Genomic DNA, 72089 nt, shown 5'->3' with positions numbered 1-72089 from the left:
TATGCACCATCCAGACTCTTGCTTTATGCTCAGGGATGTCTTCTCTCTACCCCTTTGGTATCTAAAGCCTCTCCCACCTTAAACCCTTCTTACTGACAGCCCCACAACTCTGGAATGCTCTTCCCCTCAATACCCGACTAGCACCCTCTCTATCCACCTTTAAGACCCACCTCAAAACACACTTGCTTAAGGAAGCATATGAGTAGCTCCATGGCTGATAATTACCACCTCATACATTAACCTTGGCCCCTTGCAGACGCACTTACCGGAACGCCCACCTACTGTCTTTGAACAGCAGGGACTCCTTTTCCTAAATGTTACTTTTATATCTCAAGCGCTTCTCCCCTTTATGTGTTATTTATATTATTTGTTATTTATATGATTGTCACGTGCATTACTGCTGAGAGGCGCTATGTACATTAATGGCGCTATATAAATAAAGACATACATACATGTCACAGGCCTTATTGCCACATCCACCCAATGGATTGGATTGCAAATAAAGAAGAGAAGACTGAAAAAAAGAAGACAAGAATGTATCTGTAGTTTAGGAGCATTGCGTCGAGGATCGAGAGGTTCCTGCTGAACTCAGAATCGGAGGGGGAAGACATCAAATGTAAGAAAAACATTGAATGTATGTTATTTTTCTATTTTTTCTATTTTTAATGTATTTTTTAAAATATTTTTGTTGTTGTTGCCCATTGACTGCCAATGTATTTATCTATCCCCATTTCAGGCTATAGATAAATACAGTGACAGGCAATGCATTTTTAGGCAAATGCTTGTTTTTATTTAATTGTAATGTATTTTTAGTGCTCGTTTTTTTATTGTGTTTCTTTTGGTGATTGGTTTATTTAATTGTTGTGTTTCTTCTGGTGATTGGTTTGATTTAATTTTGTATTTTTGGTGCTTATTTTTTATTTTTTTTAGGTTGCCCATTGACTGCCATAGTGGCAAATCATGCCCATATTATATGGGCATAGTGTGCCACTTTGCCAATCAATGGCAGGACGTAGTTTCCCTGGGGAGGGTGGTTAGGCCTCCCGGGTTAGGCCTCCTGGGTGGGTAGCAGGGGAGATGTGTTAACCCCTTAATTACTATAGTGGATACTAACCACTAAGGTGATTAAGCGGTTAGTGGCCATTAGTTTTTTTTATTGTAATGTTCCTGCCCATGGAGGACAGGGATGGGGATGAAGACGAGGACGGCCTTCATCCTGGCAGGGGTACTGTACGTGCAACTTTTATTTACTTTATGCTGGCTGGGTAATGTTTTATTTTTAATGGGCAAATGCACTATTATCCATATCTGTATAATAATAATTTTACCCATTACTGTACTGTTGGGGTTGGTGGGGAGGGTGGGTTGTATTTATTTAAATGTATTGCACTGAAATGTTATTTTTGGTTAATAGCACTTTTAACCATTCATGTTGTTGGTACAGGGGGTGGGTGAAAGTAGTAGTTACCCCAGGGTGGTGTTTAGGCCTTGCGGGAGGGTATCGCGAGTAGTTAACCACTTCATTACAATAGGGGTTGTAACCGCTAAGGTAATTAAGGGGTTAACTTCTACTGCAAGGCCTAAACACCCACCCTGGGGCAACTACAAGCTTTACCCACCCCCTGTACCAACAACAAACAGTGTTTGCTATTTAACCCTTTCATTACCTTAGCGGTTAGCCGCTAAGGTAATGAAACTGGCTGCAATTTTATTTTTATTGCACAGGATTGATATCGGTGGGGGCTGGGACTCGCGGGGACCCTCAGAGACCCGGGGGTCCCATGTGTCTCTGAGGGGTTCCCGCCGGCCTCCGGTATCAATCCTGTGCAGTAAAAATAAAATGCTTTTATGCATGTTGCAGTATCTTGAAGAGGGCCGGGACACCTCAGTAGGGGAAAGGCACCGGATCATTTCCGAGTCACCAGCGGCAATCAGCAGAGCTGATCCTGGCTCATGCGCCTCTGTGAACAACGGTGCCTCATCACCCCAGGCAGTCACCTTACCCGGGTGCTCGTGGGCTGGTTCCTGATGTCACTGCCTCCCGATGTCACTCAAGTGCAGCTCCTCGGAGGGGAAAAACCCCATATCAACTACTTGATGTATCAGGGCTTACAACTACCTGCTTGTACCAGGGCTTACTGCCAGGAGGGAAGCAAACTAGTACCCACAGATGTCATGGCTACATTTATAAGATTGTGATCTGCTTCTCCTACCATCTAGGAGCAGGCTTGACAACGGTATAATATAATACAGGAGCAAGCAGATGGTGCTATTGCAATTTGCAATTACCCTTATAGGTGTCTCCATAATGTCTTTGTGGATAATCATTAGAAGTCTTTTCTTTTACTGCCTGTGAGTACAAAACTGTTATCTTTATGGCCTGGATTTATCAAAGTGCAATGCAGGGGTATAGTCCTCAATCTGGCAGTAAATCCCTTTGATGACTCCTGGCCTACAGTATGTTGTTTCCTACCAAGAGGGTAAGGTGCCTTATGACTAAGCACTACTTAGTAAATATGGCCTAGAATTTTATAGCTCTCATTTGATATGTGTTATCATTAAACTTATCCAATTGACACTTGGAACATGGCATAAGATACATGTAGGTGCTAAGAGGCACAGCATGAAAATGTTTCTTTACACCCAATTTGCCTTGATATGTAGACCCCACAATGATGCTTTGGCAGTCATGTGAAGCAGCAATATGATTAATTAGTATCTTCCTTGGAAATGCTTGTCTAAAAGGGACAAACAGCTGCTCTTTGGTCTGTTATTCCTTTTCTGTTGGGCATGCAATGTCAACGCATTTGGCTTTTGCTACTACAGTAGTTGGCTCAAATGCTGTTTTGGCAGTAACTATATCTAACTAGATACAAAACAAATGTATATTTGAGATAACATCTTGATTAAAATGCTTTCTGTTTTTTTAATACAAGGGATCATTAGAATGATAACACTGCAGACAAGCTGCCACACTCCTATAGCTAGCTACCCCGCTCTTTTTTTTTTGCAAACAACACAGACAACCCACCTTTGTAGACTATATTGGGCTGGTTTATGTGCAGTGCAGGACATTTCTATTTAATATTAAGAGTTTCAATATAATAAGAATATTAAGTCTTAATGTTTACGTTTGGTTCCCTTGTTTTTGCATATGCATGCATACATTTTAGCAAAGGGGGGATCATTTCCCAGGCAGTCGAATATGGCATCCAAGACCCTTAGCCATTCAGGATTATAATTAGCCTAACACTCATGCTGCAGGCGAACAATTGTTTATCTAGTAGGAATATAATTGGGATGACTTGGCTAATGCTAGCGCTGTAGCAAGAAATGTTGTCTCCTTAAACTGCATCAGTAGTCCGCATACAGTATGTAGCATCCCTGAGTATGCCTGTTGGCAGGGCCGCAGACGCATTTCCCGGGGCCCAGGACTAGAGTTACAACCAGGCTCCCCCCCCCCCCCCGGTACCTTCGCCCCCCCCCCCCCCACCACCATTTCACACCTCACGAGCCTCCTCTATTTTCCACCCTCTTCTCATGTATTTCTCTCCCCTCTGTCTCACTCCCTCATCCTCAATCACCCCCCCTCTCACCCGCATGTATATCTCTCCCCTGGCTGTATATCTCTCCCCCTCCCGCCCCTCACTCTTAGGCATGTGCTCAGGGTGCCGGCATCATGACATGCACGCGCACATCAGGGACTCTTCCATGGTAGTCTATGGAAGGTAGTGTGGTAGTTGTGACACCTGGTGGCGCTGTAGAGCGTCAAACGCGGCTGCAGTTTGGGGATACAAGTGATTTTGAGATTAGAGGCTGCAGTCGAGTGATGTCAGCGTCATGTGAGCTGGTTCAGCCAATGAGGGCGAATCAGCTCTGTGACGCGTTCGCCACGCCCCCTATCGCCTCCCTAATCTCCTGAAGCTCAGCAGTAGGGATGTTCATACATCACGAGGGAGACGCGGGCGCGCACATACTCTATCATGATGCCAGCACCCTGAGTGCGGCCTTACTCCCTCTTTTCCTCACACACTCACTCCCCCCTCTCCTCTCACTCGCCCCCACATTACGTCAATTACACCACTCACTCAATGCCCCCAATACACATTAAAAAGCCCCCCACTCCCCCTATACACAGTAGAAAAAAAACACTCCCCAATACACAGTAAAAAAAACTCTCCCCCAATACACAATAAAAATAACCCCACTCCCCCAATACACAGTAAAAAAAACACTCCCCCAATACACATTAAAAAAAAACCTCCGCCAATACACATTAAAAAGCCCCCCACTCCCTAATACACAGTAAAAAAAAACCTCCACCAATACACATTAAAAAGCCCCCCAGTCCCCAAGTACATATTTTTTTTTTTTTTTAAACAGTACATATTTAAAAAAAATAAAAAAAAACAGTACATATGATAAAAAATAGACTTTTTTGCTGATGGTCAGGCCGGGCCCAGTGACTGCGAGGTGGGTGACTCCCGTGGAGGGTGACTGCCGGAGGGTGGGGGGGTCGGTGACTGCCCGGGTGGCCCGGCCGCCAGATAAAGCAGTTGCCGGTGGGCCCCGGCTCTCCCCACCTGCAGGCCTCTTCCTCTATCTCTGTCCCCCGCCGGACTCTCTGACTTCAGCGTGTGCCTGCCCGCCCACGCATGGCACCGCATGCCAGAAGCTAGGCCAATCTCACTTCCGGCTCGCCGATGTCAGAGAGGCCCGTCACGCTAATGACGTCTGAGGGCCCGGTGTGGGACAGAGATAGAGGAAGAGGCCTGCAGGTGGGGAGAGCCGGGGCCCGCAGGCGACTACTTTGTCCGGATCCGGGACACCATTACCGGCTGTCCCCCACTCTCGGTGGCCCTGCCTGTTGGTATACATGTTGCTTGACCAAACACAGCCCTCCGGACCTTGATAGGACAACAACAGCAGCAGCAGCAGCAGCAGGGCAGGATACAGGAATGGACTGTGTGTGCTCCTGGGAATGAGCCAATAAAAGAGAGAAGCTCACATGACATGCCCACGACCAAAGGCAGAGGAAGAGGAAGGAAAAAGGTCATGGGACCAGGAAGGAGTCAGCCGGCCTACGGGGAGCAAGGTGTGCGGAGGGGACTAGAGGGAGAAGACTTTTCCCGGAGAAGGAGGCAACAACTAATCATAACCGCAGGCGCGGAGAGTCCCACAAGGACCACTAGACAGCCAACATTGCTTGCTACCCCTGTTTATAGAGGAACAGATTCACCGGATGCACGGAACCGCTGGGGGGCCGCTCCCCACAGAACTGTAAAACATGGGAAATGGATCCCTGATTGGTGCTTCAAAAACAATGTGGTTGAAATACATGAATCGCCAAGTTCATGACATAAAGGCAATATATAGTCCTTATATGGAAAGGGTTCGGATCCCTGAACAATATATGGTGATGAGATCAATCTATAGTCCGTCTATTGAGCCCAGTTAGTATGTGGGATATGTGGTAGCCACCTCACCCAACAGGATGACAAGGGGAGGAAGGATTGTGACCTCTGCAGCCCAAGAACGGGCCCGGCAATAATGGGGCCCCCCCGTGGGGCACGTGGGTCGCCTCCCGCTGCTCCGGTCTGGGTGAGTGGAAGTACCGTGACCCCACTGGCTGCAGATTGGATATATCAGCTGCATGCAATAGTAAATAGCAGTACTCACAGTGCAGGTAATGCAGCCTGATTCTTGGATCCGGAGCGCTTGCTTCAATCCGAGTCAAATGTTTGGAAGTAATGTGGTCGATTTTTTTGGCTGTTATGCCTATTCAATAAATAATGAATTTTACCTGCCCCCCACCCGTCACCCTTTTGCTGTGCTCAGCCTTTTTCACATCACACCTCTCACGGAACTGGACAGCCCCGGGTCCATAATGGGGAGTAGAGGTGTGAGAAACCCTACACACGGGAGTGGCCTGCGCAAGTAAAATTGCCTACGGGGACCCCAGCATATAAACAGCTGGCCCCCTCCGTTTGCCACAACACAGGCCTGCAACGCTGCTCCTCACAAGGTGGTGCTGGGCCCCAGGGATATCGCAGGGACACTACCGGGACAAGCGTGCAAGCGCTGGGAAGGGGGAAATGTTGTTGTATAAAGTGTGCGTTAGTAATCTGTGGCAAGGTTAGAGGGTGCTGGTCTCTCACCCAGTTAGACCTGGGGGACAGTCTGGCTCTATTCCCCATATCATATATAAAATAAAGGTTAACCCACGTGTCTGGCGACTTCGTCTGATTTTACTACACTGTCACAGCGAGATTTTCTGGGGGAGGCCGACCTGGCCCTCAATATGCCTATATATCATATAGGGAATAAAAGAGGGGGTATAAGAAGATCCCCGCCCCCCCTCTCCCATTAAATACCACTGGTTGGGCTACAATTATTCCCACTCTACAAGCTTGGAGTTCTCCATGATGTAGCAATTTGAACTGCATTGTGCTGCTCATGCTTTCACAGGGTTGAGTTCCACCAAGTGGCTACCTCTGTTTTGAGCTTGTGGCATGGTAGGTTGCTAGATTGCTGCAGGTAACACGGGGCATTGCGAGCTGTGTAGGAGCGGCTAAAGTGGGCACATATTTTTCTAGATGCTGCTAATATTTCCTGCACTTCCACACACTGCTCTAAGAAACCATTAACTATCAAGTTGCATACATGGGCAAAGCAGGGGACTTGAATCTGGTTTCCCTGTAATGCTGCTACCAGGTTGGATCCATATTCAAAAAAGTATCAACCGCTTTATCGGCCTTCTGATCAAAACCCTACATACATAAGGTACAGTAGGATGCCTACAATAATTGCTGCTGTCAGCATCAAAAACCTGCCACCACCCCCTCCAACACATTTGCCAAGAGCGAGAAAAGCACACCCAATGGGCGGTAACAGTCATGTAGTCCCCTCCATCATGGCCTCTAATCCACATGTTTGTTGAGAGGTCCACCCTCTTATTGTGTGAACCATCAAGATTCCAGCCTACTACTTTAACAACCTGCTGGTACAGGTGTGGAAAAGCCTCTCAGAACAAATATACCTTATAGGGTGTTTTCCAGCAAGGCTCAGCACATTTTAGTAATCCCCTAAGGCCCTTGCCCTCTGCAACGCTCAAGGGCAGCATATCAACTGCATTTTGGCCACCTTGCTATCCAGCAAAAGGGCCGTTCAGTGTGAGCGATGGTACAGTATATGAGCCCCCGATTGAAAGTTTCGCAAACTCCCTTTCCCCGGTGCCTATGATGCCCCCTGCTAGTAGCAGCTTGTTGTGCTGAAGCAGCCCCCAAAGTCTCGTCCTAATCATCACTACTACTACCAAGTATATCTTCATCACGATGACGTTCACAACCACCACAACCATCTGAGTAACCTGTTCAACTCATACCAGGAATTGAGCCATCCCTCTTCACAACTGAACAACAGCTTGTGGGCACCTCACTTCTTTACCATGTAGACCGATGATGACGGGTCATGTGCCCAATAAGTTCAGAGGTACCCAGATGAGTCCCTGCTTTCCCCCCTCACAATGACACAGCACAAACAACAAATGTCTACACCCACATCATCACGCTCCAAACGCTTGATGTTTGAGTGCTTGAATAAACAATGTGAGAACGGCTACCCTGACTTAAAGACCTAGATGTTGCTGCTGGCCTAAGCGGCATTCAAGCTGCTCCCCGTCATGAGCTGCACCCACCATTTCTAATACTTTCACTATCATCATCATACTCCACCATCTCAGCAGTTGTATACTGAGTAATATTGTGTGCTACTGTTTTTGAGGCTTGCAAGTTTTTCTTGCCTCTTCCCCCTGTGCCACTACCAGGGCCATGCACGCTTGATGATGATGATGAAAATGATGGCAAATGACCTGGCTTTGGCTGCTATTGTCCAACAGTGTGATTTTTTTGAAGCAGACAGTGAGTGTTAGTGGTGGTTGGCTTGTATGTTTTTTTTACGTTGTTTTAATTTAAAATATACAATATGTAGGCATATTTTTATTGCTGATACTACGAATTGATGCCCTTTATCTCACTTTTCACCATACTGCAGTTAGGACCGAGAATCGCTCAGATTGATATGACCCAAATGCCTAAAACCTGTACTACTTTCTTGGCCTCTTATCTAAAATTGCTCTATTTTTAGGTATTGTTCGTAGAATCCAGCTTAGCCTGTTTTTTGTCAGATGGTATCATGCATTCTCCTCTTTGTGAAATGTTAGTAATGAGTATTCATGTTACATATGTTTCTCTGTATGTTAAGGATTACAAATGCCAGCATTCCTTCTAAGGGAAGGATTACCCAGTGAATACTTTGGTGCTAGATGTACAATTTCCCTTTAAATACATCATCTTAAAGCATAGGGAACATTGGGGATTATTCATTAAACTGTGATGGCGCCGATCGCCAATTGACTTCAATGCTTGAACTGTACTATCGCTCTTTAATGACTAAACCCCATTATCTGTGTAATTACTGTCTTTGGTTAAATTAATTGGGTTATCCTTCAAAGAGGTGTCCATTTTCCGTTCATGCCCAAAAAACCTAGATAACAAACCCGTCTCATCTCTCTGAGCAATTTACATGATGCTATATTAATTTCCACTGGATAATCCTAAATCGTTACTGTGCAAGTTTAAGGCCATGTAAATGGGTGTGTCCGACCTACAGACCAGATACACCCAAGTTTAATAAATTATGAGCCACTTCAGTACCATAGATAAATTTAATCTGGAGTATTGTATTGAATTTACACATCTTCACAGATCCAAGTTATATGTACTTGTAAGAATTCCAGTAGAATGACATTATTATATTGTAATTAGGTTTGAATCCGTATATGAAGACATACAATGCCACACATACAGTATGATATTGTCTGATTTGCAACGATTCTTTCTTTCATACATATTATATACAATAGGATATTCTAATGGTGGTTAATTGGTATCTTTTGATAGATTCAGTCACATTAGGATGTATTTGGAGTTATAATGGGATTGCAGTTGTGTTGGGTTGTCTGAGCGAGGGGAGGCCCTGCAGGTGACATTTGAGTAACCATAGTCAATTGTTGTTAGAGCTGATGCAATTGTAAAAGGCTATGGCATCAGGTTGGATTAATAAGGAGTTCTGAGATATTTTCAGAAGACGTGCCATATTTGGTAATAAACTTGTATGGAAGGTGGACAGTTCCTTATCAGATATGACATCAGTTTTAAACTGTAGGACATTATCTGGTAATATAGTTAGTGGTGGTAAGGGCTGACTAGGGGATATTATCTGGATAAATATCTAGCAGTGTGTAGCTGGCGGGGGACAGAGGGATTACACCAGAAGGATGTAAGAGGGATAACACTGAGATGAAGGAGAGAAGGTTTAACATCATGATATTAAAGCTGCAGTTCAAGCAATATCCTGCATGTGGTTTTTTTTAATAAATCAGTTCTCTACTATGAGAAAATACTTGAAGCATTTAAAAAAAAAAACACAATTGTTACAGACATTTTTCATGTATTATAATGTAGCAAACATTTTGTATTCCTATAGCAACCATTTACAAAGTCACATCTCTTCTGAAACAGGCTCTAGCTCACCCCTTTTTGAGCCCTGCCCTCTCTCTAGCAGTGAACCAATTATATCTAGTGACTGCCTGGTCACATGAACTTTCTCACAGAACTTTGCATCTTGGGTCCTGTTCTGCTGCACTGACAGCCATTTAGTGAACCCTTAGCCAAATCTTCATCGATCAATCACAGGAGAACGGATTGATCGGCAACTTAGCTAATCACTTGTCAGTGTGTAGACTGTATTGATGCACATATTGAATGGAATTTTTTTTAAATGGCAGCTTAAACTACTGCTTTAATGTCAAATACAAGGATTCTACTCAGGAACAGAATAATATACAACCATCTTTGAAGGTATTATAACTTATTTTGCATCACCGCCATTTTATACTATTTTTGTATGTGAGTTTTTATCGTCAAAATAAACGTTTCTTTTTATGTGCTAAAAACAGAATGCTGTGTAGTGTTATGTTGGAGTAATCTGTTGAAAGAGACTAAAGGACATTTTACAGTACAGTACTTTATTACTAACAAATCTACATAAGTACCAGCACTCACTGTCTAATAGCTAAATGATGAAAACAGTTGTAATGCAGAATAAACATTTAATAATAAAACAAACCAGAAATAAATCAAATGTGTTTGCAGAAACCAGTATCACAAATGGCATGTCACAAAGTGAGGGGTGGTGGGGGGGGGGGAAAGGAAAAGGGGAAAAAACATGAAACACAAGGAATATTCACAAAAAACGGAGAACGGCAAGTATGCTAGGGGGGCGACGTTTCGAGGGACTACCTCTTCATCTGGCCCATTCCCCCCGGTCCAAAAGGTCCCAGAGGTACTTCCCTAAGCCTCCCTTCCCCTACTGTATAACTGGTCAAATCAGACACCCCTGAAAATAGATAGCAAACATACAGTGTAGGCTAAATACAGCTAAACAGCTAATAGCAGGGCAGCAAGAATCCACTAAAGTCAATGCCAGTAGTTCAAGTACCACAAGAAACTGTGAGCAATGGTACAGTAAAGGCTGAACACAGCTTGCAAGAAAGCAGCTTGCAAAGAAGCACCAGGAGTCAACAACAGTCAATGAAAGGTTAATGGGAATAGCAAATGAAGACAGTAATCAAACCCTCTGTGGCTCTGCTCCTTGTGCTCGTCTGTATGTTTGCTATCTATTTTCAGAGGTGTCTGATTTGACCAGTTATAGGGGAAGGGAGGCTTAGGGAAGTACCTCTGGGACCTTTTGGACCAGGGGGAATGGGCCAGATAAAGAGGTAGTCCCTCGAAACGTCGTCCCCCCTAGCATACTTGCCGTTCTCCATTTTTTGTGTATATTCCTTGTGTTTCATGTTTTTTCCCCTTTTCCTCCCCCCCCCCCACCCCTCACTTTGTGACATGCCCATTTGTGATACTGGTTTCTGCAAACACATTTGATTTATTTCTGGTTCGTTTTATTATTAAATGTTTATTCTGCATTACAACTGTTTTCATCATTTAGCTATTAGACAGTGAGTGCTGGTACTTACGTAGATTTGTTAGTACTATACAGGGGAATAAGGGTCCCCTTTTGTTCCGTGCTCCCTGCAATTGCATAAATTTAACACTATCAGAGTGCTGTCTTTCGTCCCCTTTTACCCTTAGTACTTTATTACTGCAGCCAATTATAAAATGTCATCACCTCCTGAGAGCATTAATTTACTAACTGAAAGTGCAATATGTGATACTTTATTAAAAACACATTTTAATTCTATACTGAAACAAGTTTTCATACAGTATGCTGTCTATATTGATTTTTTCCATTTTTTTATGCTGTATCATTTACAAAGTGTTTGCTTTTATGTTTATCTTTATTTTGGAAGAGTAGTGCATAAAATGCCTAATTTCTCCAAATATAAAGCAGTGTAATTAGGATTGCCAGGTGGCTTCTCCAAAAATACTGGACACTATGGTGAAAAGTTGGACGTGCTTGACACACACTTTTCTCTCCGCTCCATGCTGTTTCCTTCTCTACTTGGCCCCACCCTCAGGCTCCTGATACCTCCTCCTGATTGGCTGCATTGCCCAGCAGCAGCCAATCAGGAAGGAGAAAGCTGCCCAGCCCCTTAGCAGCAGCCCTGCTCTCTCCCTGATCGGGGGAATCCCACGCCCCGGCCCCCCAATCTGGTCAGGTCACTATGTACAGAGAGGTGATACTGGTATACACATACTGTACATGTCCAGTATTACCTCTCATTTATTACTGGACAGAGTGTCCAAACACAGGACAGTCTGGTTCAATTCTGGACACCTGGCAACCCTAATGTGTAATTCATGTAATATGATTACTAATAAGAAAAAAAAATGAAGGTGTTCTGAACATTTCTAAGAGTGTGCTCAGTAGAGTTCTGTTCAATTTAGCATATTGTCTGTTTCGTTATATATACAGTATATGGTACACAATGTTTTTATTGTGAAAATCCTTACAAGTGCAGCTTATGAGGGCAGGGCAGAATGATTGCATTCACCACCTCGAAAATAGCATGTGTATGTGCCAATAATAATAATGCCTTCAGGTTGTTTCTTTGAGGTTGGAATAGCTGTCAGAAGAAAACACCAATAATAAGTGATATGCAAGTGAGTTGTATTGTTTAGCTCTGTTTATACACCTATGTTCTGTCCTATGAAGTGCTTGTACAACAGAATGCAAAGAAATGAGAACAGTTCTTTATGACTCATTGTTCTGGAAGAGGCTGTGTGTTTTGTTCCTTTTTCAGCAGTCATGTTGTTTTGAAGACATGTTTATGTGAGGCGAGTAGGAGCTTGATACAGTATACAGTACATCTCTCTTTTATTAGGTGCGTGGTCTGTATCTTCTGCATATTTTAGGAAGGTACTGTATATGTGGTCCTAATCAGAAAGTGAAAGCACGCTTTAATGCTCTGCTTCTTTTATACCTGAATAGGTGTTTGATGCTTTTTCATACATAGAGGTTTTATTTTCCTTGCTAATTGATTAAGTCGAAGTTAAACCTTGTAGGAATGCTGTAATCAGGGTCACTGACAGGGCGGGACAGCCGGGACTTCTTGCCTGGGTCTGGTCAGTCAAGAGGCCCGGCCCCCGGCGACTCTGCAGTGTAATTGGCACTCCTCTGTTCTGCTGGCTGTTGCCCCTATAGGCCAGGGCTCTCGTTCTGTGAGTTTCTGACAGGCCTATCTGTGGGCCTGTAGGGCACCCCCCTTCGCCGTCCATCTACCCCCCTCCCCTGGCCTGCAGGGCCCTGATGTTTACTGTCTGTTTTTCCTCTGGCCTGGCTATGGAGGTCTGGCGACAGTACCCAGACCTACCAGAGGACCTGGGTGTCATCCTCAAAGGAGACCTCACATTCTTGAAATCTTCCCCTGTACAGTAAGTAGCAGAGAAAGGTCACCATTCAGTTAAAATCTGTACTAAAAATAAAAGATATCTTGGATCTGATGTCATGCACAGGAATAAAAAAAAAATACATTTCTAACCAGCACATTCAGCTGTTTCAATCGAGTCCAACGGTGCTGGACTCGTTAAGCTGCATATGTCCGATATCCATTTGTCTATCAAAAATAGACACGGGCGTATCAAAATAGATATGTAAACGTACATTTTTTTTTTATCCGCCAAACACACTAATATGGGTCACATTATTCTAGTTGCTATGGGGATAAAGTTATGAGAATGTTTCTAGACTTTAGGCATTTTTTCATTCAAAAGAAAACAATTATATGTACCCAAGTCATAAACATTTCATCAGATAGTAATGAAGAAGGGTGGGGAGGGAAGAGTAAAGGACATGCCCAGAAGGTGGGCTCGTTCGGTTCTGAATGCAAAGGGTTTTTAGGATAAAGTGAATACATTTGGGAATATGGAATTTAACGAAGGAAGTTTCCTATGCCAACAAGACATGTGCCTGACTTATGAGGAGAGGCTAGTTAATTTAGAGGGGATATGATAACTATATACATGTAACGGTCAGACCCCTACCCAATCTCATATGGGCCCCTATGTGAGGAATCTGCCCTCAGTTACATATCTATGTAGTGTGGTGCACTTGTTGGCTTACAGGACTCCTGAGTCTCCCGCTCGTTGGTAGTGGGGATTTCACCATGACAGGCGTGTGAGGTAGTGCTGAGTTCTACTCACAGTTGGTACAGCGCCTCCATCCCTTCCAGATCCCCACGATAGCAGGGAGGAGTTTCTGGAAGAGAACTCCTAGGTGCATCTTCTTGCTGAATAACTCCAGTCTCAGGCAAGAAGGGTCTTTGAATCAAGGGCATCTTTATTGTCATCTTACATGGCAGACTGACCACCATAGCGGCCGGTACTTAGCCGCACATCATATAGCTGCACACCTCAAGGAAGTTCCCTCCTGACTCTGTAATAGAGACAGGGATATTTCTGCCACCTCTCCCCTAAGGGAGGGCCACCAGCTGTGCCAGAGCCCTGGACACAGTGTGGGGTCAGCTTGTCACTCTGTCACTACTGACACTTGAACTTCACAGACTTGATTCCAGACAGAGCAGACTTGAACTACTAACTTTAGGAAGTGATTCGTAATATATAGCTTCCAGAAGGCCCACCCCTGTGTCACTGGTAGTGGACACAGAGCATGCTGTCACTTCCTTTGCTACACCTTACACATCAGAGGGGTTGAGGGCAAACCTCCATGATGACTTCTGGCAAACCTTCCCTCTTAACAGGGATTACTGCACAGAATGAGAGAGGTATGTAAACCCAAAATTACACAGGGCTACATACAAATATATTCAGTGTCAATACAAGGAACTTTCAAAAGAACTATTCATCCCACGGGCAGTACAAAGGACTCGGGGTCATCCCTTAAGGTTGGAGGAGAGGAGATTTCACCAGCAAGAAAGGAAAGGGTTCTTTACAGTAAGGGCAGTTAAAACGTGGAATTCATTACCCATGGAGACTGATTGCAGATACAATAAATATCTTCAAAAAAAGGTTAGACATATTTTTAGAAAGGAAAGGTATACAGGGACATACCAAATAAGTAAACATGGGAAGGATGTTGATCCAGGGAGTAATCTGATTGTCATTATTTGGAGTCAGGAAGGAATTTTATTTTGCGCTTATGAAACAGCATTGGATGGTGTTTCACTGGGGGGGGGGGGGTTGTTAGCCTTCCTCTGGATCAAAATAATGTAAACACAAATATAGGGTAAATATCTGTCATCTAAATTTAGCATAGGTTGAACTTGATAGACATATGTCTTTTTTTTAATCTCATCTACTGTGTAACTATGCAACGATGTAACATGAATTCTGATATTTCCAACGCAAGGCCTTCTGAGAGAATCTAATATGTGTTAATGAAAGTGTAACCCCTGTGTATGCTAAGCAACACTTGAACACTACCCCCTAGTAGGTGCCTCTCCATGGACATGTGACTGTGATACGCCGTTAGAAAGGCTGGTGAAGAAGGAGAGACTAAGAGGGAGCTTTAAAAGGGGAGCAGCCATGACAGTGAGGCAGATCTGCACGGAGCTGGGAGAGCGAGACTAGATTGAGAGCCCAGCAAATGAGCAAGATAGTGGGGCATTGCCTTTTTAAGAGCCAGCTGTGTGAAAGGGACCTGCACACATCCCATGTGGAAACTGCAGTGCCTGCAGAATGGGCAACAGCCTAACGAACCACATAGATCAGGCGGCAGAGACACGGAAACAAGAGGGACTGCGGATGGAGGAGATACAGTGGTACAAAGACAAACCTTTGCGAATTATAGTCCTGCTACACACAATTCTAACATACGAGCTCCAACGGTGGACTGGTACTCCTCATATACAGTAGGCCTGACTACCCAGGATTGGGAGGCTTATTCAGTTGACTATGACACACACACACATGCGCAGCTCTTATGTGAACTGTGATGATAAGTTGTACTGGGACTTCTATGCAGTGATCCTACTGTATTTCTAACGATCAGGAGGCTACTGATATCTGTTTGCTATATATACAGCTGAACCCCCTTACAACGCTGTGCTTGGGGTCCATTGAATCACATTGCGCTATAAGCGGATCACGTTAGAAATAATGTACAATTGTATGCATTGTACAATAACGTATTTAAGATACCAATAATCGTGTTGTAAAGTATTCATAAATACGAAAAGTGGGAGCCACGCTTGCATCGTGTTATAAGCGGACTCGCGTCGTAACAGATCGCATTATAATGGGGTTGAGCTGTACCATATAAATAAATCTGTTATATATATCCAAGTGTTGTGTCCCCTTACTGGCTCCATGCACGTGTGGTAGCTAACATACGTACAGTATACAGATTAAGGCCCCCTCCTCAGCATCAGGCGTATACTCTGAGGTACAGTAATATTAGAGGGGTTACATATGCTAGGAATGTCTCTTTGTTCTATCCCATTATTTTATGAAACTATCTACATATATTGTACTGTATGTTTCTTGTAACATTCTTTTTTTGTGTAAACTAAGCACTGTATTTCTTTTTGTATATTACATCTAAAATGTAATAAGTACTGTTTTGGGCTCTAATTGAACTTTGCATGTTTTTGAGAGAAACTGCATTTCCGGTTTGCTCACAGGTGTGCCATTCGTGACACCCACCAGGTCCGTTACCCCCTTATATCCCTCCAGGCCCATTACGCCCCTATACCTTCAACCACAGGCCCATTAACCCATTATACCCTCCACATGCCATTACCCCCTTCTGTGCCCCCTGCCCCCCCATTAACCCCTTATGCTCCCACCCCCAGGTCTATTACGCCCCTATAGCCAGAATGGGAAATGTGGCCACACCCCTTTCACGCGACCAAATGGCCGCCGGCGTATCGGCCGTACATGGACCTTCCACTGCAATCAATTCGCCACTAGAACTCACGTCTGCAGGCCGCTTATAAGGTAAATGTTACTGGTACAGTATGGGTAGGGGGTTGATTTAAGCGGTTAGGGTAGAGGGTCAACTTTAGGGGACTTTTAGTGGTTAGGGTGGGGAATTTTATGGAAGGATTTAGGGTAAGGGCTTAGGGTAGGGGTATTTAGGGTAATGGTTTAGGCACTTACTTTAGCAGCCAGCAGTGACATGTCCCGGCGGCGGGGGGGAGTCGTGGCGAGGCGACTGTGTTAATTTAATCATGGCGAAATGGCCACTACCAAATGTCCTAGACCGCTTATAACCCCCAGGTCCACTACTCCATTATATCCCTTCCCAGGCCCATTACATACTTATACTTCTCCCCCCAGGCCCTTCCTTTTACCCCCTCCTTATTCCTGCCCATACCCCCTAATTATTCCTGCCCATACCCCCTAATTATTCCTGCCCATACCCCCTAATTATTCCTGCCCATACCTCCTTATACCCCCTCCCGCCTCTCCATCATACCTTCTTTTTACCCCCCCCTCCCCCACCCCCCCAAGCACATTACACCCTTATTTTCCCTCCAGGTCTATTACCCTCCCCCCCCAGCCCCATGCCCATACCACTTTATACCCCCTTCTGCCTCTCCCCCATGCCCATACCTGCTTTGTCCTCCCCCTCACCCCCCAGTGTACAGAGGGGGGGGGGCTGCTTATATTTGTCCTGGGTCCCACGATTTGTTTGGTGGCCATTTCTGTAATACCACACTTCCTTGTCAGAGGAGCCAGCGATACATTGCAGCACAACATATGGCTGCCCCCACTAGCAATAAGCAAGTTAAAAATGTATTTATCTTACTTCAGCAAAAAGGAGTGTGTGCACATACCACATATGATGTCAATCACGGTCTCTAGTCTGCTAGTTCTCCTCTTAATGATACGTAACCCAGGTGTAAACAAAGGCCGAGAAGCAGTCACTTGCCCACCGTTGGTTATTTTCTAGGTCCATTTCCAAATGATCACTTTGATCTAGTTATTCTAAATGTCTTTAAATTCAAAATACACAAAGTTTGTCAGGCGTGCTTTTTTTCTGTGGATACCAAAAGGAAAAGAAAAAAAACCTGGAGAGCGAAACCCTCTCGTGCCCCTGAGCAAACTACATGATGCTCTAGGAATTCTTCCACTGAATTCTCAGAAGTCTTTGCTGTGTACTGTACATTTGAACCCTGTAAAAGGTTAATGAGTTATGATCCATTCTGTACAATAGAGGCCTGCTGCAACCGATTGCAAAGAACTTTATCTATGTTATTTTCCTATTATTTTTTGTAGATCACAAGCTAAGGAAAGCAAACTTTGACATAACAAAATCCCACTCTGTCAATCTAGATAACATCTCCCATCTTTGGTTAAAAAAAAAATAAAAAAAAGGTATTTCGACACACAAGGTTGTTTTTCCTTTTTTTTTCTTTCTTTCTAAGTAAGACGTTACCAAGTAGTGAGAACTCAGAACAGAAATAGAAGCAAGCTCATTAATCTGTTTCCTCTAAGCTAACATTCTGTTCTTTGCATCAGGCAAAGACAATTGTAGGTTACTGTAGTTCGAAGTGAAGGAGTTATGAAACAGGGAAAGCAGCTCTGCGTTTACATTTTGGGCTTGTTTTTTCGTGCGTGTACAGTACTGTACCTCTGTGGTTCCTGTGACACAGTGAGGTCAGAAAAGTTCAGCCCCAGTTCAGAGAAGAGAACATTCTGTGCTTGATCACAACAGGCAGGGCTGAGGCTGCTATCGCTGCTGTAAAGCAAGATCAACAACACGAGCCCAGAAAAAGCACCACAACAAGGGCAACTTAGAAGTCCTTGGAGCTATGTTCTCCTTAACCCTCCCCATGGCAGCGGTGCTTGAAACACATTGCAGAGCAATGCTAGTCTGTCTGGCAATAAGTGGTAAGGGAAAAGGGATATTCTGCAAGATACTTAAAGCTGCAGTTCAGTTTTTATTTTATTTTTATTTTTTTACTTCAATAGTTTCATGTGTGCAATCTCTTCTTAACTAAAGAACTGTATAGCTGCCAGTCAATTCATTCTCCATGTATTGATCGGCGAAATTTGGTGACATAATTAGTGAAGGGATCTGTTTTTAATCTGCTTCTGTCCGTGAGTGGAAGCTCATGAATATTCATGAGCACTCCTGCACTGACATGTGCTAGAGGGAGGGCAGGGCTGACAAAGGGGTGTGCCAGGGCTTGTGACAGGACATGAAGGGGCAGTGCCTTAGTAAATGGCTGTTAAAATAGAATACAAGAAAATTGGTCTTTCAAAGTTGTTTTTTTAAAAACAGAAAATGCTCAAAGTATTTTTTCTTACTACAGAACTGATTTATTAAAAAAAAACACTCATGCAGGATATTGACTGAACTGCAGCTTTAAGAAGAGCACATACATTATGCTTTTTGTTCACAGGAATATTGGGCAAAGAGTTGTTTTTTTTAAAGTGGTTGTGCTGTGACTGATTCTGTAATGTAAAGCTACATATCTTCTTGGATTCCATAAAAGGCATGTATTTAACAGAACTATACTGATTGTTTTTGAAAATGCCAGCACTATATGAATATTTGTTGCACCTGTATTGTTTCACAGGAAAAAATAAAGGCAATAGTTTTCTCCTCTGCCCTTTAGGGCTGAGTCCCCGCTGGTGCTGAGCTCGCTGAGCGGGTGGCGCTTGGCGCGGTTACTTGCATATATATATATATGCAAGTTCCGGCTCATGCGATGCGCGCGCATGCGCGGGCACACACGCTCGGCGCTTTTATAAATAAATGTTTTATACTTTCCAGCTTGCTCAAATAGCCCGCAATTGCGCGCCCCCCCTCCTACCCCCCGCGCGTGCCTCCGCAAGTTGCAGGACACCCGGCGCTCATGCACTAAGCATGAGCGCGCTCACCACCAGCGGGGACTCAGCCTAGGTTGGCAAGTGTTAGGCTGCATCCACGCTGCCGCTGAGCGTGCTTGGCGCGTTTACTTAAGTGAATGTGAACCTGCACAGCCACACTCACGCGGCGCACGCGCACGTACGCTCTCCCAAGCTCGGCGCTTGGGGAGACAAAGAAAATTGATTTTGAAGCATGCTCAGCAGCAGTCAATGCACACAGCACACAGAACACAGCCACACACACACACAGCCACACACATTACACACAGAAATAGCCCCGATCCACGCCCCCTGCTCGTGCTTGCAAAATTATGCAGGACAGCCTGCGCTCATGCTTGGAGAGTTGGTGACGTCACCGCTCTCAAGCATAAGGCCTTGGTCCCGCTGCAGCCAGCAGCGTGCGTGGCCGCGGGCCACCAGCTGCTTGCCTCCGTTCTGGAGGTCCCCACTGGCTCCTTCCGGCGTGGCTGACTGCATGCTGTGACGCGTCAGCCAGCCGGAGCTACAAGGAGATTGTCGCCAATCCGTGTTCCGCCTCTGCTCCGATCCCCCGCCCCCCTGTTCCGATTCAAATGTGTGTGTATTTGCCTGTGTGTGAGTGCCTGTGTGTGTGTGTGTGTGTGTGTGTGTGTGTGTGTGTGTGTGTGTGTGTGTGTGTGTGTGTGTGTGTGTGTGTGTGTGTGTGTGTGTGTGTGTGTGTGTGTGTGTGTGTGTGTGTAGCAGGGAGGGAAGCTGTGTGTGTGTGTCTTGTTTTTTTTGTGGTTAACTTTTGGCCGACTCGGGAGGAGGGAGGTGCGCCCAGCTAGAGGCAGAAAATTTGTATCTCCCGCTCCCTGAATCTGAGCTCCGCTGCAGCCATCCGCGGGGGGGGGATTTACGAGAGCAGCAGAGCTCCCCCCGCTGCTGCTCCCGCTCCCTGCAGAACGCAAGTAGCGGTCAATTGCCTGTCAGCGCGCCGCCTGTCTGTAGTGCGGGCGTGCTGACTGAGGGAGCGGGGCCTTAGCCTAAGCACGCTCAGCGGCAGCGGGGATGCAGCCTAAGGCCTGGGACATAGTGAATTGAAGCTCGCTGAGGCGGGCTAAGCCGCGCTGAGCAGATGCACAAACCCCCTGCATCTGTTATCAGCGCGGCTATAGTTTCCCCGTCCGCATGCGCGCTGATGCATGCGGAGGCTGAGAAAATTGGAATAGACAGGGAAGTTTCAAATTTGCCGCTCGGGGAAGCGATGTGAGCGGTCACGTGACTGATCACATCCAATGGGAGCAAGGGACTAGCCCCGCCTCCTGCTCCACCTACTGACACGCCTCTGCTCCGCCCCGCCTCCACCCTGACCCTGCCCCTGCCCCGCCCCCAGAGCGCGCTCACTGCCTCGCCTGCAAGGACAGGAAAAAGCGTGCCTGGCAGGCGGATTGTCAAACGTAGCCGGGTCTCGATTGGAGAGAGTGGGTTCGTCGATACTTGACAAGGTCTTGGAATGGAGAGTTCATAATAGTCAAGTCCGTTAGCCGTGGTCTGGGGTTGGAGAGGTCATAATCGTGGAAGTCCGTATAGCCGTGGTCTGGGGTTCGAGAGGTTACAATCGTGGTGGTCTGTATAACCGTGGTCTGGGTTGAAGATATCTGCAGAGTCGAGGGTAACCCGGGGTCAGTATCCAGAGGGGTTCCAAAGTCAAGCCGGGTCGGTACACGAAAGGTTAACTGCAAGAGAACACAGGACAGGGAGCAGGGCACAACGGACGTAGGAGCTCAAGGCTACAGCAAGTTATGCTCAGCGATGTGTGATAGGAACTGCAGGGTATTTAACAGGAACAGGAACCAGTAGCAAAGGAGGCGGAGGTGCGGCCTCTGCGGAAGCAAGGATTGGTTGCAGGAGACAAGTGGGCTAAACGAGTACTTGCCACACAGCTGGGGAGCGGTGCACGTCATCACATGTGTGCGCCGCGTGTGAGAGAAGCGCAGAACGTCCGAGGGGGCGTAGCTAAGCTCCATGGCACACTATAAGAGCTGCGCGTGCGCGCTCTGTAAGCAGAGCGGGGGTGCACACACATGCTGGTGCCAGAGCGGAGGTCTGAGATAAGACAGGTAAGGAGGGAACACGTCGCAAAGGACGTGTTCCCTGATTCCTTACAGTACCTCAGCACCGTAAGTCTCCATGGATGCCGTAGAATCCCTGGTTAGGCCGCTGGGCACCTCCACGATCGGAGTGCTCTTCCTCCCCGCAGGTCTCACGGTTGCTGTCATCAGGGTCAGACTCTGTCGTCGGTTGGAGCTGCTTAGAAGGGTCAGTTCGTCTGTGGCTTCAGTCTGGGCATCCGTCATTGGCCGAAACACAACGGACGACCGACGGCTACTGGTACTAGACGAATGTAGGGACACTTCCGCATGGGAGAGGTACCGGAGCATTTCCGGGTCATCAGTGGCAATCAGCAGGGCCTGTTCCAGCACCTGCACCTCTGGCAACAGCGGTTCCTCATCACCCCAGGCAGTCACCTTACCCGGTTGCTCTGGTGTTGGTTCCGGATCGCTGACTGTCTCTTGTTCCTCTGCGGGGACCGGGTCTGGAACCATCTCAGATCGCTCTGGAATCATCAGGGAGCACGAACCCCCTGGACCATCCTCATGGGCGCATGGTCCCTCAGGAACCTCCATAGCTGAGGTAGATGATGTAGCAGCATCGACCGCCCAAGTATTGGTGTCAGTCGCATCTTTTTCTGTGAAAGCCATAGGCCGCTGCAGCGTGGGCTTTAGAAATCTGGCTCCGCATCGGGCACACTTGGCACCCCATACCAGGTCGCCGCCTGGAAAATCGCACTTGGTGCAGAGGCATTTGAGGTAGCTCTTCCCATCCACCTTCACTACCAGGAGGCCACCTGGTAGATGGTAGTGCATGAACTCCAGCTCGCTGGACATAGTTATGTCTCTTTGTAGGCACGGGCACATGAGCAAAGGTAAATTGACTCCTGTTGCTCGTCAGGCTCCGAAGAACTGAGGCTGCGGTTGGCCACATCCGACTCCTCCCTTATCTTCAGTAGTAGCTGGGCATTAGTTGTCACAGTGCCCCCTCCCTCTGGTGGAGATTAGAGGTGGGGCACACTCGGACAGCACGTGACTCTGACTCCTGGCTGACCAGTCACATCGCTTGGGTGAGGTCCTGGCTTTCGCGCCAGACCCTTGCAGAACTTTGCAAAAGGCGGGCAGCTTTTCTGCAAGCCTCCCACGTAGTTCCCATTCTCGGCGGGAACCACCATTTTAGGTAGGGCGAACAACGTGGTCCGGTCCCAGGCAAAGGAACCTCCATTTTGAGTACAGTTCTTTTGCTGAACCGGCGGGACTCGCGATTCCAGCAAGAACCCGTTCCTTGTAGGTCTCCACAGCACATGGTTAGCTGTCTACCGAGAGTAGGTTATACCCCAGGATAGCAAAGCTCTTTTCAATACGCTGCACTCCTTCTCAGTCCATCACAAGCACTCTGTGGTTCCACAGTCTGGCTACAGCTAGTAGTACTCTGGGCGTTCTTCCAGCAGAGGGGTCTCGGCACCTTGTACGTCAGGCACCCCTCCTAAGACATTCACTAGCAGTAGCTTATACCACCCCGTCTATCCTGATCCCCCAGTCTCCTTCAGGTGATCCTGGCCCTCCAGATGCCCTGGGCGGCATCAGTCGCAGGTTGACTCAGAACAGCAATTGTCCTTTCGTCTCCAGACCATTCACCCGATAGGGCAGTCTAGGCCATAGTTCCGTTACTGGGGACGGTCCCCTGGACCTACACCTAGTCTCCCTCCTTCTGCAGCACTTGCTCTGGAAGCATACCTTGTTAATTCTAGCCTTGCATCGCTGAAAACCTGTCTTGTTGAGCAGTATCTCAGCAGCGTCTCCAAATGGAATGGTGTTTCCCCCATCCGATGGGAGATTCTGCCATTACAGCGTGTGTCATGCATGCTACCTGTTGGTAAGTAGCCAGGTTAAAGTAGAATGTTAGTGCTGAAGTTTAAAAGGAAGTTCAAAAGGAGTGAACAAGTGGACAAAACCTACTGGTTCTGATTCCTGCATTTGATCTACGCTGGAAAGGAAGATATTATCGATCCCAGACTGCACACCTCAGCACTTAACTATTGCTGTGATGCCGCCTTTACTGTTCATAGTTGCTATGACCTCAGTTGTCTTCAAATTACACACTTCTTTCTACCAGCCTCATGTCTCCAACTCTATTCTTATATCTCCATCTCTGCTTTCTTCGCCATTTCTCAGCTCACGTGAACTAATTTCTTACCTGCGTCCTCTGTCACTACACAGCTATACCCCTTGCACTAAAACACACCCCTTCAAATCATCCTCACACATTCTCTTTCTATCCATATTTCTCCTCCTTGCATCTGGGGATAGCTCTCCCAATCCTGGTCCCTGCCTTATTTCTACATGCTTTCACCCTCGTCTGCCAAATGCAACTTCTACTCTTTCTGGTGTTAACCCCTCCAACTTCATACCAGTCCCCTGCCACCCTCCCTCCTCTCTCCTTTTCTCCTGTGCCCTTTGGAATGCTCGCTCCCTCTCTAACAAGTTCCTCTCTGTGCATGACTTCTTTCTCTCTCACACTCTGCTCCTATTTGCTATAACTGAGACTTGGCTCACTCAGCCTGACTCTACTCTGGAAGCTACCCTTTCTTATGTTGGCCTCCCACAATCTGTGCCTGGTGACAGGGGTGGAGGCGTGGGGCTCCTCCTCTTTCTGCCGTTGCCGAACCCTTCCTATTCCCACCTCTCTTGCTTTTCCCTCCTTTAAGGCCCACACTGTCCAGATCTTCTCTCCTCTCCCTATTCACATGGCGGTCATGTATCACCCACCTACCTCTACTTCAGTCTCTCTCTCACTTTGAATCCTGCCTTTCTTTCTTTCTCTCCTCAGACTCTCCTGTTCTTCTCCTTGGGGACTTCAACTGCCACATTGATGACCCCTCTCTCCCCTGGGCTGCCCGCTTTCTCTCTCTAACCTCTTCTTTTGGCCTTCAACAGGGGACTGCAGCCAGCACCCCCAAGGATGGCCACTATCTAGATCTGGTTTTCACTAAAAACTTTTCTCTCTCGGATTTCTCCATGTCCCCCTTTCCTCTCTCTGACCATCACCTCATCTCATTTTCTCTCTCTCTCACTTCTCCCCTTCTCCATCTCCATCTACCCTTCGTTTCTGCAGAAACTTGTGCTCTATTAACCTACCAGCCTTCGAGTCCACTTTACGCTCCTCTCTCAGTTCTGGTCCAGACCCTGACAACCTGGTCAGGAACTACAACTCTGCCTTATCCTCCTCTCTCGATCTAAATGCCCCACTTTCTCTCTGCCATCCTCGCCCTTCTAACCCCAGACCCTGGCTAAATTCCCACACGCGCATGCTGCGTTACTCCACTTGTTCCTCTGAACGCCTCTGGAGGAAATCTCACACTCTCGCAGACTTCCTTCACTACAAATTTATGCTATCCTGTTTCAACTCTGCCCTCTCTCAAGCTAAACAAACCTACTTTTCTTCACTAATCAACATGCAAAAATCTAACCCACGTCGACTCTTTTCTGTCTTTGACTCTCTACTGAAACCACCCTCAGCTGCCTCTTCTTTTTCCTCATCTCACCTCAGGACTTTGCTGACTATTTTAAGGAAAGGTGGAATTCATACGTCATAACATCTCCCGTTTCCTCCTCCCATCCTACACCACTTCCCAACTCTCCTCCTGCCTTCCTTGACTCTTTTTCCGTTGTCTCAGAGGATGTGTCACTGCTGATCTCCTCCTCTCCCTCTACCACTTGCCCTTTTGACCCCATTCCCTCCCATCTCCGAAAACCTCTTGTTCCTACTCTTGTTCCTACTATAACCCTCATGCTCACACACATTTTTAACTCCTCCCTCTACTCTGGTACCTTTCCCTCTTCTTTCAAACATGCAACAGTTATACCATTACTGAAAAACAGCAAACTTGACCCTACCTGTCTTTCTAACTATCAACCTGTCTCCCTCTGCCTTTTGCCTCTAATCTCCTTGAATGTCTTGTTTTATCTCGCTTGTTAAGGCAGAAGAGAGAAAAAGTTCCTCCTTGAATGCACTCGGACAGGCTAGTGATAGATGATAATGAGTGTATTTAAAAACCTTTTAATCACAGGAGAAGGTTAAAATGAATTGTATAGAGGGGCATGGTATATATGATATAATCCAAGGCCAGCCCCTGATAGGCAAACCAACAGAGTCGTCCTCAATCGTGAGGAAATATAGGTATAACAACACCTTAATGTGGGACTATGTCGCTTAGATAATCCCCTTTACTATAATACCAGATCTAAGGGCCCATAAACCATACGGAGATCCTTTTGTCAATAATTCAATGAACCTAAAATGATACAGGTCACTGAAGCTAAGTCTGGAGGGTCTCCAGACTTAGCTTCAGTGACCTGTATCATTTTAGGTTCATTGAATTATTGACAAAAGGATCTCCGTATGGTTTATGGGCCCTTAGATCTGGTATTATAGTAAAGGGGATTATCTAAGCGACATAGTCCCACATTAAGGTGTTGTTATACCTATATTTCCTCACGATTGAGGACGACTCTGTTGGTTTGCCTATCAGGGGCTGGCCTTGGATTATATCATATATACCATGCCCCTCTATACAATTCATTTTAACCTTCTCCTGTGATTAAAAGGTTTTTAAATACACTCATTATCATCTATCACTAGCCTGTCCGAGTGCATTCAAGGAGGAACTTTTTCTCTCTTTTGCCTTAATTATACCCTTTCCTCTTTTGCACCGGTACCCGGCTTAACATATTATTCCTCATTTACTTTATACCTGCTGATGCGGGAGCATCCCTCACCCCTCCCTTTTCCCCCCTTCCCCCATTCCTGGATTATTTTATCTCGCTTGCTCCACTTTCTCAACACCCATTCTCTCCTAGTCCCTCTACAATCTGGCTTCCACACTGCTCACTCGACTGAAACAGCCCTCATTTAAATAACTAATGACCTCCATGCTGCCAAAGACAGAGGTCATTACAGTCTTCTCATATTACTCGACCTCTCTGCAGTATCTGACACGGTGGACTACCCTCTTCTCCTTCACATTCTCCATACTCTTGGTATTCGGAACAAAACTCTATCCTGGATCTTCTCTTACCTCTCACATTGTACTTTCAGTGTCTCTTCTGCTAACACCTCCTCCTTCTCTATCAATCTCTCTGTGGGGGTACCCCAAGGCTCTGTCCTGGGACCTCTTCTCTTTTTTCTGTACACACTTTCTCTAGGTGACCTAATAACATCTCTTAGGTTTAAATATCACCTCTATGCTGACGACACTCAAATTTACTTTTCAACCCCTGACCTTACACCTGCTGTACAGACCGACATTTCTGAATGTATCTCTTCAATATAATCCTGGATGGCCCTATGCCGACTTAAACTTAACATGAAAAAAAAACGAGCTCCTCATACTTCCTCCCAAACCTGGCCCTACTACCTCCTTCCACATTACTGTTGGTAGAAGTATCATTCACCCAGTAGCCCAAGCACGCTGCCTAGGGATCACACTCAACTCCACTCTCACATTCTCCTCTCACATTCAACATTTTCTAAAACCCGACGCTTTTTCCTCTGCAATATAACAAAGATACGCCCGTTCCTCTGTTGCTCGACTGCTAAAACTCTGACTCAGGCCCTCATTCTCTCCCGTCTCGATTACTGCAACCTCCTGCTGTCCGGCCTTCCTGTTTCTCACCTGTCTCCCCTACAATCTATCCTAAACGCTGCTGCCAGAATCACTGTACTCTTTCCTAAATCTGTCTCAGCGTCTCCCCTGCTCAAATCACTCTCATGGCTTCCTATCAAATCCCGCATCTCACACTCAATTCTCCTCACTTTTAAAGCTTTACACTCTTCTGCCCCCCTTACATCTCAGCCCTAATTTCTCGCTATGCTCCATCCCGACTCTTGCGTTCTGCTCAAGGATGTCTTCTCTCTACCCCCTTTGTATCTAAAGCTCTCTCCCGCCTTAAACCTTTCTCACTGACTACCCCACACCTCTGGAATGCCCTTCCCCCCAATACCCGACTAGCACCCTCTCTATCCACCTTTAAGACCCACCTTAAGACACACTTGCTTAAAGAAACATATGAGTAGCACCGTGGATAATACTAGACAATGATACATAAAGCTTGGCCCCCTGCAGATGCACTTACCAGGATTCCCTCCTATTGTCTCTATACCTTCTTCCTACCTACCAATTAGATTGTAAGCTCTTAGGAGCAGAGACTCCTCTTCCGAAATTTTATTTTTATGTCTGAAGCACTTATTCCAATGATCTGTTGTTTGTATTATTTGTTATTTATATGATTGTCATGTGTATTACTGCTGTGAAGCGCTATGTACACTAATGGCGCTATATAAGTAAAGCCATACATACATAAGCAGGAGGAGTCGTCCGCCGATGGTTGTGAGGACACAGGGCAGGTTTCTGGGGTACATACCCCCACATGGTTCTCTAGCAGTGCAGAGCCTCCATCTGCTGCAGGCTCCAGATGCATAGAGGCGATCTCCTACAGTAGAAATACTCCCTCTCCTTCCCCAGTAAGATCACACACCAGGCAGGAAGTATATGAAACAGGAACGTCTTTATTCTGTACAGTACAATGCAGTTACAGCAGGACTTTGCCCTATGCAGTCTCTGGTGGTCTATCCAGCTGTAGGATGGTCCCTGGACATCCACTACGAGTCAACGGCCCCTGCAGCTGTCCTTGCTCTTCCCTGCCCCTCTAGCAGAGGCAGAGGAAAGTCCACACTCACTTTCCCCCGAGGGGAAGAGTTACAGAGAAGGCCCAATGCTCAGACACTCTGCTGTGTGACCTGCCTCTCTCATGTGGGGAGAGGCATTTCTGAATTTGGGCGGCAATCCCCCTTAAGTACAGCCAGGAGGAGGGCACCAGGTCTGACCCACGATTGGGCATACTCAGGCATGGTTCCACCTCCTCCCCCTGTCACTCAAGGGTACTGTAGGGAGTGGGGAAAACCCATGATGAGTACTGGCAGGCCTGCTCTTACAAGGGCTTACTGCCAGTGGGGGCAGACTGGTAACCAAGAATCAGTCCTGGCTACATATATATATATTCAATGTATTAGTTATAGGTGATGACTCTACTAACTAAGTTAAAAACTAGTGACACTGAGTGAGGTATTTTAGCATCAACACGTGACTATAGGTAGCCAAAGATAATAACAAAAAATAGAAACAACTGCTTAAGCCAAAAAACGACTTAAATAAAATACATAAAAAAATTAATATATAGAAAAATAGAAAATATCCAGAAAACGTATCATATATGCCGTGAAAGTTCACATGAACCATGGAATTCCACCCCAGGTCATCCTCTAGATTCTGGCAGCTTAATCCACAGATACAGTACAACCACCTCTTCAAACGAAACCGGGAAAAAAGAAAGAAAAAAGCAGTTCATTGGTGCTATTGAGTCATATTTAAAATATGCACTGTAAACACAACGTATGTAGTTAAAAAGCCACAGTCTGGCAGAGTGCCTGAAAAGCTACAGTACTGAACCTATATTCAATTTAAAAATAATGAAGGTGCTTTAGGGTAACTCAAACATTTTAGCTCCACCGCACACGTTAAATAACATTGAATGCAGAGTGACTTTGACTTTTTGATTTTTTTTTTAAAAAGGACAATTTTAATTTGCCTTTGTGCTCTTAGGCCCAGATCTACAAAAGCGCTAAATCTTAGCAACCTTTTGTGGATCTGGGCGTTAATGTTTCACCGCAGTTATATGTGCGATGACAACCCTTGGCCCAGATATACTGTACAAAAGGGTGCTAAGCTTTAGCACACCTTTATTCCCATTCATATGAATGAGAGCTGGGGCTTTGCACCCTTTTCTGGATCTTGGTCTTTATGTTACCTAACATCTGTTTCAGGACTAGTTGTCAAAGTGATGCAAAGTCCTGAAAGTGCATATTGTGTAACTTTTTCCTTTGTTCTGAGCAATTGTGTTAATTTGTCATTTGGATTTCTATTATAACGTAGGGTTGCCAGGTGGCTTCTCCAAAAATACTGGACACAATGGTGAAAGGTACGACGCGCTCAAGACACACACACCTCTCCGCTCCATGCTGTTTCCTTCTCCTTGGCTCCACCCCCAGGCTCCTGACACCTCCCCCTGATAGGCTGCTGCTTGGTAATGCAGCCAATCAGGATGGAGCAAGCAGCCCAGCCCCCTAGCAACAGCCCTGCTCTCTCCCTGCTCAGGGAAATCTCGCGGCCCCCCAAGTCGGACAGGTCAGTATGTAGAGAGAGGTAATACTGGTATACACATACATGTCCAGTATTACCTCTCATTTTTTACTGGACAGAGTGTCCAAATACAGCACAATCCGGCCCCAATGTCTCCTTCAAGCAGCAATCCATCTGCAACAGGTTTTGGCTTTAACTTTATATGGCCCTTGTGTTCCCCAGAGGTGAACTGTATTGCCCTGAGCCTTGAAATATATACAACACATTTACTATACTGTGCTAAGCCTTAGGAAAGCTTAAAGCAGCAGTCTACTAGAAACCCAATTTTTTGTTCTAGGATAAGAAACAGGGGGTTCTGGGAGCTGAAGCACATTAATTTCAGCTTACTGGTAAAAATAGTGCAGTACTTATTGGTATTTCACATCACACAGGAGATTTAAAACCTCACATTTTGTTTCACCTGGATGGGATAGGAACAAGCGTGTTTTAGATCTGGAGATGCCCTGTTTGCTTCCTGGTACAAAAAAAAGGGTTAAATAAAATCAAACAGGGGGGGACTGCTACTTTAAGGCCCAGACTCATAAGAATTAAGGCTTAGCACTGTTTATTAACTGTAGGCCAATATGTGTATATACAACATGCATAGGAGCATAATCATTATATTTGGTTTTGTAAGATTTTTTTTGCTGCCTGTACATATTGCACAGCCAGAAACAAAGCGCTACATAAAATATCATTTTTGCACGGTTTAGATATGCAAGAACTGCTTAATGAATATGGCGAGATCTCTTCCATACAAAAATTGTGCATATTTGCATACTGTAGAAACTCCAGCCTCTCAGCTTACTGAATAAGCCCTATCAAGTCAGTGTTTCAAGCAACAAGCGGCTCTCTGCTGCAAAATGGGTCTACAAACAACAACACTAAAAACTGTTTTGAAAAACAATAATAGAGTACTGCATTGTGCTGTAAATATGTGATGGCGTTTATATTATGCCCTAATAGTTATAAACTTGTGAAGTTAAGTGCCTCTTTTATGTGTATTTACTATACGGCCCAGGCAGAGAGAAGGGGGGAAAGATCTGTTTGCTTCTTTCAACCCGACCTGCTGCAATTAACGTCACAACCTGTTTACCACGTATATTGCTTAATGTCGTTTAGCAAGGTTAGCAAGACACCACACCCCCTCATACGCCTGCCTGCAGTGGAATAAATGGGAGGCATGTTTCCTTCCTCTGTTCTGATGAACTATAAATGATGATTCACTGCAGCAGTCTGCTGACCTGGTTGAATATTTTACAGGTGCACTATGGCCAAATGACTAGCCTTCCAAGTAAATTGTCCCTGTCTTTCCTTGTAACTAGTACTTTGAACTCAATTGTAACGTTCTCATCGGTCACAGATACAATTGCGAAACGTGTTTGGCTGAGATACCAAGTCAAATGACGTAATCTAAGGCTGCGTTTATAGTGCAGGCGACGCGACCGATGACATCACCCGTCGCCATTGGCGAAAGTTGTATTTATGTTTGAGACGTTGCTGGCGACAAGGCCAGTGACGTCACCAAGGGGGAGGGCAGAGTGCAATAGGCGCTCTGTGATTGGTTTAGAGGCCGTCACATGTGGCGACTGTCTCTCCAAAAATCAAATAATACTGTCTACCAAATTTTTGGTCGCTACGTCGCTCTGTCGCGCTATCGCGTCCACTATTATCGCCTGCTACAGTGACAATGCATTTGTTTTGACACGACGGTCGCATCGCCGGCACTATAAGCGCAGCCTAAGAGAGAATTCCCAATTGCTATTTATCCAATTTTTTCCAGACTATAGTTTATAGTTTAGTATAAAAAGCCCTTCTCTATAGATCAAAAAGGATGGGACTATATGAAAACATGTTGTCTTATTTCCTCTTCTCTCTGTCCAGTGGAAGAAATACATAAGACAGTATAAAATTGGTAGTGAAGGGCCTGGCGAGAGGTTATGCCTTGACTTGGTTGCCGGCATGACATGTTTTTGCCAAAAGATTTAACTAAATGACCCATACTTATGGGAAGCACAAACAGAGAAAAAACAGGTAGTAATGAACTAAATAATTTGTCCTATTGGATGTGCATTGGGGATTCTTTGTCTGTTGTTATATGAAAAAGGATACACAGTAAACATTTTTTTTTTACACTACCTGAACCAGGGGGTCCCATGTAACCGACCCCACTCACCCCGCCACCGTCCTGCGGGTGCCCCCCTCCAGTTCCAGACATTGTGACTTTCTATTGGTGATCCCATGGCTCAAATATTTCGGGGTTCTGCAGAGGTCAGGGAAATGCGGCTCAGCCCTGGGGAACTCCCAGGCACAGGTACAATTTTTAAGAAAATAAACAAAAAATGGGGGCCGCTGTTTTGAAAGTCTCAGTCATAACACAAAGAAATACTGCAATAGAAACACGCTAACCAATTCCAATGAAACTACCCTGCTCGAAATAACAGTCATGTGTGGTCCTCGGCTCTGAATATTTTATAAGGTATTGGAATCCGCCATTAAACTGTGCTGCAAACAATTTGCAGGAACTGTTGTGAAGTATAGAGTTTTCCTAGCATTTGAAGTTGGCACGAAACCATGCAAATACTTAAATTAAGGCAAACACTACTCATGAGAAAGCCTTGGCTTGCACATCCGGCATTTGCATACGACATTTGGGCTGATGTTTACTCTTGACTGTTTCGTGTTACTAACCTATTGTACAGATTTGGTAATGCAAAAAAAAAAGAAATTAGTACAAAAAGAGGAGCTGCCCATCAATGTGATTTTGATAAACTTAAGGTTATTCTCTTAGTCCTCCACAAAAATGCATGTGAGTAAATATCCTTATGCTTCTTATTCAGTGTTTTTTTAATAAGTTGCTTCCTCTACAGAGCCTGAGGAAGTCCAGTACTTGGACGAAACGCGTTGCTCTTTTACCTGGAACATTTTAACAGCACATCACAGAGGAGACAGAGGTGTAGTTGTAGCTCCCCATCCGGACGCGGAAGGCGGGACCCCCTACTACTATACACCATACTGTCCCCCCTTTGCTTTTACTTCCCTAAGAAACGTTGGTTTCTGTTTTTGTTTTTATTTTTATTTCTCATGTTTTTTATTAAAGTTAGTTTGTACCCTCCAGACCCTAGTGTCTTTTATATGCGTTATACCCCATCTTCACCATCAGCTACATCAGGAATAGAAGAACAAAGATACCGCTAGAAGTGTGTACTCACACTGGCCCGTGTGAGTATTGTGTTATTTTTACCATATACACCATTGTACCCCACCCTTTCATCACCTGATACTAATTGGGTAACACCCATAAGAAAACAAGATACCAAGATAAGAGCACACTCACACCAGCCCGTGTGAGTGCAAGAGTATAATATATTTTTATGGTGGTCTATAAACACACCATCCCCTCCCCCACTTTGACGTATATATGTATATGTGTTAACCCTATCCTCCTTTCTGTTTATACGAGAGGAAATCCTCCTGGAGCGGCACTCTGAACCAACGAAGCAAGCAACCTATACTCCAAGAAGAAGAACCCACACCGCAAGAAGAAAAGCCTCACCAGAAGCACACGGGATTCCAAAAGAAACCTTGATGCGATTGGGCTTACACAAGGCCGTGTAAGTTGTATTTACTCTTATTCTATTCTTTCACCAATACATACGAACCCATGTGTGTCTATCCTTCAAATTAGACATTAGACACCTGAGCTACCACACTCACTCAGGATATAACTACTTTATTTTAAAAAGCGATTACCAGTTCTACAACACTGCCTGTTTCCAACTATTGTGCTCCCCCATCCTTTTTGTATTCACTTTTTTTAATAAGTGCCTGGGCCCTGGGCCTTCCTAAAGGGTTCCCTTCAATTTTCAGGTCATTTGAAAATTCTACTAAATACAGAAGAATTTACAATGCATCTGATCTCAGACGCGCTATTAGAGAGGGTTGGGGTTCCTTACAAAGCATCTGATCTCAGACGCGCTATTAGAAAGGGTTGGGGTTCCTTACAATGCATCTGATCTCAGACACGCTATTGGAGAGGGTTGGGGTTCCTTACAATGCATCTGATCTCAGACGCGCTATTAGAGAGGGTTGGGGTTCCTTACAATGCATCTGATCTCAGGCACGCTATTATAGAGGGTGGGGGTTCCTTACAATGCATCTGATCTCAGACGCGCTATTAGAGAGGGTGGAGGTTCCTTAGAATACATCTGATCTCAGACGCGCTATTAGAAAGGGTTGAGGTTCCTTACAATGCATCTGATCTCAGGCACCCAATTATAGAGGGTTGGGGTTCCTAGTGTAGCCCTGGTCCCCTCTGGTGCTCCGGTCCTCCTGTTTGCCCCCCCATACCTCTGCTGCCGTGGGGGATGTTGCGGGTGGCGGCGGGCTGGCCGGTGGCCCCCTCTGCAGGGCGCCGCCATGTTGGAGTGTGCACGCACACGCAGAGGTTGCGCATGCGCAGGACAAGCTCCGGCAGCCATTACCCACTTTTACTCCTCTATTACCCAGTTGCGCATGCGCAGAAGTTTCCCCGTGACGGCCATTACAGACGCGCAAGCGCAGTATGCTAGGTTCATGCGGTGGCTGATAGGGATAGGCTCCGCGGGGACTACAAGCCCCAGGGTGCATAGGGGCAAGGCACCACTTGACCCACAGCAGCCAATAGGGCTCGAGGATTCCCCTGCAGGGATAGATACATTTGGCACACTCAAATAGTCAGTTGGAGCAGGGACACAGATAGGGGGAGGGTGTATGTGTGCAGGGGTCCTAAGCCAAATTCCCCCCAGGCCCCAGCTAGGTCCCGACTCACTTGGGAAGCTTGTGGCAGCTACAGGGAGAGGCCCTTAGGTAGGGACCCTGCCCCATTAGCTGTTTGATGAGTTCAGGGACACAGCTGCAATGCTGCGCAGCCCTGATAATTGTGGTCTGGGACCAGACCACCCTGCTTGAGATCAGAGACTATCTTTGTGTGGGACACTCCAGCGGGACTCGTCGTGGATGACATCGCTGGATCAGCGGATCCCCTCTGATTTCCAATCGGTACCTATACAACAAGTGCACCAACAAGTACTCCTCACCTAGTGGGCAGCGCTGTCTCACACATGTGGGACTCTCTGTGGACACGGTGTGGGGGAACACGGTGGTGGTTTACGGCCGTGCCAGGCTTGTGGGCAGTTGTACCTATTAGAGACCATTAGAGCGAATTATTCCTGTGCCAGTAAATGTTATTGTTTTATACACAGTGTGTGCTTATGTTATTGGGTCCTGTGAGGGGCTCCTCCCACTACACTGGGATCCCTCACAGGTGGAGGTGCTGCACCGAGAGTATTGTATTATATCACCCCGGGCTCCCCAGGGTGGAGGCTTAGGCCCCTGTGAGCCAACAGGTAAAGGCAGCACCAGTAGCCTCTTTACAGCTTACCCCCAATCTCACTTAGGGAGGGGGGTACAAGGGTCACACTTACAATATATCTGATCTCAGACGCGCTATTAGAGAGGGTTGGGGTTAGTTACAATATATCTGATCTCAGATGTGCTATTAGAGAGGGATGGCGTTCCTTATAATGCATCTGATCTCAGACGTGCTATTAGAGAGAGGTTTGGGGTTTCTCAGAATTTCACAATATAATTATAGGATTCCTTAACCAAAAAAAAGTTTTTAAAAAAACACTGTTCTAATTACTTAATATTATCCTTTTCTCACTTGCCCCTCTAAGAGTCATGGGAGGTCAATTAATACTTTACTATTTTGAAAGCAGCAATGTTTTATTTTAAATGTTACCCTTATCTGCACCAAGAGGTCCCCCACAGTTAAACTGTGGTAGTCTGAAGCTCCTTCTCCTTCTCCGTTCCTAAGAAAATAGCATTTGAAAGTGTCAGTGAAGTCTGAAAAATATAATAACAGATGGCCGCGGGTCACTTAATCTCCCATCGATATTACGCCTTCCCATTAGCTATCATGGTGAGGCTGACACCAGCAGCCATATTATTTATGATTGTAATTTAGATGCTATTTTCTTGGGAACCCGGGGGCTCCCCAGAGCCAGCGCTCAGACTACCACAGGTCATCTCCAGATGACCCCTTGGTTGAGAAAAGTTTTGAAACCAAATAAGAGTGAATAACCAAAGGTAATCTGTCAATATGTTATTTCCCCACAGTTTTCAGGTATGTGAGTAGCAAAACGTCAACCAGAACATCTGAAAACAAGAGGAAACATGAACCACACGGGGAATAGACAACACAGTCGTGTGTTGGTGTCTAAAGTTGAAAAGACAATCATTGTATAAAGCAATAACAGTCACAAGAGAACACTGCCAGCGTGCAAGGCAGGATTTCAGAAATGCTGAAACCAAAATGCAGGTCAGCTAAGGTGAATATCTGCACAGCAAACTTTCCTATGAGATACTTTCCTGTGTTTCTGTTTTGAGTTATTACATTGCTGCCAGGAATGGCCAAAATGAAATATTACTGGGTTTTATTAGATGTGAAATGTATTCATAAAGTAACTTCATGCCAACTCAAACTGAGCAGTTTAAGTAAGAGTATTCAGTATGAGGCTTGTGTATAGCCTTCTTGTTATTAGTACTACAACTTCACAGAGAATAGTATGTCTGGTTTAATGTCATATGGAAATGAAGGGGGCTGAAGAACAATGGGGGGCATTTTCTAACCTTTACCTGCTGCACAAAATATCGCCGCATTTATCAATTAATAAATCTTAGTGACATCAGTAGAATTGTTTTCTTTGGTAATGTCGCTGCTGTTCTATGCATCAGTTTTGCCGCTGGGAGTCCCTGATTAGAGGCTCCCACTGTGTGCTTGGTAAAGGATTGATGGTCATCTCAGATTCCTTCGGATGTGTTTTCTGAACTCGCACGACCTTTATGGGGGAAAAATATTATGTTGTTGAACTTTGATCCCTTCTTTTTGTTCTGACGTCGTCTTCTGAGCACAACCAAGGCCAATGTTAAGGAGTTCCATTGACACTTCGCAGAGGCTCCTATTGAATATGTGCATGTTGATTTTCTCTTCCCCTAGCTCAGGAAGGTTTAAGCTCAATTCAAATGGATGGAACTCAAATCTTCCCAAGCAAGGAGGGGTGTGGCTCCATTACATAAGAGCCAGAAAGGATCATATATATCTCCTAAGGCCACACAAAAAAGTTGTGGGTTTTTAGGGGGTGGGAGGATTGACCTTTATTTCATATGTCAACCTTTTTGTGGGAAACATCACTTTACTCCTTAAGTAATCTGTCACATAGTTTCAATATTGTCACCCTTCTAAATACATAATTTGCCTGTATGGCTTTTTAAACAAACCACACTTTACTGTAAGGGGCCAATTCTATATTGTCCGGAGCGCCATTCTGGCTGAAAACTCCAATGACACACAATATAGAATTACCCCCTAAGCAGTTTAGGGTTATTTAGCTCAAACGCATTCCCTAAATAGAAATCTATATACTGTAGTATGTGCTATAAATGCATTGACCTATGATTATCTAGGGACATTATCAGATCCTCAAATGTCCCAGAGTAAAGTAATTAAGTAAATGTAAGTTAATTAATTGAATCTATGTAAAAGATAGTGTCAAGCAACGCAATACAGCTGGGATCTCACAGCAACATAATTCCTGGCCCAACAGTGTCATAAAAAGAAAAACATTTCGATCACACCGATTTTGCAGGTGACCTGTAAAGCTAACAGTGTTAAACTGCAGGCAACTAACAACTGTGGTCTGTGGCCCTCCCAATTCCCAAAGGGAAGCGTACCTTTAGAGGTCAAATGCAATTTTTAATACACTTTTATCAAAAAAATAGCTATATAACTGTTGGGATACAATAAACTAGCTCATGTGCATAGTAAAGAAACAACACCATAAATCAGGATTCATTTTTAAAAAGGCTGACTGGGGCTCACGTTGGCTTTTTAACTAGCTATTTAGGAGATGATCACTTCTCTATAAAGATGATAAATAACACTAATGCATATTTGTTACAAGTGATCAACTTGAACATCCTACAATAAGTTTATATGTGTGATCTATGATAGTATCCATCAATGACAGAGTGTAATAACTGTAGTGAATGAAAAGCTGAGCGACAACGTAAATATGGTTCATGGGCATGCATTATTTAATAGCTTTAAATGGGACCAAAATGACCCTATTCAAAACTGGTAGACACAGCCACAAATGTGGAACCATTATAGTTTTATAGGGGAGCTCATAAATGTACCACTTAGTAGCTGTTAGATCTGATACAGTTGGACAGATGCTTTACTCTTAAGGCTCTCTTTATTAAACTATACTCTTGCAGTACAAAACCAGAATCAAGAACTCACACTGTCATGTTAAAGAATTCTGAGTAATTATAAAGGAACTCATAAAAGTAGAACACCTGGCAACAAAGGCACAATTCGCAGAAAGCGATCCTGTTACAGAGCTCACACAATAACTAGAACTTTGTCCTGTCACTATATACTTTTGTTATGCATACATAACGAGAAAAACAAGATTATTACTGACATGATATCCTCAGAGAACTCAAATTTTGATGTCACATACGGCATGTGACCTACATACGGGACAAGGGTTAATACACAGCTCTCTAGCTGGCTCACTGGCCCTCAAATGAACAAGATCTCCCCTCAATCCGTCCCAATATACCATTTGTCACAAATAGCATACTTGTGAGCACTTAACTTTCATATGCAACCATTGTTAATACACACGGCTACTCTAGCTAAGTCACCTTTCTCCTGCCCAAGGTACTTTCAATGTGGTCTACTATTGAACATCTGTATGAGGTTGCAGGCAGCTTACTGCTGGCCTGAGTACCTATGCTTTTCTTACAAAATATCCTACAGGGGCTTGCTACATATACGAATGTAAAGGGAAAGGCAGAGCACTACCTGATTGCAGGCTTGAAATGATCAGAGAGAAGCGTTCCCATAGATAAAAAAATTTGAAAATGTAATGGATCATAAGGACATACATGGGCAAAAAGCCCACACCTACGCGTTCCACGTCTAAGCGCCTTATCAACGTTCCAGACTTTAGCTGGGTTTGATGTATTCTGGAGGAGATTGTTAGCGGAATATTGTGCTTTTGCATGTCTTGTTTGCCTTATGCACATATTCCGCAGACATCTGTAGTGATTAAGATCCTTGGTAGTGCCAATTACTTTGTAGCTTTTCCACAAGGCATTTTAGCTTTAGTGTAGTCTTTCTGCGGTTTTCTTGCCATTCTCAATTATAGCCTTGACTCATTGGATGCAATTGGTAGTATAGTTTTTAGATTGGCTGCCAGTTAAACGTTTTTGTTTTTGGGAGGCAATGCCAATCAGAAGCACAAAGAAAGGCTGCTTCAAGAGCAGAACTCCCCCTATTTTGGAAGCAACCCCCGCCCCCCCCCCCCCCCCCCCCCCCCCACCAAAGGATTTTATAGTGCAGTGCATTACCCGCGGTTGGAGACGCCTCCATAAGGGTAAAGACTAATGTAGGCTGACTACGGTTCGTTAGGTAAACTGTTGGGAGCAATGAATATGCTGGTGTTAGTGGATTCTTATTTGATCTATCAGTAGGGTCTGCCGTTGTCCTGTTTCCAATTTGTTGGCATCCTTAAAAGATGAAACGGAGAGATAAAACGCCAACAAACAATTCCTACTTTAAAAAAAAAAAAAAAAACATTGAGAAAGGATATAGTGTGTGTATATATATATATATATATATATATATATATATATATATATATATATATACACATACATATATACATACGGCTATAATAGCAGCAAAGTCTACAGTTGTGTGAAAAAGAAAGTACACTTGTTGAATTCAATAGTTTTACGTACTGTATCAAGACATAATAACAATCATCGGTTCCTTAGCAGGTCTTAAAATGAGGTAAATACAACCTCAGATGAACAACAACACATGACATATTACACCGTGTCATGATTTATGAGAAGCTATGTGTGAAAAACTAAGTATAGCTTATGATTCAATAGCTTGTAGAACCACCTTTAGCAGCAATAACTTGAAGTAATCGTTTTCTGTTTGACTTTATCAGTCTCTCACATTGCTGTGAAGGAATTTTGGCCCACTCTTCTTTACAACTTTTCTTCAGTTCAGTGTGGTTTAAGGGCATTTGTTTATGCACAGCTCTCTTAAGGTCCCACCACAGCATTTCAATCGGGTTGAGGTCTGGACTTTGACTGGGCCATTGCAACACCTTGATTCTTTTCTTTTTCAGCCATTCTGTTGTAGATTTGCTGGTGTGCTTGGGATCATTGTCCTGTTGCATGACCCAATTTCGGCCAAGTTTTAGCTGTTGGACAGATGGCCTCACATTTGACTCTAGAATACTTTGGTATACAGAGGAGTTCATGGTCGACTCAATGACTGCAAGGTTCTCAGGTCCTGTGGCTGCAAAACAAGCCCAAATCACCACCCCTCCACCACCGTGCTTGACAGTTGGTATAAGGTGTTTGTGCTGATATGCTGTGTTTGGTTTTTGCCAAAAATGGCGCTGTGCATTATGGCCAAACATCTCCACTTTGGTCTCGTCTGTCCAAAGGACATTGTTCCAGAAGTCTTGTGGTTTGTTCAGGTGCAACTTTGCAAACCTAAGCCGTGCTGCCATGTTCTTTTTAGAGAGAAGAGGCTTTCTCCTAGCAACCCTTCCAAACAAACCATACTTGTTCAGTCTTTTTCTAATTGTACTTACATGAATTTTAACATGTAACATGCTAACTGAGGCCTGTCAAGTCTGAGATGTAACTCTTGGTTTTTTTTGCAATTTCTCTGAGCATTGCATGGTCTGACCTTGGGGTGAATTTGCTGGAATGTTGTCATGGGAGAGGGGGTTTGGCCCGGTATTAAAGGGTTTACACCCCATTTAGCCACCCCCTGCTCTCACCTGGGAGGCAAGGGGTTAACTGGAATGATGTCCAGTACTGTAGTTATGCCCCTGCTTCAGCACCAACTGTGTATCCCCCTGTGAATATGTTTGGTTCCCATTCCAGTGTCTGCACCAACACATACATTGGGATCTATGCGAAAGGGAAAGGGTTAATGTTAATTCTGTGTTTATGGCCCTTTGTCACTTTTCCCGCCTTTGCAGGCTCCATTTTGCAGTTTCTCTATAGGCCGCCATTGGGGCTCAATACAATCCTATGGAGATTCCGGCGATTTGGGCCCGTTTCTGTAGAAGACCTGCAGGTGGCGCTCGAGAGGAGCGCCGGTTCTCCATTGAAAGTCAATGGAGCCATGCATTTCAATGGGGATTCCTGGAAGTCGACCTCCGGAGACGAGCTGGCAGCCAGCCAGACCGCAAAACCGCAAGAGCGGAGACATTGTCACAAAAGAGCTTTGATCGCGCCATTGGCATGGGAACTAGGGCCTCGGTCAAGTTCACGGCCAATTGGCGTGGGAACTTCTGTTCTAGGGCACCTAGAAATAAAATTCCTTTTGCCCCTAGATGTTAGGAACCCCCTCACTTGACCCCAACAGGGTCCGACCAGTAATGGCGACGAGAAAGGGTCGCGCCGGCCAGGAGGGTCCTACCATTGACCATAATGGCAGAGAAAACCGCGTGGCTTTCAAACGGCTAAGTCCAAATGTGTATAAAGTGTAAACCTACAGTTAGGTCCGGAAATAATTGGACATTGATACAAGTTTTGTTTTTTCGGATGAGTACCAAAATAAATTCAAGTTACAGTTAAATAATGAATATGGGCTTTTAAGTGTAGTCTATCAGCTTTAATTTGAGGGTATTCACATCCAAATTGGAGGAAGGGTTTAGGAATTACCTCTCTTTAATATGTAGCCCCCTCTTTTTCAGGGGATCAAAAGTAATTGGACAATTGACTCAAAAGCTGTTTCATGGACAGATGTGGGCTATTCCTTCGTTATTTCATCATCAATTAAGCAGGTAAAAGGTCTGGAGTTGATTCCAGGTGTGGCATTCGCATTTGGAAGCTGTTGCTGTGAACCCACAACATGCGGTTAAAGGAGTTCTCAATGCAAGTAAAACAGGGCATCCTTAGGCTGCAAAAGAAAAACCATCAGAGAGATAGCAGGAAAATTAGGATTGGCCAAATCAACAGTTTGGTACATTCTGAGAAAAAAAGAATGCACTGGTGAGCTCTGCAACACAAAAAGGCCTGGACGTCCACGGAAGACAAAAGTGGTGGATGATCGTAGGATCCTTTCCATGGTAAAGAAAAACCCCTTCACAACACCGAGCCAAGAGAAGAACACTCTCCAGGAGGTAGGCATATCATTATCCATAAAGAGAAGACATCACGAGGGCAAATACAGAGGGTTCACCACAAGGTGCAAACCATTCATAAGCCTCAAGAATAGAAAGGCCAGATTAGACTTTGCCAAACAATATCGAAAAAAACCAGCCCAGTTCTGGAACAGCATTCTTTGGACAGATTAAACTAAGATTAACCTGTACCAGAATGATGGGAAGAAAAAAGTATGGAGAAGGCTTGGAACGGCTCATGATCCGAAGCATACCACATCATCTGTAAAACATGGTGGAGGCAGTATGATGGCTTGGGCATGCATGGCTTACATGGCACTGGGTCACTAGTGTTTATTGATGATGTGACAGGAGACGGAAGCAGCCAGATGAATTCTGAAGTGTATAGGGCTATATTGCCTTCTCAGATTCAGCCAAATTAAACGAAGTTGATTGGACGGCGCTTCACTTTACAGATGGACAATGACCCAAAACATTCTGCGAAAGCATCCCAGGAGTTTTTTTAACGCAAAGAAATTGAATATTCTGCAATGGCCGGGTCAAATCACCTGATCTCAACCCGATCGAGCATGCATTTCACTTGCTGAAGACAAAACTTAAGGCAGAAAGACCCACAAACAAACAACAACTGAAGACAGCTGCAGTAAAGGCCTGGCAAAGCATCACAAAGGAGGAAACCCAGCGATTGGTGATGTCCATGCGTTCCAGACTTCAAGCAGTCATTGCCTGTAAAGGATTCTCGACAATGTATTAAAAATTAACATTTTATTTATGATTGTGTTAATTTGTCCAATTACATTTGAGCCCCTGATATAAGGGGACTGTGTATGAAAATGGTTGCAATTCCTAAAAGTTTCATACCATATTTTTGTTTAACCCCTTGAATTAAAGCTCAAAGTCTGCACTTCTATTGCATCTTGGTTGTTTCATTTCAAATCCATTGTGGTGGCGTACAGAGCGAAAATTATGAAAATTGTGTCAGTGTCCAATTATTTCTGGACCTAACTGTATATCTCCGGTTCTGTGAGTACCAGAGGGCTGGAATTTGGGTCTCATGTAGTCACTGCTCAGGCATGACTGCATGGCCATTTTCAGCCCTCTCCGATCAACCAGACGGAGAATGGGCAAATGTGAAAATTGTGATTTCCCCATTGACTTCAATGGCAGAGTTGCTCCATTGAAAGCCTATAGCGGTGAAGCCCATTGATTTCAATGGAAGAGTGAAATGCAGTGATTTCTTTTAGCATATAGTGGAGAATCCTGCATTAAAGTTAATAGGGGATTTTAATTTGTTTTTTGTATCTCCGGTTCTGGGGGTCGTGGAAGGCTGATATTTGGCCACTATGGCAAAGGTCCTCCGGCATGAGGACCTGGTAAATGTCAGCCCGCTCAGACCCACAGAACGGATTATTTTAATATGTGTAGATATTAAAGAATATACTGTTTTGCAAGGCTGGTATAAAAGCCCGGGAAAGTTACTGGCTCTGCTTTATGTTAATGTTCAGGAGGGCGACCCTTTGTCTACAACAGCCCCCCTAATGAAAGATTTGACCACTCTGATTGTGTACAAAAGGGCGGAGAAACGCAGAGCCTGAGTGGTCTGTAAGTGCCATAATTCACACTTACAGGCAAAAGGGTTTCCTGACCAGATACAAGTCTGGTAGACTTTTAGGCACCCAGTGTTAGGGTATGGGGCTGAAATTCCATAGAAACGAGTGTAAGCACTAAACCCATTGTCTTTTCGTGATGTCTTCATTTGAACCTGTATTGCTGAATGAATTGCCAATCCTGAACCTGATTGCTTCATTGTCCAACCCCTAAGTGTTATTTCTTGTCTGTTATTTGTATCATCTTGTGTGTTCTCCTTCTTTAAGGAATAAACTATATTTATTATATCTAAGTCGTGTTCAATTCAACCCAGATATTTGGTGTATATTATAACCTATCACTAGCTATCGTGACAGATGTCCACTCCTGGGAAGATTGGCAACTGTCTTGAATGTTTTCCACTTTTGAATAATCTTTCTCACTGTAGAATAATGGACTTTAAATTGTTTGGAAAAGGCCTTATGATCCTTCCCAGATTGATGGGCAGCAACAATTGCTTCTCTAACATCTTTGCTGATGTCTTTCCTCCTTGGCATTGTGTTAACAAACACCTGATTGCTCCACACCAGCAAACTGCTAAAACTTCGGCTTTTATAGAGGTGGTCACACTTGCTGATGATCAATTAATCAAGGGCATTTGATTAGCAGCACCTGTCTGCTACTTAACATCTTAATTCATATGGAAGCAGTAAGGGTGTACTTAGTTTTTCACACATAGCTTCTCCATTTTGGATTTATTTTTGTTAAATAAATCATCACACGGTGTAATATGTCATGTGTTGTTCATCTGTGGTTGTATTTAACTAATTTTTAGACCTGCTAAGGAACAGATGATTGTTATTATGTCCTGATATGTAAAACCATAGAATTCAAACAGGGTGTACTTTCTTTTTCACACAACTGTGTTTAAATGTCTTGTGTTTGAATACCTGCAGATGATGATTACTTATTAAGTAATGAGTCTTGAAAGTCCCTTAATCCCGTTGCCGGAGAAAGACGAAAGGGGGTTTCAAAGTCCCTCAATGATACAATGCGAAGAAGAAAGATGTCTTCTTCATGGATCGAAAACAGGAGAAAAAAAAAAAAAAGAACACAAGATGCTTGGATAGGGCAGGTGCTGATTTAAAATGTTTCAGCACACATTCATGCCACTTCAGAGCAGCGACAGAGGCAGTACAGAGATAGGTACGAATAGTGATGCGATCAAACATTTAGGTTGCTGGCGTTCTGATATAAGTTGTATGTCCATCCTATGTAGGGTGGCGGTGTGTTCAGAATTTATATTAAATGGATCTTTTTTTAGTTCCTAGGATTAGGCAGATCTGAATCACGGGTGATTGACACGGAAGACCAGGACTTTTAACACCTATTTATATTTGTACCGGGATCATGCACTAGGTAAAACAAGGTAATAGAAACAAAATGTAGTTTATTTCAGTAAACCAGCGTACATCAAGACGATGTACACAATATACAGAGAAAGGCACACTTACTTGGGGACTGGGGGAGAAATCTAGGTTCTGCTATGTGCAGGGCATCTGCTTCAGTAGGCTTACCCTGACCGGGATATCCACCCGGCACTATTGGTCCTCTTTTCGGCTTGAAATCTAAGCCAAAACCGATACGTTCTATTTGTAGAACTTGGCGGCAAAAGATGGGACTTAGTCACTGCGAGGCAGACTTTCCAAGCTTCATCGACACAAGTCACTGGATGGTTTGGTTCTCTGCCTTGGCCTCTCCTTACATACACCCCGCTAAGCTATCCTTAGCATGGAGGTAGGCGTAGCGACCAGTCAGAGCAGCGTGGTAACCCTATCCCACTAGCCAATAGAAACAGGGGCTCATCTCTTGGCTGATGTCAGAGGAGTAGGCGTGTCAAGTCAGCTCGAAAAGCCGGGTGAGCGGGAAATATGAATTAGTCGATGGGAGAAGCACCTATGAGATGTATCTCCCCCAGGTAACTCATTGCCAACGGCTGGGCAAGCTCTGCCAAGTCTAGGAGACTCAAAAGGTGTCCCACAGGATGCCCTTTCATCTCCGGACCTGGACAATCACCCTTCCTTGCCCACCATACGGTTTACTCACCTCTGGACATCCTCTCCTCTTTGAACTATGGACTCTATGCAGACAGGTTGGCACCTTAAGCAGATGCCCGGGCTGACAGCATAGAGACTTAGAAGCAATGTATAAAACACAATAAAACATATTTTAAATACATGGGGGACCTTGGGGAGACTCATAGCTCTAAGAGAAATAGGACTGAGATATCTGGGCTTGAAAACCAGGAGTCTGGGGATACTGGGCAGCCCCGGTGTAATTCACCCCGCTTAGGCAAATCATGCCTGCTCGCCATGGAGAATTAGGGGATTACTGGTAGCTCCGACCCCATAACTCCTGCAAACAAAATAATTGAATTTTTACCCAAATATCCCAACTAAAACTTACACACAGAAAGTTTCATGAGTCTGGGGTAAAAGGAACATGGATAGTGGCAAAGCAGGGGTCACTTTAACTTTTCATGCAATGATACCTGGCTCCGGGCTTATAGTGCTAGGTAGCTGCCAGGGACCCATAGGGCCCAAGGGTAACCAGATGGGCTTAGCCTTTATTGTATAGCCTGGTTACGCTTGCCCGTCACAGTGATTCACTAGTCTTCTGTGCTGGTCGCTGTGTACAGAACTGACCATACGGCTGTCGACATGAATTTCAACCAGACCAGACCTGCATAACGTCGATGGGCAGGAAAGGTTTACGCTGGATTCAGGCGTCACCGGAATTCTTAAGGCAACAGTGGTTATGTTGCCCTCCAGATGTATTGGTAATACATTGTTGGGGGCCAACAACCTGGGTTAAAAGCACTCAGTTCAGCTAGTTTGGGAAATGAAAAGGGATGTGGCGAACATTTTGTTGGCGTTTCCCAATGTTTATTTAAAGCAGCAATCCATGCTGCCGGGTTCCCCCCCCCCCCCTTTAATATGTGCATCAATACAATCCACACAATGATAAGTAATTAGCTAAGTTGCAGATCGATTCGTTCTCCTGTGATCGATCAGCGAAGATTCGTCTTGGGGGTTCACTAAATGGTTGTCAGTGCAGCAGAAGAGGACCAAAGATGCAAAGTTCTGTTGGGAAGATCATGTAACCTGGCAGCCACTATATACCATTGGTGCACTGCTAGAGAGAGGGCAGGGCTCAAAAAGGGGCTTGCCAGAGTCTGTTTCAGAAGAGGAAGGTGGTATGACTTTGTAAATGTTTGCTATAGAAACAAAAAAATGCTTGTTACATAACAATGCATTAAAAATGTCATTCAAAGTGGGTTAAAAATGCTACAAGTACAGAGCTGATTCAGAGTACAGAGCCTATAGCCATCTCCACAATTGCAGGCTTCAGTCTTACAAATATATACAGTATATGTAATTTCCTGATTTACACCCACCCACCATGTTTTTAGTCAGAGGCAGAAAAAAATTAAGTTTATTAGCTCAAGGGTGTAAGCAGTCTGTCTGCAAAGGCAGGAAGAACCCACGACTAGATGTGGGCAGTATGTCAATCAATTAACACTGCAGCAGAACAAGAAAGCAAACCTTTGTTTTCGATTAGTAAACTACCACCAGTATTCCAAAAACACAAGGCCTAAGGCCGAGTCCATAGAAGGACAGGCCGTGCTGAGCCGTGCGGACGCTCAGCGCTGAGCACCTGCATCCTCAATGAGGATGCCTTGAGAGGGGGCTCACGCGAGCGTCCGCAGGCGTGCGGAGGCTTTGGAGTTTTCAGCCGAGCGCCAAGCTGTTTTTCAGCGCGCTGTCGGCTGAAAACATCCAATCAGCCTGAAGCAGCGTCAACGTCACGGCGCCGTGACGTCGGAGCCGTGCCGTTGATGTCAGTGCGTCACGGGCGATTGGCCCAGCGACGTCACTGCCCCGCCTCCAACCACCTCCCCCCAGCTCCCTTGCGCACGCTGGCTCGCCTGCAAGTCCGTGGAATCGCGCTGACTTAAGCAGGCGAGCCTCAGCGTTAGCGCGCCTCTGCTCTCCTCACCCCTCTATGGCCCGGGCCTAAGGATGAAGAGCATAACAATTATGAACATGAGAAGCATTATTGCAAACACTGTCCTTATCTGAGTCAGAAATGTTCATGATTTTAAACAATGGAAGATGACCATGGAATTCTGCTCAGAAGAATCCACTCTGCCAAATTTTTGAGGGAAAAAAGTAAGTATCTCCCACACAACACACTTAAATATTCCATTGCATAAAGGGAACATGTCACAGAAGCTCCACCCTACTACTGTATGAATAATGTGTTTTCACTTCTCTCCAGAGAAAATGAGTTACCACCTCAAGAGGGATGTTACGTAATGCCACACATTGGATAATTGTACAAAACAATTGGCTTGCATTACATAGTAGAGAGATATCAGACCTGTCAATTGTATTGCTGAAAGTTTCACTGATTTGAAATAGTCTCACTGATTTTTCAACATCAGTTGTCTTACAGATAAAAGACAAAAAACTTTCTAGATCCATTTTTGGTCTAGATAGAACATCCACATCAAAGTACTTGCTGGTTGATATATATATATATATATATATGATGTACTGAAGCAGAAGGTGTTTGAGGGGAGGCACATAGGACCCAGCACCTTCCAGGGTGTGTTCCCTTCCCTCTCACCTGAGCCAAAATTAATCAGGGACCATGAAAAAGGCAACACGGACACTTTCCTGTGCTGCTGCTGTGCTGATCTGAACGCACATACTGTACACACTGTGAGAGACTGCAAGTGGAAAGCTGCAGGTACAGAGTGTAAAGTGGGGAAAGAGTGTAGTTCTCCCACGGTTAGTTGGGGACTAAGCTGTATTAGTCCGAACTCCTGAATGGAGTTACGTCTTTTGTTTCTGTTTTGTGTTATGATTTAATCCTGTTCCTGATTTGTACCTTGTAAATAAACCCTCCTGTGCACAAATGCTAAGTTTTCCTGCCTTTGATCTGGACATAAGATCCTACTCTGTGACTGAGGTGTCCCAATATATATCAGGAGCGGGGGCCATCTTAGAGCAGGCTCCGTAGAGGAGACCTAGGGACTACAAGTCCCAGCAGCCTCAGGGGCTGCAACACCACCTGAGCAGCACAGCCAATAGGGCTGCAGCATTGATGGAGAAGCAGTAGGGTGCCCAGACGTCCCGGTTTTGCTGGAACAGTCCAGGTTTTTTCAGTCCTGTCCCGGTTGCCGGTCCGTCCCGGAAATGTCCCGGATTTTCTCCCTGACCTTGTTTTTTGTGTGTCTGCGGTGGTGCGCTAGTTGGCGGCGATAGCAGCGAGGAGGATGCGGCAGCCCGGCCAGTGAGTATTTTCAGATGCCAGGGGGTTGGGCTCCTTAGTTAACATGCCGGGCATGCAGGGGATTGGTGGAGGATGCCAGGAGCAGGGCTTTAGAATGCCGGGCATCAGGGGATTGGACAAAGGTAGGAGGATGCCGGGGGCGGGGCTTTGGTTCTCCCCAGCTTTCTGGCCCTCCCTCCCCTGGCACTCTGGCCCTCCCTCCGGCACCCTGGCTCTCCCTCCGGCACCCAGGCTCTCCCTCCCTCCGGCACCTGGTCCCCGGCTCGCTCTCCCCCCGGCACCCTGGCTCGCTCTACCCCCCCCCCCCACCCCCCCCCCAGAGTCCGCTCACAGCCGCTCGCGGCACTTCCTGTGCCTGCTGCTAGTGAGCGCGTGCCACAGTCTGCCGCCTCCGCCGAACCCGCCGCCGCCTGAGGTAGGCATATGAGGGTAGAGAGGTGGAGATGGGAGATGCACGGGGGGGGGAGAAATGGGAGATGCATGGGGAGAGATGGGAGATGCAGGGGGGAGATGAAGGGGGGGAGAGAAAGGAGATGCAGGGGAGGGAGAGATGGGAGATGCAGGGGGGGAGATGCAGGGGAGGGAGAGATGCAGGGGGGGAGATGCAGGGGGGAGAGATGAGAGATGCAGGGGGGAGAGATGGGAGATGCAGGGGGGTAGAGATGTGGGGGGTGGGTTTATGAGGATGATTTTACCTGTGCTGCCCAATTTTTTAAAATATGTATGGGAGGTTCTTTTTAAAATGTATTGGGGCGGCGGGGGTCTTTTTAATATATATTGGCAGGGGCGGGTATTTTTATTATGTATTGCGGGGTGGGGTTTTTAGTATGTATTTTGTGGGGGGACTGAGTGAGTGGGGTAATTGACGGAAGGTAGGGGCGAGTGAGAGGAGAGAGGGGGAATGAGTGAGGAAAAGAGGGAGTAAGACACAGGAGAGATAAATACATGCGAGGCGGGAGGGGAGGAGAGCGAGTGAGACGGAGGGGAGAGAGAAATTCATGGGTAGAGGGTGGGAAATAGAGCTGGCTCATGAGGTGTGAAATTAACCTAAGGCCGCGTTTATAGTGCCGGCGACGCTGACATCATGCTGCGGCCGCTGGAAAAATCTAATTGAAGTGACTTCCAGCGATTGCAACCAAGCCGTCGCGCCGTCCTGTCGCTCCTACTATAAGGGCACACGACAGGGTCAATACATTTGTTTTGACGCGACGTCGCCAGCACTATTAGCGCGGCCTAATATGTGTCAGCCAGATAGGGGTTCCCTGAGATTTTTCTAAATACTTCATGGGTTCCTCCAAACAAAAAAGGTTGGGAATCACTGGTCTCGTCTATCTTCTTAATCCACCTCCTAGCAGAGCTAAGTACTGTAAGTAGCAACATATATTTATAATACACAACCCTATTTCCCCTATTTATTTTGCAAATTGTAATATTATATACACAAGCCACAAGGTCAGGTCAGGAATGAGGAATGTCAAATTTTTTAAATGTCTTAATTTTAATTAAAGCCTTCATTTTTTATTTTATTTTAATGTCTTCATTATTTATGTAATTTTAATTAATGTATTAATTTTTTATTAAGTACAGTAGCGATTAGAAAGTACATTTCAGATTTCAGGCTGCAAAGTGGTTTGTTTTATTTATTTCTGATAGAGGATTTCACTATCCTCTATACACACAAACACACACTGCAGCCCCCACCTCTATACACACAAACACACACTGCAGGGCCCATCTCTGTATACAGAAACACACACTCCAGCCCCCACCTCTATACACACAAACACACACTGCGGCCTCCACCTCTATACACACAAACACATACTGCACCCCTACCTCTACACACACAAACACACACTGCAGCCCCCACCTCTATACATACAAACACACACTGCAGCCCCCACCTCTATACACACAAACACACACTGCAGGGTCCACCTCTATATACACAAACACACATTGCAGAGCCCACCTCTATACAGACAAACACACACTGCAGCCCCCACCTCTATACACACAAACACAAACTGCAGCCCCTACCTCTATACACACAAACACACACTGCAGGGCCCATCTCTGTATACAGAAACACACACTGCAGCCAGGGTTGCCACCATCTATTGAAGGCTAATCCGGAGATAATTTTTTTTTTTAAAGATCTTTTTATTATATATTTATATATTTATACAGCCTTTGGCTGTATCCTTCCCTCCAAATTCTGTCAACATGGCTGCGCGACATCACATAATGCCCATTGCCATAACAACGAGCTGCTCCGTGGCGTCACGCGGCATCAAGTTGACAAGACAACGGGATGCATTATGGTGATGAGGCATCACGTGATGCCACATTGTCATGTCACCTCCTGACGTTAGAGTGTCTCGTTGTCATGGCAACGGGGGACGTGACGTGATGTACATTGTTTTATAATTTTTTTAAGTGTCCCGGTTTTTCATTTTGAAAATCTGGTCACTCTAAGAAGCAGGGTTGATACATTTGGCGCGCTGAGGACCACACCACTGGGAACAGGGGCAGCAAGGGGTAAGGTAGTGTCTGGTGCAGGTGGCTCCCAGACTAGGCCAGAGATCTCCATAGCCCCAGCTAGGCCCTGACTCACCTCAGCTTGTGGCTGCTGCAGGGAAGGCCCCAGATAGGGATGCTCCCCTCCGCAATTAGTGAGTTAGCGCACCAGTGACAGACACACACGTGTACCTCTCCTGGACCAGACCACAGGCACTTAACCAGAGACATTTTATAGGGACCCACTCCAGCAGGAGCCCCCTCAGAGGCGGACGCCTGCGCAAGAGGATTGGAGAGACTGCGTCATGGGCTCAGTGTGCGGCCAAACGAATCACCATCTTCTGCTTGTCCTGGTCTGACCGGAGACCAGGAAAGGTACCCAACGTGCACCAACGGCCACACACACAAGGGGTAGCGCTACTCCTCACATTTGGGTGGGCCTGCTCTTGCGGACATCGGGTTTCAGGTGCCCAAGGCACCCTCAGTACTTTGGGGAACTCACTATTGTGGTGTACTGTTATTATTGTGGGTACTGTATTGTGTAGGTATTATTAGAGTGCAGGTTCAGTAAATATTCCTTTATCATACCAAGTGTGTGTATTTACTGCTGTATTGTCCTGGGAGGGGCTATCCTACTGTGTTAGGATCCTTCTCAGGTGGAGGCGCTGTGTGCAAGCGAACGTGATCACTCCAGACTCCCAGTGGCGGAGGATCAGGCCTCCTGTTTGTCACTCAGGTAACAGCAGCACAGGTAGTTTCCCTCATACATGGGGAAAGGGGGCTACATTTGGAGACACTGCAGTTTCAGACCTGGGGTGCCCGAGCAAGTAGTTTAAATTAGCGACACCATGTTTACACTGTCCGCTCAAGAGGTCTGCCAGTGGGCCCTACAATCTGAGGAATCTCCCACGTGGTTACGGTAGGGGATGTCCCCGCAACCATACCCCCGCAGGAAGTCTGCAACACCCTGAGCAAATTACCTGGGTTTGCTCGCGCCCGCTATATAGGTGTAAGGAATCGGCCCCCTGTGGCGTTTTTCCTCCTTACCTGCCGCATCTCAGATCCCCGCTCTCCTTATAGAGCGGGCACGCATCCGGGGTTCTGCTCCTGCGCCTCCTGCCTTGTCTCCTCTACAGGAAGTGACTTCAAGCATTCTGAGGCAAGCTACGCCATATTGCTTTCTGGCAAATCCTGCCCTCTTCCTCCTGACAGGAAGTAAGCCTCTGACTCTCATTCCATACAGCTGCTGCCATCCTTTAAATAACTGGCAGTCTCTACCTGCCCTGGGTCATGCAAGGTACTACACCAGTAAGCTATGCCCTTGGGACCTCTACATGCCCCCCTTGGCTTTCCGGAAGACTGGGACATTCCTCTTTCTTTTACTGAGGTTAGTTTACCATTGCTGGTAGTGTAGGACCTGCTGATTAGGGTTTACCTTGATGTGGTAGCAGGCTTACAATACTTTGGCCAAAGCATTTAACTAAAGAACCCTTATTTTGAAATTAGACTTTCTCAAGTAACTGTGCTTGCCACAGCATCTCTGTTTGGCCTGCCTTGGCCTTCTTGCCATAGCTCCTAGTTTCTGGCAGACTCTGCCGCGCTGAAGCGGTTACACTGAAGCACTCTGTGTTTCTTGCCCTGTCTGCAGTTCCTGTTTCCCGTGACCTTCCAGTGACCTCCACCACTCTCAGCTGTACCCGGCTAGGGGGTGCTTTTCTGTGCTGAAGCGCTGTATCCTCTGTGCTATTCCTTCTGCAATCTTCCTCCTTCCAGTGGCCTCCACCACTCTCAGCTGTACCCGGCTAGGGGGTGCTGTTCTGTTCTGAAGCACTGGATCCTCTGTGCTACTGGCAGACTCCGCCACGCTGAAGCAGTTACACTGAAGCCCTCAGTGTTTCTTGTCCTGTCTGCAGTTCCTGTTTCCCGTGACCTTCCAGTGACCTCCACCACTCTCAGCTGTACCCGGCTAGGGGGTGCTGTTTTGTGCTGAAGCACTGGATCCCCAGTTCCTATTTCCTGATCTCTGCGCTGAAGCGGTGCAGTTCTGGTTCCTACTCTCTACGCTGAAGCGGCGTAGTTCCAGTGTCCGGCTCCCTACACTGAAGCGGTAGTTCCAGTTCCTGCTCTCTACACTGAAGCAACTTCTACCTTGTTTTCCTGAGGATGACCTCACCTGTGGCAAAGCAGACCATCGCACTGGTACTTGAGAGTACGCGCATCTCCGCTCTGCTAACAGAGCCCACACGCACTAGCACCTGTCACGGAGCCTGGCTTCACTCCTCTGGACGCGCGAGCTACTCTCGCGCACAGTGCACTCACGTGTTGACGTGCCCCGCTCCCCAGCTGCGCGGCAACTAATCCCTTATCTCGAGTCTCCTGCGGCTTCTCCACCTCATTACAGGTCCCCCCTCCTTGTGCGTGGGAGCACAAGCGTTACAGTAGGCCACAAGTGGCATCCCTCATATCGCTGGACTATTGTTCTAGCTAGTGTGGCCACAAAATACAGGAGGAAGATACCCCCTTGGCCCTGCATTTTCCAGAAGCCCTGCCCGTGGGTTGCCCGTTGCTCTTCCCAGATTTGCCCATACCCATGTCCACTTCAAGTCCAGAGCCCTTAGCATAGGTACTGTATCAAGCCACAACTCCCCGTCCTTCCCAAACCCATGGAAATATGACGCCCTGCTCACGAGACATTCATTGGCTATTCTGACCCACTTCTACCCAGGGTAACTTTCAGTCCAGGAACTACACTAGAGGCACCCCTCCGAGCTGAGACCCCACTCCCTCCATATACCCCTAGCAGGTATGGGACAAGTCCCGAGCAAGCTCCTAGCCAAAGGCCAGAATATCCGAGTAAGATGTCAACCAGAAGCGTAGACTTAGGGGTAACACTACGCCAACTGGTGGAAGCCCTGACGCAATCTTCACAGTCCCAGAATTATCGCAAGCTCAAAGCTTTCTCCTGGATAACACCCATGCCCGTGGGAGAAGGGATTGCAGCATGGAAAGAACATACCCTGAAGGTACTAGAGGAATGGTTGTGCACCAACACTGTAAAAAGACAGAGGATCATGGAATTCCTAAGGCCCCCTGCTTCTACAATGGTGAGCATGCACTAGGAACAGAATGCCGAGGTAACGGCCCGGATGCTGGTGGATTTCCTAAACGAGTCCTACGTCTGGAGGACGATGAGAGTGAGCTCTGGGCTAAGTACTATGCCCTTTGCCAGAAAGAGGGAGAGGAGCTGTCGGCGTTCATTCACCGCATACAACTAGTATTGTGGCTGCTGCTCATCCGCAAACTCGTCCCAGCCTCTGAAGTGGATGAAGCCCGACATAAGCAGTTCCAACAAGGATCAAGTCCAAACCACCCTATAGCCAACATGCTCTGGTGTGGCCTCCTGCAAGGGAGCCCACCTACGTTCACGGGACTATTGAACCAAGTGAAGGTGCACGAGGTACACGCCCGGCTGCACGCGCCCAAGAAACATAAGGAGTCCCGCAAGGAAGAGTCCAAAGGGGCGTCGGCCCTGAAGTCCAAGGAGGCAGAAAGTAATGAGGATACTCCTCCTTCAGTGGCCCCTGTCTCCACCCCCAGGATGATCTGAGGCCGGTTTCTAACCCTGGCTTTAATGCAGACCGCGATAACATCTGCTACAACTGCAACCGAGATGGCCACTTCGCTAAGGACTGTTCGAGACCAAAGAAATACACCTCTGACACCAGGGCCTTCACGGTGCAGCCGACCGAAACACCTCAACGTCATCGGAGAGCGCCCCAGCGCCTAGCCCCGATGAAGCACCCAAACCGGACGCCAATAGTCGAGTGGAACCAGCAGCAATTATAAGAGTCCTAGTGGAAGGTATATACTCCTCGGCCTTGCTGGATACTGGGTCACAAGTGAGTATTATCTACCGACCATTCTACGATCAACATCTGAAACATCTGCCTATACTTCCCATGAGTCTTAGGGCAGGTAACCATGTGACGCGCAGCGGCCAATAGGGCTCCCTGAATCCCCCTCAGGGGAGATTGATACAGTTTGGCGCGAAGGAGCGCGCGGAGGCAGTTGGAACCAGGACACAGAAGGGGAAGGTAGTGTCCGGGTGCCAGTGGCTCCCGGACTAGGCCCAGATTGCCCCTTAGGTCCCAGTTAGGCCTTGTCAGGAATCGGCGTTCTCCACGCTCCCCACACAGAGCACTCCCTCCCCGCAGGGTGCCCCTGGACACACAAAACAATCCTGCCTTACTGGCCTCCACGGCTCCCCGCCCCTGCCGCCATCGCGGGATCACTCCCCTCGGCGATTTCTCTGCTCAGCGCCGGACACGCCCACGCCCTCCTGCACGCACACCTGCACCATCCACTGGCTCGGTTCACGCGCGTACACAAGTTACGGAGCACGCTCAGTCTGTTCACTCTTATTCCCGTCCCCCGGACATCAGGCTCCGCCCCCGCACACTGCACGGGCATACTCAGGTTACCAACAAGACTCACCTGTCCTGTTATGCCTGCACCAATCTGCAGTGTCTCCCTGTAGCTCTTCCTGTCCCGCCTCCGTTCCTAATTGGACCTTCCTGCTTTATCTAGTTCCTCTCTGCTCTCAGTCTTTGCTCAACATAGTCTCTGTATGGAAGTACTTCTGGATTCTCTCAGTGTTTTCACAGGTTCTGAAGCAGCTCGTACGACTACCCCCTCTGGCTCTCGATCTCGGCACTCCTTGGACAACGCACACTCTGGTAACCCCTTGAACACGGCTTGGACTACGACCTATCTCCACTCTCCACTCGCTGACTTCGGCAAGGCATACTTCACTCTATCTCTACAACCGGTACCGGCAAGTATTGTCTACCTTACTACACCTGGCCTGGCAACGCTTCATACCACACTCCGGACACACTCCCTTTGCTGCGGGTGCGTGTATTACCACTTCCCCCTTCAGCTCAGGGGACGGGTCTGGTCTGCGGGCAGCACCGGCGTAACAGGCCTCAACCACTGAGAGTTTGTGGCTGCAACAGGGAAAGGCCCCAAGATAGGGACATTTCCCCACAGCCATAGCAGTGTTAGGCAACCGTGTCAAGACGCCGCGCGTTGACTTGCGGCCTGTGGTCTGGGACCAGACCACCCATGATAAGAGACTCTTAAAGGTGAGACCCTCCAGCCGGAGTTCACCCCACACAGAGGCGGATGTCTTCGCAGACAGTCTACGTCGGTGGATCAGATGGATCCTAGTTGTTATTCGGCAGTACCCGAGTACTGGAGTGCCCGGGCAGGTACCACATCAAAGTGCACCAACGGTCCACGGATAGCGCTACTCCCTACACTTTGGGTGTGACTGACATTGGGGGAGGAAGGACACCAGGGATATTGGTGCTAAGCACCCTATGTACTTATATACTGTGTGGTACAGGCTGCCATATTCTATGTTAGTAAACCATTTGATATATACCCCGTGTGTGTTTACTATTGGTATTTGTTCCAGTGAGGGGCTTATCCCGCTACACTGGGATCCCTCGAAAGTGGAGGTGCTGCACTGAGGCGAACAAGAGGTCACCCCAGGCTACCAGTGGCGGAGGCTCAGGCCTTCTGGCAGCCAAACAGGTAACGGCAGTACCGGTAGTTCCTTTAGTGACGGGGAAAGGGGGCTATACATATATTAAAAAAAAGTGTTGGTGCAATATTCAATTAAAGTGCATACAGCATTATGTTTGCAAAAAAGCATGTGCAAATCTGTATAAATACAACCTCTGCTTGAGAGCTTTATTACCAAGTGCAATATAAAGTAATAATTATTGTGATAAATAAAATTGTATGAAAGCACAAAACCAGAGGTTATACGTTTGGAAATCCTTCTTCATACACGTCCCGCAGTGATCTATTTCAGAATTTTTTATATAATTTTATACAATTTGTGCATGTTTTACACTCACTTTTTGCAATAATCCTACATTCAATGTACAGGGGTGTTTGGGGGTCTCCTCTCGGCAGGTCCTGGTCCAGTCCTTTCCTCTCGGGTCCCACACTTTCTCCCTGCGAGTCTGTAGAACGCTGGGGATGCCAGCACACTGACCTGGCGTTCACTTCTTGTATCGAGAACGTTTTGCCACTCCGGGGCTATCGGGCCTAATGAGAAATCTGCCACTGCTCAAATATCTGGAGTTGATGGTGAGGCCCGGGACATTTTTTTTTTTTTTATCATTTAACCTTCAATTTCTCCAAAACACCTTATCCTTTTAAAAAAAACTGCCACTCAATGACACATTTACCCCTAAGCCACTATGCACCCACATTTCACACAAATCCATTCTTTCCTCTGAGTTACAGGAAACAAAACTTCCCATTTTAAACTACTGTATAGGATATAAATGTTTAACACACCAAATTGGTGGGTTTTTTTTTTTTACAGTTATGAGCAACTGAAAAGGGGGGTGGGGGGTTCTAGTGGAAGTCTCAATCACACCTTTAACTATGGATGCGCATCTACAGTATATTTATATATAAACGCAAGACGAGTGCACCAAAGGTAAATATCAGACACTTGCAATCAGGTAAGTACAAGAAGACATCATAGTGAGGCAGAGGACGCCAGGCAGATTTCCCTGGGGGAAAAAATGCACAGAAATTGGCAGCACTCCCTGTAACCTTACTTGATCACAGGAAGTGGTTAGAACTACCAGCACTGCACAAGATAAAGAAAATATGATTTTATTAGTCCAATGGGCCCTGGTGTGCGAATTAGTGCCAGTTGGACTAATAAAATCATATAAATTTCGTTATATATCTTGTGCAGTGCAGGTCATTTTGACCACTTTCTGTGATCATGTAAGATTAATATATATATATATATATATATATACATACATACATACACACACACACACACACACACACACACACACACACACACACACACACACACACACACACACACTTCTGCTGAAGGTCACATAGCTATCAATATATTGTTTTTCTTCTGTGCCTGCATATACCTGCCACTCCAAAACACACACACACACACACACAGTCCAGTGCACGACAACTAACAAGCACTGCTATTTTCTGAGAAATCTTGTGACTAATGTTTTTTCTTCTTAGCACGCTGCAGCTGTTAATATTAGAAGGGGAAAGAAAAAGAGGGAGGGAGCCGGGGGCCTGAGAATCAGCAGGAGGATAAACATGCAGAGGAGGCAGACAACATTTCCCTGAAGCCTTTCCATTATACTGAACGCCCACCGCCAGCTTGCTAGAGTACACACACACTAGTACATTGAGTCCTTCCCGGTACAACCTACCCCTCCGTACCATCTCCAGCAGGCAAGGGGGTGGTGGCTTTAATATCAACACACAGGGATCCCTCCTACATTTCCCTCCCCACGTCCTCCTCCTCTCTGACACCCTCTCTCCCCCTGTGCGTGACTATTATTATTTTCCTCCTAATCTGAGATGTCAGTATAAACAATGAAAGTGCAATAGTACACCCCCTTTGCCAGAAAACAGGCAGTTGACTTCTATTTTTGTATTGGGGGGGGGGGGGGGGGAGGAGGAATATATGAACCTGCTAACAATTGTCTAGTCATCTTTATGGGAAATTGAAGGGTTTTGTGTTTTATTTTGTGTGCACGTCCTTTGTTATTGTGTGTTTGAATGCCTGGAGGGGATGTGTGTCTGGCTCCTGTTAAGGAGATGATGAAACGTGATATAATGTTATTTACCAAGGAGGTGCAACAGGGAGAGACACACTGTACCACTGGCTCTGGAAACACATCAATTATCAAGGAACACTCCACAAGCAGTACTGGAAAAATGTAGATGATGTAATGGCTAATCAGACGATCTCCAGAGACTGCAGAGCTGAAACTACCTAGTCGTGGCCCTAAAAAAACAATAGGTTAGGAGTACCTATTCTTCAGTTTACTGGTGCTCCATTTCTGTCTGTCCATCCCTGAAAGGAAAAGAAGTAGTTAGATCTACGAAACATGTTGGATGTATTCATGCCATAATTTTGCCTATATTCATCCTTTGGATCTGTATCACCATCAGCTTATATTGGCTGCCACCGTGCTAACTGAGCGATTTCTGCGCCGGTAAGAGACTGTAAGGGACTCTCCTTCTTCCTCCCTATTGATTCCTCCATTGCCACGAGAACTGTGACGTCACTCCGCTACACAACTTGACGGAGCGGCATCGTGGCACGCTGTGTAAGCCCCTGCAGTTGCGGAAGTGTTTGCAGAGCAATTCCAACAGCTCTGGACTGCCCTAAGATCATAGCAGCTGGGAAAAGCAGCGAATCTACACAGGAGAGACGGGGGACTGTAGGAGAATTCCCCTGGAGGCAGTATATCATCGGTTGAGGAGCGGTCCCACTAAGTGTCTGAATCTGCAGTATTACCAGGCTGCTTGAAAGGAATCCCCTTGTGAGCAGCGTCCTGCTGTGTGAGGAGTGCATGAAGGATCCCATGCCCCAGAACCATCATAGAGGCTCCTGCAGAGACAGCTGAGTGCCAGACCGTCCTGTTTTACAGCTACAGAGTGGTAACCAGTGTGATATGCACTAAATGCACATGTTATTTCTATCTGATGTACGCAGATTTATTACCCCTTTAATATTGTAATACATTCTATTACTTACTTCACTATTTGGCGTTGTGCGCTGTTTTCTTTTTGTTTCCATTTGTCAGAGAGGCCCGTCTCGCTAATGACGTCAGAGGGCCCGGTGTGGGACAGAGATAGAGGTAGAGGCCTGCAGGTGGGGAGAGCCGGGGCCCGCAGGCAACTGCTTTGTCCAGACCCAGGACACCAGTACCGGCTGTACCCCCCTCTCGGTGGCCCTGCCTGTTGGTATACATATTGCTTGACCAATCACAGCCCTCCGGACCTTGATAGGACAACAACAGCAGCAGCAGCAACAGGGCAAGATACAGGAATGGACTGTGTGTGCTCCTGGGAATGAGCCAATAAAAGAGAGAAGGGCACATGACATGCCCCCGACCAAAGGCAGAGGAAGAGGAAGGAAAAAGGTCATGGGACCAGGAAGGAGTCAGCCGGCCTACGGGGAGCAAGGTGTGCGGAGGTGAATAGAGGCACAAGACTTTTCCCGGAGAAGGAGGCAATAACTAATCATAACCGCAGGCGCGGAGAGTCCCACAAGGACCACTAGACAGCCAACATTGCATGCTACCCCTGTTTAGAGGAACAGATCCGCCGAATGTACGGAACTGCTGGGGGGCCGCTCCCCACAGAACTGTAAAACATGGGAAATGGATCCCTGATTGGTGCTTCAAAAACAAAGTGGTTGAAATACATGAATCGCCAAGTTCATGGCATAAAGGCAATATATAGTCCTTATATGGAAAGGGTTCGGAATACCGAACAATATATGGTGATGAGATCAATCTATAGTCCCTCTATTGAGCCCAGTTTGTATGTGGGATATGTGGTAGCCACCTCACCTGATAGGATGACAAAGGGAGGGAAAGATTGTGACCTCTGCAGCCCAAGAACGGGCCGGCGATAATGGAGCCCTCCTGTAGGCACGTGGAGCGCCTCCCGCTGCTCCGTTCTGGGTGAGTGGGAGTACCGTGGCGTGGGACAGAGATAGAGGAAGAGGCCTGCAGGTGGGGAGAGCCGGGGGCCCCGCCGGCAACTGCTATGTCCGGCCACCGGGCCCGGGACACCAGTACCGGCTGTTCCACCCTCTCGGCCGCTCTGATCCAAATGTGTGGTTTTTTTAATAAATGAGTTCTGTACTATGAGAAAATACTTGTAGCGTTTTTGTTTTTTTAAATAACAATTTTTAAAGACATTTTTAATGTATTCAAATGTAGCAAGCATTTTTGTTTCTATAGCAACCATTTAGAAATGGTACACATTCCCTTCCTCTTCTGAGACAGGCTTTGACTCTTGAGCCCTGCCCTCTCTCTAGCAGTGCACCAATTGTATCTAGTGCCTGCTTGGTCACATGATCTTCCACACAGAACTTTGCATCTTGGGTAATCTTCTGCAGCACTAACAATGATATAAATAACCCCCGACGGATCGATCAGCAACTTAGCTAATCACTTGTCAGTGCGCAAATTGTATTGATGCACCTATTGAATGGAAAAAATAAAATAAAAAACGGCAGTTTGAAGGTTTATCTACAATGGGAGGAGCTGCGTTTAGAGAGAGATGACCAGTGCTACCCAGGTATAGATTACATAAACAGACTTTTAAAAAAATATACACACTCCGAGCAAATATAACCATAACATAAAATATAACTGGGAGACGTTTTGGATTTTTTGAGGCAGTTGATTTTCTGTGAATTTCACTGAATTTTTAGCATCGGCTTCAATAGAGTTTCACTGAAGACATTGCCAAATTTTTGCTACATGACCCCAATTCTCACCGATTTTAGTCTTTGCCGGTTAGTGTCTCTGTTTAGTTTGTTTACAGTATGCCTAGAAGAGACACTGATAGTTTGGTCTCCAATTTCATTGCCTGATGTCTCCTACCTTCTGTGGAAGTGCACGAGTGGGTGTTTCTCAGAAGAGCTGGGTGTGTAACCTAAACTGTGATCGTTCGACAGAAGAACCTGACATTGACAACCTATTTAGATTTTAAACTTCTCTGGGCAGGAGTCACATTACCTATCTCATTTCATTAAGTTTTAAATTGTATACATTTTCTCTTTCATATTTTTCCTTAACACCATGATGTATTTCGCTGGGGAATATATTTCGGCAGCATATAAAAACAAAATAATAATGCTTTAGCATTGCACTTATCAATGCTATTTCTCTAGTGTTATTCATGAAAGTACAACACAAAAATGTACTGTATGTAGGCTGCAGAAGCCGTTTGATGCCTACAGCTAATCAAATGTGGGCCAAACATTTGTTCAAGGCTGAGATGGTTTATCATTTTCATTCAATTGCATGATTTAATCCCGACATGCAACTGCTTCAGAGTTTATGGAACCCATGCACACAGCCCCCTAGCACAGGAGTGCGAAAACTGAGGGGCACAGAATTTTTGGGGGGGGCGTGATAGTTACAGAGGCCCCACGCTCTTCCACAAAGCATTTCAATTAAATGCCGGGGGAGGGTGAGGCCTCTTTTAGGCTGTGGCCAGGATGGGAGGGCGCTCGAGTGCTGTGACATCAGGCGCTGGGGGGCGCGAACAGAAAAGTTTGCGCCCCCCTGCCCTAGCAGGTTCCTCTCCAAGGGACATGTGACTATGATGACCCAGTAGAAAGGCTGGTGAAGGAGAATGAGTTTTAAAAGGGGGCAGCCATGACAGTTGGGGTCAGATCTGCACCGGCCTGGAGGAGTGAGGCTTGATCAAGAGTAACCGGTGTGACGGAGGAAGACTGCCGACGGAGATCTCCCGACGGTCATAGGATAAAGTGGTACAGAAACTAACCTTTGCGAAGTACAGACCTGCTACACCCAAGTACAAACACGAGCTCCAACATTGCACTGGTACAGTACATCAATTATAGGCCTGTATACTAAGGATTGGGAGGCCTCTAAAGCTCACACACACACACACACACACAGCTTATGTGAACCGTAATGAGAATTGTATTGTTATTTGTGTGTGGTGATCCTGTGCCTAAGGATCACGTGGTTCCTGTTAACCGTTGAATACATACATCTATATAAACCAGTAATATATCCAAGTGTTGTGTTCCCTTGTTTGCTCCACGCAAGTAGAGTATTTATCATAGGCATAAGGACTCAGGCCCCCACCTCAGCACCAGGCGTACAGTCTCTGAGGTACAGTAAAATAGAGGGGTTACACTCATATGAAACTACATACTTGGCCACCAAAACAAACCGGTAGGTGGCACATTGCTGCGTTAAACATATCCCTTTTTCTTTGTGTCTCCTGAATGGCAAACAAACATCTCTTTCCTGAAGAACCAACAGCTGCAGAAACTGCTGCCAAGTTTATTTGTTGCTGTTTTCATCGCCTACAACAGTCAACTTCATCAGTCTTTCGCCTGGTGGCCCAAAAGTGATCATCTATTTGTAACGCATAAGAAAGAAATCGAGCCGAGGAATAAAGATCACTTGTGTTCCTAGCTCAGGGCCATTTTTTTTTTTTGTTTTTTTTTTTAGCCAGGGTCTTAACCGCTTTGCTGCCAAGGAGGCCTGCAACACATTGCTTTGCATTGTTATTGTACTGCTTTGCAATGTGTTGCGAGGCACACGGACAGCAAAGGGTTATACACACCAGCTTTTTTATTTCCAAACCTACACTTTCACTTCCCTTATTAAAACAATAACAGATGTGTAATAAAATAACCTGCCTCTTTCTTCTATACAGAATCTCACACACTCTTATTTTAAATACAAAAGGTGTCAATAGAGCTGACACAGTAGGGCTGCCTTGTTTTTTTTTTAATTATTATTACTAATATTCCTGCATTTAAATGCAGTGCTGCTGCTTTTTAATAGCACTCTTTAGCCGTTGGTTAGTCATTTAACCAGCAGTGCACTGCAAAGCAGCGTGTTATTTAGATACCTTTGGAAACAAAGGGATTAAACAATTAAACAGGGCCATGTGCAAAACACAAGAGATAATAGAAGTGGGCTTTATTAGGATCAGTTCGTGAGCTCCCCAGTTTTGTCCCTGTGCAAGTTAGGGCGGGCTGCAGTTTCAAATCCAGGGCAGTCTGTTCATGTGCAACAGTGAACTCCATGTTCCAGCAGAGGGGATTTCTGAGAACTGAAGCTGTGTCCTCAGATGAACTTCCCTGCTGGTTGCTGCAGTACAATTTCTTAAAGCGGCCAGGCTATGCCACATCTTGTAAACAAGGCCTGGTCTGAATGAACAATGACAAAGATATTTCCTATGTTGATTCAATATCTTTTAAGGGAAGTGGTGGGGTAACAAAAATTGGAGTTTTCATTAAAAATGCCAAAAAATAACTGTTAATACAAAAGTAGTTCAGTTTGGTCAAAAGCTACAATATTACAAATAGTTAAATGACTAACAGAAAATGTCTGCCTACTCATTAAATCTTCTGAACTGATTTGATCCCGTTTTTAATCACATACATAATTCCTTCAAGCATGTTTTCTGCGGATTCCTCCTCTTGGTTGGTTAGCATAAACCCCACATTTTTGTGCCAAATGATTTCAATGCAAATTCAGAACCACTCAGCTGCCAGACTTGCAACAAAAGGCAGTTATTCTCTTTCAGAGAATACAATAATAACATTAAGAATACTCACTTTGTTTAGGCTAGTAGTTGGAGCCTAAACATTGTGCAAACTGGGTACACAGGGGGTACTTATTCTTACCTTTTTGCAACATCCTACCACTCTGCATTAAAATACAGAACTATACCTTTTATGAATCCCTTATGTGCCAGAGGATGCTTCAATGCATTGCAGGGCAAAAGGGTAATATATACATTACCCTATGGCATTGGTGGCCAGTAGCTGGCCCAGAGGTCGCATGTGGTCCTTAGGGGGCTTCACCTGCGGCCCCCAACAGCTTGCCACAGCAGCAGCCCGCTCCCACTCCCTTCCAAGTACAGACAAAATGGAGATGTTGCTGGAGTAGATAGTAGCATCTTCCCACTCCCTGTGCCACCAAATGACAGTGCTAATCACTAGTTCCCAGTGTAAGGAGAGGAGTGGGACCGTATTCAGTGTGCCAGCATTAAGATGCTGACTAGAGGGGGCGGGAGCAGTTCCTATCCATAGCTGCAAAGATTTATATGTGCAGCCTTTTAGAAGGCTTAAAGGCCGCACATGTGGTTCTTGAGGTATGTCATGTTGACTATAACTGCCCTGTGGTTTAATAATTTAAAAAAAAAAAGTACTAAGGGCCGTATTTAGTAAGCTGATTTCTGAAATATGGCATCTTCTGCAGCTAGAAGACACCTTACAGCATACTCAAGTCAATGCTGTTAATGTGTCTTCCAGCACCGCTGGGTATCTTATAGCAGGACTGCATAATAAATATGGGCCCAAGTATGTTTTTCCCACTATGGCATCTTGTGACTAAGACCTCTAGGATTTCTTAGAAGCTATTTAGAAAGCAATCAGTGTTCCCACCACTGACATTCTCTCTCCTAACCCGCCTCATAGAGAGAAGTTAGCTTGCTAGTGATTAGAATAAGGTTTGTGTTCATTTAACAATTATATGTGAGCTAAAATAAAGACAAATCGCATCAAATGCAATACAATCAAAATTGAGCTTTTTAGGATTCTGCAGAATTTTGAAACGGAAAACCTGGTTAAATGGCCATGTAGCACTATGCGCCGTTTTTTAAAATGCATTACACCAGACAGTAAGGTTATGATTGTTAAAAAAAAATAGTGACGACAAAGTTTCTAACAGAGCAACAAATGTTTATACAAAACCAAAACAGGACTGGAGTTAATTGGCAAGTGTGTAATGGTGACACCCTGAAACTCAGCACTTTCTCATCTAGCTTGGGGAAGAGGAGATGTTGGAGGAATGCCACATGATAGAGTCAAAGCCAGATGGATGATTTCTTTACGAATATTTTAATTGGTTTAGTATATTAATAAATGTGATGAATCACATCAGAACACGATATTAACGATTACTCATCAACTTGGGGCAGAGAGATACCCTCACCTTTCTTTTTAATTAAAACATGAACAAAACCTGCTTTTAAAAAAAAAAAAAACAACCTCTGGACTGTGGTTTGCTAAAAAACAAATAAATGTATAAAACAAACTGTTTAATGCCTTACGCAGCTTTTTATTAGCTCTCAACTAATCTGTAATAAAAGCTGTATGTATTCCCTATTTTGTGATATTTATTATTGTACGTTTTTAAACTAGGCTGTTTGGCCTGTTTGCAAAGCTACTTTTTTCAGAATCTGAACCAGGGGATGTGGAGGGCCTCTGGAGAAGAGCAGTGTGAGTGTGTGTGTGTGTGTGTGTGTGTGTGTGTGTGAGAGAGAGAGAGTGTGTGTGATAGTCGCTAGAAATAGCTTTGCAAACTAAGGCTGCGGCCAGGCAGGGAGAGTACGCGCTGGTGCTCATGCGCAATGACGTCACGCGCTCCTACTGAGCCGGGCAATTTGTGGCTCGCTAGGTGTGCGCGCGGGGGCGTATCGGGGTACGCAGCCAAGACGTCATGGAGTTGGGTGAACCGCTAACGTGACGCGCGAGCGAGCGGCAGATTTAAATTTGCTTGCTTCGGCAAGCAGCTAAGTGCCGAGCATGCACGGGCGCTCACTCACGCTGGCCACACACATTGCAGCAATGTGTTTCATCGCGGCCAGCGTGAGCGCGCACGCTCAGCGCCACCCTGGACGAGGCCTTAAGCTGCGTCCCCGCTGGCGCTGAGCGTGCTGTGCGCTTGCCGCTTTTACTTACTGTAGCCTTTATGTTTACGTCCCCGCTCACATGGTGCATGAGCGCTTATGCGCGGGCACGCATGCTCTCCCAAGCTTGGCGCTAGAGGAGAGAGTTTGAAGCACGCTCAACATGCCCCCAATGCCCCCACGCTCACGCTTGCAAAATAGACAGGACACCCGGCGCTCATGCTTAGAGAGTTGGCGACGTCACCGCTCTCGAGCATGAGTGCGGTCAGCGCCAGCGGGGACGCAGCCTAAGGCCCAGCTGTCTAACTTCAAAACACACTTCCTCATTTCCGATTATGAAGAACAAATAAACACACAAAAAACAGAAGCTGCTTTAACATACGTAAACCTTAAATTCTGAAACAATGGTTACAAATATAGAGGTGTTGGGTGGCTGAGTGTTTCTCTTTATTACAATCCCTCTGGATGTTGCCAAGTGAGCTTTATTGGACAATAACCTTAACCACACACACAAAACAACAGAAACAATTCTTACACATTTTTGTCAACTTTTATACGAACATACATTATTTTTCCTCAATTACTATATATGTGTATATATATATGTATATACACACAACACATTATACATCTCATATTCATCCCTTGTCAATCCACTGCTGAAGGCATCCCCAATGATCTTATACGGTACAGTATATACATACAGTATAGTGCATAGCATTTTAAAGTGACCTGGAGTTAGTTGACAAGCGAGAGCAAGTGCTACTGATACAAACACGAACAATGCAATATTGAAGTTCCTTGTCCGGGGAGCTTAAAATGTTAACGGGAGAGGTCACAATTCAGTGAGGTAACCCTTTGCTGTCAAAAGGGAATGCAATGTATTGCTGGCTGGCCCTCTGGTAATAAAGGATGTTTTCCCAACTTTCACACAAGAAAAGAAGAGACTTCCATTAAGAAACAGTGTTTTGATGGGCATGACAGTGGGGGAGGGTGGCTAGAGCATCATGTCTACACTAAACTGCTTCAAAACACAGAACTACAGATGTAGCAGACATGATCTCACTGTTTAATGTGCAATTTCGCGTTACCGCGATAACAAGTGCAATAAATCTGCTACATCCGTATTTGCTGTCTTGCCCCTGCTGGGTCAGTCCTGCTACATTTATATTAGTTGGCCTAAGGACTCAAACCTGCATGCTACATAAACATGCAACCCCTGTTAGAGCTAAAAGGAGGAAGAGGTGTATTATTAATTTATTCTAATGGTCATAATTCTTGAAGCAGATTAATCCAGTTTAGATGATGGTATCAACTCCAAAATCACAGTTACCTCTACTTGTAACTGAAAAATTTTATGTATGGCGCTGTGTACACTACGAAGCTATGAAATAAAATAAATAAAAACACTGTTTATGAGAATAACCCAGCAGAACGTAAATAAAACCTTCCAGTGCACCTTGCAAAGTTAAAAAAAAAAACAAAAAAAAAATCTCAGGGTTAAATAAGATTAGTTTCCAAATACGAATCTTGCCATAAAGTAACACCCAGATAATGAGCAAGATAGTGGGACGTTGCCCTTTTAAGAGCCAGCTGTGTGCCTGTCTATATGTGTGTCTGGCGGAGGAGCACGCTGGAAACTGGAGGAATGATCTGATTGGATCGGCACCCGCGTTCTTTCCCCGCCCCCGGCCGGGAAGAGTACTCTGATTGGAAGAGGTGTAGAGGTAAACAGAATAGAATGTCCCCTTCTCTTGGAACCTATGGGAGCCGCATCCCATTGTGACGCGTGATGTTCTGTTAAATTGTTACTGAGCAGGAGAATGCCTGAACCCTGCGAGTGGAAGGAGACAGGAGGTGGGGGGAGTGAGGCTGAATTTTTTTTTTTTCTCATATACAGCTTTGTCTGAGATTTCATCACAGGCTCTTTATGACTGAGGATGAATGCGTTGGGAATATTGAGGGAGACAAAGCTGTGCCCTCTCTCTCTAATTCATTTGAATTACATTAGAGATATATAACGCTGCTCCTTTTTGTAGGAGACTTTAATACGGCCACGTGTTGTGTGATTGTGTCTGGATGGAAGCGGTCTTCACATAAGTTTGCAAAACAAGGGAAAGTGTGTGCTGCAGACACAGGAGGGGCAAGACAGCATATTATAGTGGATGCACCGTGGGGAGGTCCCAGACTATTGCCGTCTGTTGTGAAGATGAGGGTCTGGGTGCTGAGGAGCACATACTGATTGACTGCAGGAGACGCAGTGGTCTTGATTTTCTCTCTCTCTCTGGATCGTTGACTTCTTTCCATCACTAGCCTGCGTTGGCAATGACAGCTGTCGCCTACATGGACTTCGTAGCTGCTCAGTGTCTGGTGTCTATTTCTAACCGTGCCACAGAGCAGTGCTCAGAAGAACAGGAGCAAGAGGCGAGGACCTCACCGTTCCTGTCTACACCAATAGCTAGCCCAGCAACCCCTGCAGACTCTGCCTTACACCTGAGAAAGATGCCTGACCAAGGGCTGAGCAAGGAGCATCACGACGGGCCGGGGGAAACCTGGAAGGATTACTGCACATTGCTGACTATAGCAAAGAGCCTGCTGGAGTTAAATAAGTACCGTCCTCTGCCTTCCCCTGTCTACAGTCACAGCGACGAGGACGTGTGCTCGGATAGTGATGTGACCACTGAATCGGGGCTCAGTTTCAGCCCGTCTTTCAGCCCAGGCAGCTGCTGCAGTAGCAGCACTACTCCCAGCCATATGGACTACAGCCCTGAACCCGGCTCCACGCAGCCACTCCCACTCAGCATTAACACAACCAGCTCCCCGCCACTCCCACTCAGCTTGGACACACCCCCTGCCAGGCCCACCAATGAAAAGAGACACAGGTGTCCTTACGCTGGATGTGGCAAAGTGTATGGGAAGTCCTCCCATCTCAAAGCCCATTACAGAGTCCATACAGGTCAGTAGCCACCCTCTCTCTACCCCATACATAGACACAGAGGGGGAGCCGGCCGGAGCGTTGATGGATGCTGGATAATTTATATTATTTCTAGTGAAAGTCGACCAATTGCTGAAATGTTTGACCCACACTTCTTCTTGGTGGGCATTATTTATATTATTTGTTATTTATTTGATTACCCCGTGTATTATTATTGTGAAGCGCTATGTACATTAATGGCGCAATATAAATAAAGACATACAATACCCAGAGAAGTATGGGGATATGCTCACTGATGAGATGTAGATTTGTTGCAGGGTGTGATACCTTTTAATGAACCACCATGAATGAAAGTCCTGAGATAGTTGCATACCAGTCTTTGAGATCTTAAGGAACATGTTACCTCAGTTCTTATGGAGCGTGGATTGTTTAAACGTTGCAGCACTGACATCCAAATTCACCAATTTCCATTATCATCCTAATGGGCATTAACTACCATTGACTCGAATGGGAGTTAATGCCTGTTTGGATGCGATAACCCGTAATGGAGTTTGAAGAATAAACATCCCCCCCCCCCCCCCCCCCAGTATATATTTTTTGTTATGGGTTCAAAAGGAAGGTTTGCAAAACAACAAATAAAAACATTTTTGACCCCCTCTTGCAGCCAAGATCATCTTATCATTGTGGCTGGATGTTAATAGTTACCCCGTTTGTCCATTCCCCATAAGAAAATGTCACCAGCCATTTGCCTTCTGTAATCTGTCCTCCAATTCCATGATATAGTTGCACCCGCAGTACACAAAGTCCAGGTTGTGTTCTGAAACCTCCACAACCCTCAGGAAATGTTTGAGCCATAGCACACTCATTAGTGGATGTCCGTTGTGTGGATCCGTCGTCCCATTTTCTTGTGGTCCTATGTACCGAAGAGTTGGAGGAGGGAGGAGTCGGATATCCTTTCAATAATACATTCTACTTTCAGCAACGTGGTTGTAACGTTGTGTGCCGAGGTTGGCAGTAATGGGTGGGGGGTGGTTCCCGTAGATTCGGGGAAACACCTTATGGCTACGCCTACATTTGTAACATGGCCAGCCGGTGATTGGCTACCACTTCCACATGTTTCGTAGTATGACGGCACGTTACAGCAGTCGGTACCTGGGTCAAGTCGAGTGCCGTTCATACAGCATAGGGACGGATGTAGATGTTGTCATCTTTGAGCTGCGTTGGTCCGATAGTAAGATTCAAGCATCTGAGCAGGCGTCACAATGTGCAGAAAAAATATTATTTTTTTCTGTGACCCTCTATATTACGGACACTGACCAAATTAGTGTTTTTGGTGTTTATTCATTACCAGTTTGTTATTATAGAAGGTAAACAGTTCTGTGACTGAATCTTGTAGATTTAAGGTTTAGGAATTATCTTTGTAATCATGTACTGTACATCTTCATGTTTAAAAGCCAGGGTTATTGTCTGCATCAGCAGGTGTTTTATAGATCGTGTCAGAGATGCTACAATTATATCTGCATTCTCCTTTTTTCAGAGTATTTCTCCCTTGTTTGGGTAAGAGCCAGCAGACACTGTCACCACTATAGTAAAGCATTCTTCATGATCCTCTTCCCCAGTCTCATACCAAGCACCTGACCTCATTTTACCTCTACTAGAGTTACAGCAGTGCTGATATTGTTTTTCTTCTGTTACATTGTTTGCCTACAGATAGCATAGATCATCCGAGGCAGTGGATCTCAAAGAACAAGCAGAACTCGACCACAATGCCAAAAATGATATGATCGCAGGTGGAAGTTATGTACATTTATATCTTGTTCTTAATAAAGGGGAATGGAAGGGCATTGCCCGTATAGAGGAAACACACTCAGACCGTCTTTGTGTCTGAGGATTTCCTCTCGCTGTTATTATAATCACGAGATTCTAGAACTGCCCGTGATTCATATGCCATGTCCTATATGCTGTCTATGGTATGGGATAAAGGGTGTGGTGGGGTGACATTCATTTTTGTAATTAAGTGAAAAACTGTCTGTTATCAGTCGTTGATATTGATTACAATACAGACTACAATGCAGTTAACCCCATTCCCTATCAGAGGAGTTTGCTGGCTCTTCTGACAGCAAAGGTGTTAATACATGCAGCATTTAGTTTCTCTGTTTACATTTTCAGATACTGCATCTAGTATATATACACAGATTAAAAAATGTGAAGGTGTGTTTAAAAATAAAAATAAATGAATAGCTGTTAAAAAAATATGCCCATCATGAAAAATGATGAGCTCATTAAAATCTTGAACAGATTGTTTTTTTTTTAATTGACTTTACTAGTTGCAACCAGGAAAGAGTGAAGATTGGGTGTGCCAGTGGAAAAATACAGTCCTGCTTTACTTGCACCAGTCTTCCTTGAAGAGGTTATAAAACAGCTGTGAGTGCAGACAAAAGAAAGATCTT

General features: G+C 45.7%; 1 protein-coding gene and 2 long non-coding RNA genes across 9 annotated transcripts in view; 2 read left to right on the top strand and 1 right to left on the bottom strand.

The window, feature by feature from the left end:
- Positions 1 to 27945: 27945 nt before the first annotated feature.
- LOC142493615 (uncharacterized) lies at positions 27946 to 58707 on the bottom strand. The gene is made up of 4 exons (XR_012801163.1): positions 57335 to 58707; positions 35447 to 35516; positions 34743 to 34845; positions 27946 to 28791 (listed from the first exon to the last, which is right to left on the bottom strand). It is a non-coding gene; the product is annotated as an uncharacterized LOC142493615 (long non-coding RNA).
- A 248-nt stretch (positions 58708 to 58955) lies between these two features.
- On the top strand, positions 58956 to 61161 carry LOC142493612 (uncharacterized). The gene is made up of 2 exons (XR_012801161.1): positions 58956 to 59936; positions 60083 to 61161. It is a non-coding gene; the product is annotated as an uncharacterized LOC142493612 (long non-coding RNA).
- A 7316-nt stretch (positions 61162 to 68477) lies between these two features.
- KLF9 (KLF transcription factor 9) overlaps positions 68478 to 72089 on the top strand; it is a 15046-nt gene continuing 11434 nt past the window's right edge. For 3 of the 7 annotated variants that reach the window (XR_012801156.1, XR_012801157.1, XR_012801158.1), the window contains exons 1-2: positions 68478 to 69660; positions 71350 to 72063. Coding sequence is in view for 3 of the 7 variants with exons in the window: in XM_075597904.1 (XP_075454019.1) it covers positions 69030 to 69660; positions 71350 to 71423 (705 nt within the window). In the remaining 4 variants the exon portion in view is untranslated. The remainder of the gene's footprint in view (positions 69661 to 71349; positions 72064 to 72089) is intronic. The other 4 variants (XM_075597904.1, XM_075597915.1, XR_012801160.1 and 1 more) reach the window with 3 other exon arrangements.

Source organism: Ascaphus truei, chromosome 1, assembly GCF_040206685.1.
Source record: "Ascaphus truei isolate aAscTru1 chromosome 1, aAscTru1.hap1, whole genome shotgun sequence".
In the NCBI taxonomy this organism is placed as follows: domain Eukaryota; kingdom Metazoa; phylum Chordata; class Amphibia; order Anura; family Ascaphidae; genus Ascaphus; species Ascaphus truei.
This window is presented reverse-complemented; position numbering and strand designations above follow the sequence as displayed.